Genomic DNA, 60948 nt, shown 5'->3' with positions numbered 1-60948 from the left:
AGTTAATGGCCTTTTAGGCTTCCTCCGCATGAGTAGTTCACTTTTTGAACAATAAGAATTATATGTCATGGGGGGGGGGGGTTATCAGGATTTTAGAGATGCTTAGGTGGGGCATGGCTAAGGTGACCAGACATCCCAATTTCTGCAGGACAGTCCCACTTTTTGCCCATTTGTTTTTATTAATATTGATTGTTTCCTCATTGCTTATTTGTACCCAACTATCATTAAGTGTTGTATCTCTTGACAAATGTCTCTTTTATTTTATGTACACTGAGAGCATCTGCACCAAAGACAAATTCCTTGTGTATCCAATCACACTTGGCCAATAAATAATTCTATCCTATCCTATTCTATTCTATAATATTCTATTCTATTCTATTCGTCTAGTCCAGCCCAGCCCAGCCCAGCCCAGCCCAGCCCAGCCCAGCCCAGCCCAGCCCAGCCCAGCCCAGCCCAGCCCAGCCCAGCCCAGCCCAGCCCAGCCCATTCCATTCATAAATGTAGTGAGTTACTTAGTCTGCACCACATTGCTGCCAGTAATTCACCCTCCTTTTTTCTAAAGTCGGCCCGACTTCTGATGTTGACCAGGACCTGTCTGACCACTAAGGGGCGGTGTTGTACAGGTAGAGTTAAGGATTGCCACTTACGGGTCACTCCCTCTGCCTTCTCTTTCTCTAAGACATTTAATCAGGGCTTTCCTTCAAAAGGGTGGAAGAAAAACTTCCCAAAGTCCACTATCATCCCTTGTGAGGCTGCCTAAGAGGTTACTAGCCGGATTCTGAAAGATCTCCTGTATGGAGAATTAGTGCAGGGAAAGGAATACTTTCCTTTCCCTGCACTAATTACTTGGTGTGCACAAAATCCTGCACAAAATCCTTGGAATACTCATATCAAATGACCTGAGTGCCAAGCCCACTGCAACAACATCGCCAAAAAGGCCTCAAGTGTTGTTAACCTAATCCTATGTAGCTTCTGCTCCAGCAATCTCACACTACTAACCAGAGCATACAAAACGTTCGCCAGACCAATCCTGGACTGCAGCTCATCTGCCTGGAACCCACACCGCATCTTGGACATAAACACTTTAGAAAATCTAATCTAATAAATAAATAAAATACCGCTTCGAATCTCTGGAGAGGGGTGGCATACAAATCTAATAATAAATAAATAAATGTCCAGAGATACTTTACTAGAAGAGCCCTCCACTCAGTGAAGGGCTACCAAAATGTTTACTACCACATTGTGGCCGTGGCTTATGCAGGGCGCCCTGCATTTTCTTTCAACATCTTTCAGTGCAACTTGGGTGCTCTGGGGTGGAGCTCCATTTCCCCTACCCCACTGTGTTCCTCCCCCCCATCCGGGCAGCAGCCCACCCCTGCCTCCATTCCTCCACACAGAACAAAATTCCCTATGCAACTAGACTTACAATCCTGGCTTTAGAAAGTTTAGAACTACGTCACCTTAAATACGATCTAAGCACAGCCCATAAAATCATCTGCTACAAAACCCTTCCTGTCAACGACTACTTCAGCTTCAACCACAGCAACACACGAGCACACAACAGATACAAACGAGACTTTTCCATGTTTCAGCTCCAGCACATGTGTGCGTGCTGGCCAGATGATTTTTGGCCTTGGGAATGGCCATTTATTCCTCCGGACAGTTCAGGGAAGCTTCCCTGAAGCCCCAGAGACAAAAAAATTCCCCCAACAGACAAACTGGAAGTTCGGAAAAAGGCACTTCCGGTTTGCCCATTTGGGCATTTTTTTCCCACCTACCAGCAGTGGTGGATTCATACCAGTGCGGCACTCTGGACTGTCCTGATATATATAAGCAGACTAGCACAGGAGGACTAGATAAGATATCAGAATCTATTGTGGCAATTTAATGAACCAGATAAATGAATGAAGACACGTTTGTATAAAACAGTAGTTTACTCTTCAGTGAAAAATATCTTCAGTCTTCTATTTACAGGAACTTTACATCAGCTACATTCAGCTTATTTACAAGTAGGTATCCAATCAATCCAGGTTACAAGTAGATACAAAACCAATTCAGGTTTCTAGTAGATACTAAACCTATCCAGGTTTCTTTGTATCACTATCTCAGTTCTACTCAATATCTAACTCACCCTCAAACTGCTCCAGCAATAGCAAATAACCAATAGCAAATAACCAACAATCATCAACAAGAATCATCATCAATAGCAAATAACCAACAATCATCAACAAGAACAACAGACCAACAAAGGAATCGTGAAGTTGATCTGCATCTTATAATGCTCTGGCCCAATCACATTGCAGTTCACACCCAATGACTCAGCATGAGCATGCTTACATTCTACCTTTTACCTTATATGGTAATACATTTCAATTTTTACCTTATATGACACTACAATGAAATATCACCCAGGATTGCAATTCCTAACATGGACCACACCGATATGAACCCACCACTACTTACCAGGCTTCAGAAAGGCCTGTGCGCATGCATGGGGAGCAGCACAAGGGATGCGCATGCATGAGGGGGGAGGAAAGGGGTATGGGCACATGAATGCATGCTAACACACCCACACACACCCCTTTTGGCACACAAAGCAAAAAAGGTTCACCATCATTGCTTTAATGTCTACTAGGACTCCAAGATCCCTGTCACAGTTATTGCTGTTGAGCCAGATTTCACATGTTTCGTAGCTCTACATTTGAAGGGTTTTTTTGCCTAAATGTAAAACCTTACTTTTCTCACCATTGATTTTCATTTTGACAGATAGGGCCCAGTGTTCAAGTCACTTGAGATCCTTCTAAATCTTAAGCTTATCCTCTGGGATGTTGGCCAATGCTGTCAGCTTGATCTGCAGATTTGATGAATCACCCTTCTATTCCCTCATCTAAATAATTCATGAAAATGTTGAAGAGTACTGGACCTAAGACAGAAGCTGAGATGCCCCACTGCTTACTTCCCTCCCTGTGCTATAGTTCCATTAAGGATTACCTGTACAGAGTGTTTTGTCAGCCAGTTACAAATCCATCGGGTGGTGATGTCTATCCCACATTTTTCTAACTTACTACCGTGTTTCCCCCAAAATAAGACACTGTCTTATATTAATTTTTGCTCCAAAAGTTGTGCTACGTCTTATTTTTTGGGGGTACCTTATATTTCTCAAATAAGACAAATTCACAGGCAGAAAAGCTGACACCTCCAAAGAAAGTGTACCGTACGGTACACTGATTATGGTACGGTACCTGTCAGTATAGCACCCACACACACAAACAACGGCACTTATATGGTACAACAGTATACTCCTGCTATTGCAGCTTCCGGCCACCAGAGGAACTACAGTCTACGCACTGTAGTGGAGACTGTAATGGCGATGAGACAGCAGCAGACTGTGTCTGCTGTACTGGACGGTACAAAGCGATGGAAGGGGCCAGCAGGGGACGCCACATTATTACGATACCGCTATGAACAGCTTTGAATGGTACCGTATGTTTTTCCACCGTACCATATGTAAACTTGACTACGCCTTATTTTCAGGGGGTGCCTTATACTAGCAAATTCTGCAAAACCTCTGACATGCCTTACTTTCGGAGTACGTCTTATTTTGGGGAAAACAGGGTAAGAAGTAAGTTGTGGTCTACTTTATCTACTTTTGCTGTGAGCCGCCCCGAGTCTGCGGAGAGGGGCGGCATACAAATCTGATTAAACTAAACTAAACTAAACTTATCAAATGCCTTACTGAAATCCAAGTATACTACGTCCAAAGCATTTTGTTCATCCATCAATTCAGTCACTTTTTCAAAGAATGAAATCAGATTTGTTTTATATGATCTATTCTTGGCCAATCCAAATATTGACCAAAATATTTATTAGACAATTTCCAAAGTCTTTGTATAGTCTCACTGTCATACTAACCACCACCAGCAGATTCTGGCATTTTAAGGAAGTAGTAATAACAAACACTCCAGATTTAACAATTATCAAAAACATTTAAAAATCTGGATAGCGGCCATGGTACCATGAGGAGACAGCAGAAAAGAAGAGAATGAACTAAGGAATATTAAAAAATACAGAGACAATATAAGTAGGACAACTTAGGCAAAAGAAAGTGAACACAATAGTTATAGACACCTTGACTGCAATTCTAAAACATCTGGAGCATCACTTTGAATACCATCATTACTGACAAAGTCACCTGTCAATTACAAAAGGCATATTTACTGGAAACAGTTTAGATCCTGGGATACCGTTAACACCATCAAACAACACCTGTCTATTATCCAGGACTTGATAAATGGAGAAAAAGCATTAAATCCAATTTAAACATCTGGCTGACTGTGTGATGAATCATAAACGGGAGCCATTTTGGTGTAGTAATAAAAGTACTGGTGGTGTAGAAAATCAGGAGATGGTGAATTCTAATCCTGCCTTAGCTGTGAAAACCAGCCAGGTGATTTTGAACCTGTCACTCTCTCTCTCAGCCCAACTTACCACACAGGATTCCTATCGTAGGAACCAATATTAGGTGTGTTTGCAACCCTGAGTTATTTATAAAATAATAAAGGCAGGATAAAAGTAAAGTAATTCCATCTATTCATTCCAGATTTTTAACAAGTCTTCCTCTGAGCTTGAGGTATTTTCAGAAACTGAAACTATATTCAGAATTTGAGTGGCACTCAGAGTTTCTCAACTTGCATAAACTTTTTTCCAGGAAGTAGACCCGTCATCTCCAAAAGCGGAACTGCAGGAGATCCTCTGGAGATCTAAAAGCACCTTTTGAACCCAGAGAGAGTTGAGAAGAAGACATCGCAGAGACACACACGAGGTAAGCTGGGGGAGGTTGAGGGAGAAGGAAAGGTGAGGGGACCCGCAAGGGAGGCAGCTCACAGTTTTCACTTGTTGAGGCCAGGCTGAACATACAGAAAATGTCAGTTGGGGAGGAACTGAATGAGAAAGAAGAGCTGGAGAGGACCTGCTCACATCCTGTATTCAGTGGTGGGATCCTGCTGATTTAACAACCGGTTTGGTGATCGCGCAGCCTCCTGCTCGGGTAAGGGGTTGGGCTAGATGACCTACAAGGTCTCTTCCAACTCTGTTAATTTGTAAAGCAGTGGTTCTCAACCTGGGGGTCGGGACCCCTTTGGGGATTGAACAACCGTTTCACAAATTTTCCCTGGTGTTAGGAACTAAAGCTTCTATTCTGGCGCCTTGGAACATATTTTTACAACCCAACCAATCAGGCGTTTACAGTGGGGGTGTCCCTCTGACCTTCCTACCAATCAATTTAAAGTTCTGTTGGGAGAATTGGCTCTAGACTTATGGTTGGGGGTCACCACCACATGAGGAACTATATTAAGGGGTCACAGCATTAGAAAGGTTGAGAACTACTAAGCCGCCTAGATTTTTCAGTCTTAGATGGTTTTCCATCTAGATTTAGATTTAGATTTATTAGATTTGTATGCTGCCCCTCTCCAAAGACTCGGAGCGGCTCACAACATTGGCAATACAATGCAAATACAAATCTAGTGTTAAAAACTAATTTAAAATACATTTATCATGAAAATAATCAGCTATACAATCATGGACACTAAAGGTTGACCAATCTGACAGATACTTTATCACAGTGATTGTTAAGTGCCAAAACTAGAGCATGAGTGCCGGAACGCCCGAACCCAGAAGAGATCTTCTGGGTCCATCACGCGCATGTGTGCTGGACAGCTGTTCCAGCGCATATGTGCATTGGTCAGCTGCTCTCTTTTGGGTTCTAGTGCATGCATGCACGCATGCCTGCACGCACGCAGGTCTTCGTGACCAGCTCTCCAGCACTCATGCATGCAACAGAACCTGGAAAAGCAGTGGGTGGCAGCATGCCTACCCACAGAAAGGGCTTTGCATGCCACCTCTGGCATACATGCCAGAGATTCACTATCACAGCTCTATCCCCTAAAATGAAGGCAGCCTAAGGACTCCATAATACAATTGTGTGCGTCTGTGTACGTATACCTCATTTTGTATTTGTAGGCAACATTGGGGCGGTAGCACCTGATTTAAAAAAAGAAGGGAAGAGGGATAACTAAGATAGAACATACGAGAAGGATGTGAGGCCAAGTAGAAATTGTATAGAATGGTGGTTGGGTAATGGAAGATGGCTACAAATAAATGCAATATGCAAATATGTGAATGGAGGAGATAAGAGTTAGAGAAAATAAATAAAAAGAGGACACATTTTCTTGTGGGTGATTCGACTGTTAGAGGTGTTGATTTGGGACAGAGCAAGGATGTGGTGAAGGTGCTGAGGTGTCTCCCAGGGACCACTGCCAGCAGGGACAGGAGGCGGATTACAAACATTGTCGAGGCTGTGAGTAAAGGTAATAACGTTGATGTGGTGGTGCATCTTGGCACAAATGATTTGTCCCAGAGAAATGTTAATGTAGTAAAAAGAGATTTTCAATGTCTAAGTGTGGAGCTGGGTAAAATAACTGATTCAGTGACTTTCTCAGAGGTGTTACCTGTTTGTGGCCAAGAGGATAAAACAACGTGTATCAGAGAGTTTAATGTGTGGTTAAGGCAGTGGTGTAATGCTGAAGGTTTTGGCTATGTAAGTCATGATGGCAGTAGGTGGTCTAATAGGGAGTTGTTTAAGAGGGATGGTTTGCATCCATCATACAGAGGTACCCAGGTACTCGGTGAGGAATTCAGAACTTTTTTGGACAGGCATTTAAACTAGGTAAAGGGGACAGAGATGTAACTGATGTGGGTGATTTCTGTCCCCGACCAATGAGGATAAAGCAGTTTTTGGATGCTTATGAAAAGGGAGCTGCAAATAAAACAGATGTAGTTGTTGATTATAAGGGGCAAACTAATAATGAAAATAATGTTCTTTGGGTAATGTGCACGAATGCTCAAAGCTTGAGCAACAAGCTCTGTGAATTAATGGCCATAATATCTAGAGATAATTTGGACCTGGTTGCCCTAACTGAGACATGGTTTAAGGATTCTAATGAATGGGAAATATCCATACCAGGATATACACTGTATAGGAAGGATAGAAGAGAGAGAAGGGGAGTTGGAGTAGCCATTTATATTAAAGAAAGTCTAAAAACAACACTAATTCAAAATACATGTCAAGATCTAGAGACTCTCTGGATTTGCATGCAAAATAAAGAAGGTTCTGTCATTAGAATTGGGGTGATCTATAGGCCTCCAGGGCAATCCAAGGAATATGACAACAAGATGGTGGATGAAATTACCCAAATGGCAGTAAAGGGAGATATTGTGGTTATGGGTGATTTCAACATGCCTGATGTTGACTGGAATATCCCCAGTGCCCTTACATGCAAAAGTAAGAATATAGTAGAGGCCTTTACAGGAGCAGCTCTGGCACAGCTGGTTAAGACACCAACTAGAGGGGAGAATATCCTAGATTTAGTTTTTACGAATGGGAATTGGGTTTCAGAGGTCAAGGTGGGAGAAAATTTAGGTTGCAGTGACCATCTATGTTTGTGGTTTGATGTAAAAACTCATTGTGAGCAATCCTATAATGCAACCAAAGTACTGGATTTCAGAAAAACAAATTTTAATGCAATGGGGGAATATTTAGATAATGAATTAAAGGGGAGGGATAAAATGGCAGGAGCGAGCACCCAGTGGACTGTATTAAAAAAGGCCATCTTAAAAGCCACTGGACTGTATGTAAGACAAATAACTAAAGGTAAAAGGAAGAAGAAACCGCTATGGTTTAGCAATGATGTAAGGGCTATAGTCAATGAAAAAAAGGCTGCCTATAGGAGGTATAAAGAGTCTGGAAGTATAGCTGATAGGGAGGTGTATAAAATGAGACAGAAGGAAGCGAAACAGATAATATATGCTGCTACAGCCTCAAAAGAGGAAGAAATTGCAAAATCTGTAAAGAAGGGGGATAAAACCTTCTTCAGATATATTAGTGATAAGAAGAAGAAAAACTGCGGCATCACGAAGCTTAGTACTGGGAATAAAACATGCATTAATGGGAATAAGGAGATTGCTGACCATTTCAATAGCTACTTCTGTTCAGTTTTCTCAAAAGACACCTTACAAAATAATACTATAGAGGGATATAGCATTGCTTCCAGCTGTACGGATTCAGCTCCAGTGATCTTAGAAGCCGATGTCTTAGAAGAACTTGAACAATTAAAGATAAATAAGGCAATGGGTCCAGATGGCATCCACCCCAGAGTTCTTAAAGAACTCAGATCTGTCATTACTACCCCCCTGACTGATTTGTTTAACCAATCGTTGTTAACAGGAGAAGTTCCTGAGGATTGGAGAATGGCCAGTGTTGTGCCTATTCACAAGAAGGGCAGTAGAGAAGAAGCTGGTAACTACAGGCCAGTTAGCTTGACATCAGTTGTAGTTAAAATGATGGAGACTCTACTCAAAAAGAGGATAAATCAGCACCTAAAAAACAATAACTTATTGGACCCAAATCAGCATGGCTTTACTGAAGGCAAATCATGTCAGACTAATCTTATTGATTTCTTTGACTATGTCACAAAGGTGTTGGATGAAGGTGGTGCCGTGGATATTGCCTACCTGGACTTCAGCAAAGCCTTTGATACGGTTCCACATAAAGAGCTGATAGATAAATTAGTGAAGATTGGACTTAATCCCTGGATAGTTCAATGGATTTGCAGCTGGCTGAAGCGTAGACATCAAAGAGTTATTGTTAATGGCGAGTATTCTGAGCAGAGTCAGGTTACAAGCGGTGTGCCACAAGGGTCTGTTCTGGGTCCTATTCTTTTTAATATGTTTGTGAGTGACATAGGGGAAGGTTTGGTAGGGAAGGTTTGCCTATTTGCCGATGACTCTAAAGTGTGCAATAGGGTTGATATTCCTGGAGGCGTCTGTAATATGGTAAATGATTTAGCTTTACTAGATAAATGGTCAAAGCAATGGAAACTGCAGTTTAATGTTTCCAAATGTAAAATAATGCACTTGGGGAAAAGGAATCCTCAATCTGAGTATTGTATTGGCAGTTCTGTGTTAGCAAATACTTCAAAAGAAAAGGATTTAGGGGTAGTGATTTCTGACAGTCTCAAAATGGGTGAACAGTGCAGTCAGGCGGTAGGGAAAGCAAGTAGGATGCTTGGCTGCATAACTAGAGGTATAACAAGCAGGAAGAGGGAGATTATGATCCCGCTATATAGAATGCTGGTGAGACCACATTTGGAATACTGTGTTCAGTTCTGGAGACCTCACCTACAAAAAGATATTGACAAAATTGAACGGGTCCAAAGACGGGCTACAAGAATGGTGGAAGGCCTTAAGCATAAAACGTATCAGGAAAGACTTAATGAACTCAATCTGTATAGTCTGGAGGACAGAAGGAAAAGGGGGGACATGATCGAAACATTTAAATATATTAAAGGGTTAAATAAGGTCCAGGAGGAAAGTGTTTTTAATAGGAAAGTATACACAAGAACAAGGGGACACAATCTGAAGTTAGTTGGGGGAAAGATCAAGAGCAACATGAGAAAATATTATTTTACTGAAAGAGTAGTAGATCCTTGGAACAAACTTCCAGCAGACGTGGTAGATAAATCCACAGTAACTGAATTTAAACATGCCTGGGATAAACATAGATCCATCCTAAGATAAAATACAGAAAATAGTATAAGGGCAGACTCGATGGGCCATGAGGTCTTTTTCTGCCGTCAGACTTCTATGTTTCTATGTTTCTAAAACAATAAGAGAAAAAAGTGAGGGAACCAAGGCGCAAGCAAATAATATATATAAGATGCTAGTGCAGTCAGATGGATATGTGACCCAAGGATTGACTAAATGGTGGCAGAGTGAAATACAAGTAGATGTGCATGAGATGAAAAATATAGTGGAGAACGTGAGGAAAATAAGAATACAAGGGTTAGGGAAATGAGAAGGAAAATATTACATAAGTAGATTCACACACCCGTTCAACTTGCATATTTCCAGCAGAATGTTAAAAATACTTGTTGGCATGGGTGTCAAGATAAAGGAGTGTTTATGCACATGCTTTGGGAATGGCTGGTAGCACAGAACTTTTGGCAAAAAGTGCAAGAGGATATTAACAGGATGTTAAATATATGATGGACAATTACAAAGGAAATGGCAGTATTAGTTAAAACCAATGCGATGGGAGAATTTAGAGAAATAAAACAAGCAGTGATAGAAAGTGCTCAGGTGGTTATAGTCTTGGGTTGAAAGGATGCAGCAATGGGCTATGAGCCGGAACGCTAAATTGTGCTTGCCACCGCGGCTCATAAGTTCTTGCGGGAGCAGCGTGATTTTGCTGCTGCACCTGTGGAGGTAGCAAAATTGCGCCTGTGTTTTACCTGCGGCTCTGTGCGCAATTTTGCTACCTCCACAGGTGCAGCCACAAAATTGCTCTGGTCCTGCAAGAACTTACAAGTCATGGTGGCGAGCGCAATTTAGCGTTCCGGCTCGTAGTCCACCACTGGAGGAATGTGACAAAATGGACAATGCAAAATTGATACCGGTACATGGTGGATCACATTCAATTTGAGATTATGGATAAAAGGATGAATTTGGTTAATGAAACTGATTTGCGACAACTGATGGGACAATGGGAGAAGGTAGGACGATTTATGGCTAGTAGAATCCGAGACCAAACTACCAGGAATAAATTGGAATAACTTTATAATATGTAAATAGATATTTTGCTCTTGGGTTTATAAGAAACACCCCCAATTTGTTGGAGGAGTGTGAATGTTTGTCTGGTGGTGGGCACCAATCACAGAGCACTTGTTGTTTGTTGTGTATGTGTTCATATTTTATAAAATCAATTTTTTAAAAAAGATTCCCTGTTAAGCAACAAGGATAATTCATGTCTGAAATAACGTGGCCTCATTCAGAATGCCTGCAGCCAACTGGCCATGCAGCCAGGGCTTCTCTGGATGTTGGTGAGGATGTGTTCCACTTGCCAAAGAAACTTTCTAATTGTGTACTAATCTAATCTAGTCTAATCTAGTCTAGTCTAGTCTAGTCTAGTCTAGTCTAGTCTAATCTAATCTAATCTAATGTAATCTAATCTAATCTAATCTAATCTAATATAAAATTCCATAGAGGGCCTTAAGCGCCTCCTCCCTGAATTGTAGAACTGTGATTCCCATGGCTTGTTGATTAGGATTCACAATAACTCAATGGGACAAGCTTTAAAAACCAACTTGTGGGCCATCGTAAGTTGTCTACTGTAACTGAAATCTTCTGGGCTAGATGAAGGACCCATTCCAGTTGAGTCATGCTTTGTTCATGGGAAACGGTACATGGCTTAGGACCAGACTATTTACGGGACCGTTTCCTGCCGCATACCTCCCAGACACCAATTAGATCACAGAGGGTTGGCCTCCTTCGGGTCCTGTTGACTAAACAATGTAGGTTGGTGGGGATGGCCTTTTCTGTGGTTGCCCCATCTCTATGGAACCAACTGCCCCCCGATGTCCGCATTGCTCCCACCCTACTGGCCTTCTGAAAAGCTGTGAGGATGTGGCTTTGCCGGCAGGTCACAGTTGTGGCCGAACTGTGATTGACTTGGTACGTATGTTGTTTGATTGGATAGTTTCCTAAGTTTTTTTTTATTGTTGATATTACGGATTTTTTACTGTTTTACTATTTATATTTGATTTCTTGTGATTTTGTATTATATTGTTATTGTTGTAATCCGCCCTGAGTCCCATTGGGATTGGGCAGCATAGAAGTCGAATAAATTATATTATATTATATTATATTATATTATATTATATTATATTATATTATATTATATTATATTATATTATATTATATTATATTATATTATATTATATTATATTATATTATATTATATTATATTATATTATATTATATTATATTATATTATATTATATTATATTATATTATATTATATTATATTATATTATATTATATTATATTATATTATATTATATTATATTATATTATATTATATTATATTATATTATATTATATTATATTATATTATATTATATTATATTATATTATATTATATTATATTATATTATATTATATTATATTATATTATATTGTTCCGTCCTTGAAGCCATGGACATTGTGGAGCGCATTCTGGCGGTTGCGAAAATCATACACAGCCAATATCAGCATATGAAGCACTGCAAGAAGCAGAAGGAGCGCCTGGTCAAGCGCATGGAGGTCCTGCTGAGACCCATCGAGCTCCTCCAGGCTCAGTCTCCCAGCAAACTGTCCTTCGATCTGAAATGGATGCTGCAGAAGATGCTGGACCTCTTACTCGAAGCCCAGGAACTCTTCGAGAAGTACAATAACCACAATGTGCTGGAGAGGTTCATAAAGACTGGTGAGATGCTGGAAGCCTTTGCAAACTTGAACGAGCACTTTGGCGACATGGGCCAAGGACTTCTGCTGCAGCTCCAGGTGGAGCAGAAGGTGCTGGTGAGCTTTCAGAAGTGTGTGGTGAGCAAGGAACGGTGCCAGGATCTGGCGGAAGACAAAGTCTGCTGGAAGGAGATGGCCAAAGGTAGGGGCTGTGTTTTGTTGAGATGTTGTTCCTTTGAGAAAGGAAACAGGGAATCTTTCTCTCTCTTTTGAATAAGTTCCAGATGTTTCTAAGCAATTAGAGGCAGGGAAAACTGTCTCAGCTACATCTTGAGTTTGCGGGAAGTATGTCCAATGGGAGAAAAGATGCTAACTCAGAGATCTTCAAACTTGGCAACTTTAAGACTTGTGGAATGTTAGCATCTTTTTGTAATATTTGTAATATTCCTAAAATAAACTTGTACAGAGCAAATGTGGTAGTGGCAGATATCCAGTCAATACCCAGACCAATACAATTTGAGTATAAATATTATTTACATACTGTATATTCAATAGAGTAGTCAGTAAACAATCCAAGTCATACATATATACATCAATCAATCATATACAGACCAAGAGCAGAACACACAGTTCTATACACACAGCAATTCTACAATAATTCTTCCTCCATCATATATAAAACCATAAGTACAGTGGTACTTCTTCTTAAGAACGCTTCTACTTAAGAACTTTTCTAGATAAGAACCGGGTGTTCAAGATTTTTTTGCCCCTTCTTAAGAACCATTTTTTACTTAAGAACCTGAGCGCAGAAAAATTTTCCAGGAAATTTGAGAGCAGCACGAAGGCCCAGCCAGTTTCCTGCCATTGCCCCTTTAATCCCGTCCATCTCGGGCTTTTCTGGGCTGTCAGAGGAGCCTTTCGGTGGCGCTTAAGGAGGCTTCGGCAGTCCAAAGCGAATGGAGCATTTTCCTTTCTCTGGGCACTTGGAGAGGGAATAAGCCACTTGGCTGTGGTGACTCCCTTGCACTGCCTCCCATACACCTGGCGCAAGGTTGCCTCTCAGAAAATCTGGGTGTGGAAAGGCAAAAGGAAGCGCTTTGCCCTGGCCAAATCAACTCAGCTTCAGCCAAACCGAGGAGTCACCACAGTGAAGGAAAGGTGCCAGCTACAAAGTGAACGAGTGAAAGGAGAGGGGAGCCCTTCAGCATGGGAAGGAAGAAGAAGCAGGTAGCAGCAGCAGCAGCAGCAGCCGCCTTTCAGTCAAAGGAATAGGAGGTTCCCCCCTCTCGCCTGCCTTGGTTTCTCTCTCTGGCGCAGTGTATGGGAGGCAGCTTCGCACCAGGTGTATGGGAGGCGCATCTCAGAGTCCCTCTTTTTTTTTTAAGCCTTAAAGTTTTGGATTTTTTTGATTCCCCTCACGTCACCTTCCTCCTTCAGCAGCGACTGTCCTCCTCCTCTTCTTCCTCCTCCTCCTCCCACCCAAATTCCGAGCTTTTATTTCTTTCCTAATGGGTTTGCACGCATTATATGCTTTTATTTATTTGTTTGTTTGTTTGTTTGTTTGTTTGTTCGTTCGTTCGTTCGTTCGTTCGTTCATTCATTCATTCATTTATTAGATTTGTATGCCGCCCCTCTCCATAGACTCGGGGTGGCTTTGATTTACATTGATTCCTATGGGAAAAATTGCTTCTACTTACAAACTTTTCTACTTAAAAACCTGGTCACGGAACAAATTAAGTTCTTAAGTAGAAGTACCACTGTATTACTTACATAGACCAACATTTAACACAAAGCAAGTCTACAGTATGGTCACACAGACAAAACTAGCAGAGAGTGAGATTAGGGAGAGATGCATCTGGCTCACTCTTATAGCTAAATTGCAACATTAGCCCTTAAAAGCAGTAGTGTGCTAATTAATAATAATAATTTAATAATAATAATAATAATAATAATAATAATAATAATAATAATAATAATTATAATTATAATAATTATAATAATTATAATAATTATAATAATAATAATAATAATAATAATTATTATTATTATTATTATTATTAATTAGATTTGTATACCGCCCCTCTCCGAGGACTCGGAGCGGCTCACAAGAAACAATGCAGTATACAAATAATTCCTTTAACCGTACGTTGCTGGCTTAAATTATATATTGTACAACCCAAACAGTTATACACTCAGTACTAACATGGACTTCAACTCCCAGAATTCTCCAGTCAGCTATACTAAGTCCTGGACTAACTCATGCAGAGTGGGAATTGTGGAGTTCGGTTCCCGTGTGGGATACTAATTGGAGAAAGCTGCACTATGCTGTCTCTTCTTCTGGAAATGTTTTACACCTCTAAGTATGCTCGTTGGGCCCGAAGTAAGTTCGAGAAGGCCACTTTTGTTTCAACCTTTGTATTCAGATTGTTGCATCATGACTACCACTGTTCAGCAGTGTCATTTTCTAATATTTTGAGGTTTCTTTCTTGTCTTCGAAAGAGACCGTCACAATCGCCTCCCAAGGAGAGAGGCTGAGCCATACACAAAAGCCGTGACTGGATTCGATCGTCAACACCAGAACATGTTAGACTCATTTATTTATTTAATGTATTTGTTTAATTTAATGTGCATGCCGCCCAACTCCTTAGGGACTCTGGGTGGTTAAATGGGTGGCAAGTGCACAAATGGACACGCAGATGCTGCTACAAAACTGGAAGGGAAAAGGAAAGACTTTTTTTTTTAAAAAAATCCAGCACTATGGATGGATGGAGCCAGGGGTGGGCTGCTGGGGGAACCTCTGGCTAAGATTCTGTGCAGCCCGGAGAACCCCCAAATCCCACTCTGGGCTGGCCCACTTCAGCCCTCCCAGGAGTCCCCACACCAGCGGGTTCCTACCAGTACAGTCGACGCCACTGGTAGCGGAAATGGAGCTGTACGTGCAGCTATGCATCTCTGGCATGTGCGTATGCACGTCCGAGTGAGATTTTGCTTCTGCGCATGGGCAGGAAGCAAAATCTTGCGAGGGGACATGTGCGCACGTGAGATTTCGGCAATTTTTAGTTTTTGTGCATTCCTGGAAACAAAAAAAAATCACTCTCATGCATGTCCCCTCGCAAGATTTTGCTTTCTGCACATGTGCATGTAACGCACTGGTAGAGAGGGGAGCGGCAACCCCCACCTGCCCCACACAGCCAGCTTGGATGCAGGTAAGTAGAGGTTCTGGAGGATGATGTTCGGGGCCATTTCCGGCCTCCCGAGGGCCTCCAGAGCCTGGAGAGGCCGTTTTTGCCCTCCTGGAGGCTCAAAGATACCTTCTGGAGCCCCAGGAGGGCAAAAACACCTCCACCATGATGCAGGAGGCTGACTAGGCCATGTCCATTCAGGAAACAGGCAGAGAACCCCTTGCTAATATTTCTGAAGCCCACCCCTGGACGGAACCTGCACACCAAAACCTACAAGAGGAAATTTTTAAAAAGAATGATAGGTGGAAGGGTTAGGATTTGGAGGTTTTCCAAACCGGGCATAACATTAGCTACAGGTTCTCCTGAACCTGGGCGAACCGGTAGTAGCACACCCCTGGATTGCACCCAAGGCAGTTATTACTAATGGCAAAAACTTCAGAAGAGAAGGATTTAGGGGTAGTGATTTCTGACATTCTCAAAAAGGATGAGCAGTGTGGTCGGGCGGTAGAAAAAGCAAGTAGGATGCTTGGCTGCATAGCTAGAGGTATAACAAGCAGGAAGAGGGAGATTGTGATCCCGCTATATAGAGCGCTGGTGAGACCACATTTGGAATACTGTGTTCAGTTCTGGAGACCTCACCTACAAAAAGATATTGACAAAATTGAATGTGTCCAAAGACGGGCTACAAGAATGGTGGAAAGTCTTAAGCATAAAACGTATCAGAAAAGACTTAATGAACTCAATCTGTATAGTCTGGAGGACAGAAGGAAAAGGGGGGACATGATCGAAACATTTAAATATGTCAAAGGGTTAAATAAGGTTCAGGAGGGAAGTGTTTTTAATAGGAAAGTGAACACAAGAACAAGGGGACACAATCTGAAGTTAGTTGGGGGAAAGATCAAAAGCAACATGAGAAAATATTATTTTCCTGAAAGAGTAGTAGATCCTTGGAACAAACTTCCAGCAGACGTGGTTGGTAAATCCACAGTAACTGAATTTAGACATGCCTGGGATAAACATAGATCCATCCTAAGATAAAATACAAAAAAAAATAGAATAAGGGCAGACTAGATGGACCATGAGGTCTTTTTCTGCCGTCAGTCTTCTATGTTTCTATGTTTCTATCAGTGCTGTCTTTGCTTTCTTTTGCCACCGTTGTTCTTTTCCCATTTGCATATCTTTGCATTGTGTTACCGTCCCCAGTTCTTTCTGCTGTCTCCAGATACTGCCACATCCACTATCCAGACTTTTTTTGGCACCCATCTCACCGTTCAAGGCAACTCTTGAGTTGCTTACAATAGGATAATGCAACGCATGTAAAAACACGCAGGGATTCGGCCATCGTGTCTCAGCCAGCATTCAACTTTTCACCTTTTCTGCTTCGCTCTTCCAATGTTGTTCGAAAATCTCTCTCTCCTTCGGGCTGTTTTTATTTTTCTGATTGAAAAGTTTAAGATGTCAGCCTCAACTCTTTCTGTTCTATTTAATTCTACTTTCCAGGGCAGCAGGAAGAAGCCAATAAAGAAATCACAGAGATAAACAAGTACTTTTTAACCAGGATGAGCTTGTTGTTGGAGATGAAAGATCACATCCTGTACAAAGCAGAATATTACAAAAGTCCGGTGGTTGTCAAAGTCTTCAAAAACCCTTTGACCATCAACACAAAGTGAGTGAAGAAGGGTGGTTGTGAGCAGAGGGGGGCTGCTAAGATGGAAGAGCAACGTGTGCTTGCCCCCGTGGCTCTGAGTGCTAGGGGAGTCGCACCTGGGCCACAGGCACACCTGCGTGTCCGTGCGCGATTTTGCTATCCGCCCAGGTGCAGTTGCATAATTGCGCTGGACTCCGCTAGCACTTAGAGCCATGGGGGCGAGCACGCGCCACCGTTCCACCTTAGCAGCTCACCTCTGGTTGTGGGGATGGTGGAGCCTCATATCCAAGTCAAAAAGCTAAGCTGGCTTTTTCTTCCAGCTGCTTCACTCACTTTCTACCTTTAATATTGTTTATCGCTGCTTTTCCCACCTTCCCCTTTCATCCTTTGTCCATTGAAATTGAGGAAAGATGTTCTGGGGAACAGCCAATTTGAGGTGGTTACAGCATGAGGCTGGGGGTCTGAATTCTAATCCTGCCTTACGTACAAAGCCAGCAGGGTGACCTTAGGCCAGTCACCATCTCTCTGCTCTGGGAAGGGGGCAATGGCAAGTCACTTGTGAAAAACCTTGCCAAGAAAACTGCAGGGATATATTTCTCTCTCTCTCTTTGGGTGGGGTTTGAGGGCAAGGCCGTCAGTTCCTGCCCAAGATTGACCCCCATTTGGTTTCTCACAGGAAGGTGAGGCAGATCTTTGAGGAGGAGATCCGGACCCTGAAGAGTCTGGAGTCTTCCTACATTGTGCGCTTGTACGGCATGTGCATTGACGAAAGTGGTAAGCTCTTTGGGATGGCTGGGGATTTGGAGAAGAGGTTCACGGTGATGAATTCAGGAAGCCCTTGACTTAGGATCACAACCTATAACCAGAATTTTCATTGCTAAGCAAGGCGTTTCTAAGTGAGTCGGGCTGGATATTGCGATCTTCTTTTGCCATGGCGGGGTGGTGGTGGTGGTGGTAAGCGAATCACTCCAGCTGTTCAGTGAATCTGGCTTCCTCCATTGGTTTTTGCTTCTCTGAATCCATCCGGGAAGGTTGTGTAACATCCAAAATGTACTCAGTCACCAAAGTGCCGAAAGGAGACTTAAGCAAAGACTTGGAAAAAGTAACAGCTTTTGGGGGGTCATACAGGCAGCAAGTATGCAAGGGGAGAGTGTGGCTAACAACTTCTACACTCATGTAGCCAATCAGAGACAACATTTGTTACCCAATGTCTTGCCCCTGCCCTTCTTATCTTCAAAGCCCTGTCCCCGCCTATGGAGCATCCCTTGCAGCTTTGAGTGTTCCTGCTCTTCCTATCTGTTTGATGGGCATTCCTGGGCAGCTCCTTGCTCTTCCCCCATTTCCTACGGAGCAGGATAGTCCTGGATAGCTCTTTGTTTCTGGCTTTCTTATTTGTTTTCCAAGGAGGTTGCTTAACTTTGAAGCGAACACAGAAGCGAGATAACAGGAGTTAGAGCAGTAGCAAAGGTTACAATTGTTAACAGGATGAATCCCTAACAAGAAGTAAAATAGCAAAATTCTCAACAGAAGCAAATAGCAAAGGTCCGATGGATTCGTGCTACATTGTCTCTTCAGCTGCAAATGGTGACCCCCCCCCAATGCTGCAAACATATAAATGCATGCTGTTTGCCAAGTGCCCAATTTTGTTCAGGTGACTAGGGGGACACAAAGTGGGACAACTGGCCACAGCCAACTTGCTACAGGCCAGTATTGTGTTCCTAGGACGCTGCACTGGTAGTAAACGTTGAGCTGCACATGCAGTCTTGGGTGTCTTGCATGTGCGCATGTGCATCCCAGCGTGCTCTTGCTTTTGAGCATGCAAAGGAAGCAAAATCCTGTAAGGGGACATGCAGGCATGGGAGACTTCAGCATTTTTTTTGTATCCGCGCATGCACAAAAGCAAAAAACCGCTGAAATCTCATGGGCGCGCGCATCTCCTCGCAATTTTTTGCTTCCTGCGCATGCGTAGAAGCAAAAACACGCTGGGATGTTCACACATGCATGCAAGACACCCAAAGTTCAGTAATGGGCAGCCAACATTTTTACTGCCACACTGTGGGTGTGGCTTATTTTGTGGGTGTGGCTTGATGGTCACATGACTGGGTAGGAGTGGCTTGCTGGCCATGTGACCAGGTGGGAGTGGCTTGAATGATCATCATCGTTCAAGTGAACTGTTAAGTCCTCGACTTACAACCTCCCCAGTGTTGCTCGATGGGTTGACAATTTGCTTTGCGTTTCCCGCGCTCTCCTTCCTGCGTCGCCCCCCTCACCTCAGGCTGGGTAGCTGGGCGGACGGGGGCTGATCAGCTGTTGAGAAAAGAGGGGGAGGAAATGGGGCCCCTGTAATTCCTGCTGGTGCTGGTCTCCCTGCCGCTTTCCGAGGAGGATGGTCAGCTGGAGCTGGCACACAGCTTCATTTATGTTGTGAGCCGCCCCGAGTCCTTGGAGAGGGGCAGCATACAAATCCAATAAATAAATACATAAATTTCCACCCCATCCTGCCTGCTGCCCACCCCTGCCAAAGCTGCATGCACAGCGCACCGATAGCGGCAGTAAGAGCAATCCGCCCCTACTGCAGGCCAATTCACCATGGCCCACCCACTGCGGGACAACTGGCCGCCGGACAATTTAACAGCTGGGACTCGGGCAGGCGGGGGTTTCTCAGCGCCATCACTACCGCTGCGGTTGTGCACGGAGTTCTGGGTGATTGGCAGATGGGTGCACATGCGTCTGCGCAAGGTTAAGCTTCTGTGTATGTGCAAGAAGCAAAATCTTGTACAAGGCTGCACAGGCATGCAAAATTCCGCAGTTCCACTGGCGGAAATGAAGATGCGTGCGCAGCTCCAGCTGATCGGCAACTGTCACTTCCTGGATTACTGGTCTTGGCTCGGCTCTCCTTTTTTCCCCTGCTGTTGCTGCTGCTGCATCTGCGCTCCTTGCTTTTTTGCTCTTTCCTCCTTCCTGGCCTTGGACAAGCTCCCCTCTCTCCTGCGTGGCTCCCCTCCAGCCTCATGCAGCCGCCTCCCACAAGCAGAAGGCTGAGTGGAAGCGGCGCTGGCAGCATTTATGCTTCTGGCATCACCCGTTCACCTAGCTATCCAGCCTGAGACAAGGGAGGGCGATCCAGGAAGGAGAGCGCGAGAAACGTGAAGCAAATTGTCTCCCCAGCGAGCGACACTGAGAATGTTGTAAGTAGAAGATGATGATGATCGTTCAAGTCACCCACCTTATCACATGGCTGGCAAACCATTCCTACTTAGTCACACGACCAAGAAGCCACAACCACAAAATAAGCCACACCCACATTGTGGCAGTAAACATTACTGTTTATAAGTCACTTTTTTCAGCACGACTGTAACTTTCAACAGTCACTAGTGCAGTGTTTCCCAACCTTGGCAACTTGAAGATATCTGGACTTCAACTCCCAGAATTCCCCAGCCAGCACTTGCTGGCGAATTCTGGGAGTTGAAGTCCAAATATCTTCAAGTTGCCAAGGTTGGGAAACACTGCACTAGAGGACTACCTTTTGTACAAGCACCCCCCCCCCTCTAACTTCCGCCGACTCTCTTTGTGCAGAGTAAGGGGAGAGATTTCCTGTGGAAAAAGGGAAGTGAGGAGAGGCTGTAAAATAACAGTGCTATTTCTGGCAGAGTTTCGAGGTTTGTAGCCGGCCTATCAGAGGCAGCTCTTCAATGGATTTGGGGTGGGAGCTCTGGGCATAGATCTCCTCTAAACTGGAGGGGCAGAACCTGGTAGGCCTGGCCATTCAGCCTCCCCTCTTCCAGCAAGGTGGTTAACAGAACCACAGAACAGTTTTTTGTGGAAAAAGCTGCCTTTGCATATCAGCAAGTTGTCTATTTCATCTTAGCTCACTGTTTCTCAAAGTTGGCAACTTGAAAGTTTATTTATTTTTACTATTTATTATTTGGACTTATATGCTGCCCTACTCCCAGAGGACTCTGGGCAGCTTACAACCAAATATGCATAAAATGCAATATAGAACCCCCTAAAAACAGTGCTAAACAATTTAAAACAACAATTAATAATTAAAACAGTTTTTAAAAAACCCAAGCATGTCTTTCCTGGTCAGATCCCAATGGTGTGCCATCTGATCAATAACCCCAAGCCTGCAGTCTGAGAGCAATCCGGATCTCGGGAGGTAGCTGGTTCCAAAGAACCGGAGCCACCACAGAGAAGGCCCTTCCCTGTGGGCCTGCCAGCAGACACTGTTTAGCTGATGAGACCTGGAGAAAGCCAACCCTGTGGACCCTTACCGGTCACTGGGATGTATGTGGTAGAAGGTAGTCTCGAAAATAGTCTAGCCCTAAACCTTGTAGGGCTTTCAAAGTAATAAGCAACACCTGGTTATTGGTGTTGGTTATTACCTTTAAAATGGCTGGTACATATTGTATGGTGGACTTGTCCTGAAACTAAAATTTATTGGAATAAAACAGAAAAATGGTTAAAGGAAATAACAAATAAGAAGATTAAAAAGACCCCGGAATTCTTCCTGTTAGGCATTTGCGATACTAAATATAAAAAAGAAATATATTATTTAATAATTCATATATTAGTAGTGGCAAGAATTACCTTTGCTCAAAAATGGAAAGACAAAGATATACCAAAAGACGAAGAAGTATTTTAAAAAATTATGGAATGTGCAGAATTAGACATGATGACAAGACGGTTAAATAATCAAATGGAAAGAGAGTTTTACAGAACTTGGGAAAAAGTATATAATTGGTGGAATATTAAAAAATAGTTTTAATAACATATGAGAAAATTGTAAAACATTTGAATTTATGAAACTAAATAAATGATATATGGAAATTTCAAGGATAGTTTTATATTAAGAAATTCAAAGGATAAGGGTTTTTTTTATAATGAGTAACTGATTTTAAATACTTTATTATATTATATTATATTGTTAAATTAGATATAAAGAAATAGATTTTAAAGAATATAATTATGTAGCATTGTAGTATTTTAAGAAATTTTAAAATATAAGCTTTTTGTGTTTAATTAATTGGCTTGAATTAGCTTAATTATTTTATTAAAATGAAAATACAAAATTTAATGTTATAGTTTAGTATTATATTGATATTAGAACTGATTTTAATTAAATGAATCATAATATCAAAATGGAAATATAGATGTAGAATATTATTAATAGTTTTTCTGTATGGATCTGACTATAGTTAGACTTTTTTTGATATTAGTTAGACTTCTATGACTAGCGGAGCAATTGTAGCTCCTTTAAATGTTAAATGTTGTTCGTGTTGTTTGTTTTAAAAAAAATGGCTGGACTTCATTTTCCATAATTCCTCAGCCAGCATAGCTGACTTCTGCTTTTCGTTCCATACAGAGGAGCTAAGCAGAGCAGGAGGTGGGGCAGGTGGGTTCCCTTTGTTGTTCTGGCAAAGGGAGATCCCGGCCAGGTGACCTAAGTGGGGCAGACTCCCAGTAGCATCTATTTATAGAGGATCTTTCTTCCTTTAGGGACGGTCCCTCAGTTCTCCATCGTCACCGAATATTGTGAAAAAGGCACTCTGAGGGAAGTGTTGAGAAAGGAACAGGATCTGCCCTGGAATATTCGCTGCGACATGGTTTCTGATGCTGCCGCTGGGCTGTACAGGTGTGTGTGTGGTGGGAAGGGAGAAGGAGCAGGTGCTCCTGAAGGCTGGTCCTTCATAAAAGTTCTTGTCTCATCCTGTCCTGACAATAGCAGTAGCACTTAGACTTATATACCGCTTCATGTGGGAAAGAATAGCAATAGTAATAGATTTATAGATTGCATTTATAAGTGAGTCCTCAGAGAGGGGCGGCATATAAATCCAACAAACAAAAACAAACAAACAAACCACTTCATGTGGGAAAGAATAGCAATAGCAATATCACTTAGACATAAATACCTCTTTCTGAGGGAAAAATGGCAATAGCAGTTTTACTTATACGTATACCACTTCATGTGGAAAGAATAGCAATAGTAATATCACTGAGACTTAAATACCTCTTCATGAGGAAAAAAATAGCAATAGCACTTATACTTATATACTACTTCATGTGGAAAGAATAGCAATCGTAATATCACTTAGACTTAAATTCCTTTTCATGAGGAAAAAAATAGCAATAGCAATATCACTTAGACATAAATACCTCTTTCTGAGGGAAAAATAGCAATAGCAATATCACTTAGACTTAAATACCTCTTCATGTGTGAAAGAATAGCAATAGCACTTAGACTTCCTTCTCTAATGTCATCTGGTGGGACCCAGGGGAAGAGCCTTCTCTGTGGTGGCTCTGACCCTCTGGAACCAGCTCCCCCCAGAGATTAGGATTGCCCCCACCCTCCTTGCCTTTCGGAAACTCCTTAAAACCCACCTCTGCCGTCAGGCATTGGGGAATTGAAACATCTCCCCGTTGCCCATGTAGTTTTTGTGTATGATTCGATTGTGTGCTTGTTTTTTATATATTGGGGCTTTTTTGGATTTTTTAACTTAAAATTGTAATTTAGATTGCGAAATATTAGATTTGTTACTATGTTTTGTTTACCATTGTTGTGAGACGCCCCGAGTCTATGGAGAGGGGCAGCATATAAATCCAATAAATCTAATCTAATCTAAGCAATTTACAGAGCGGTTTACTATTGCCCCCACTAATCTGGGTCCTCATTTCACCCACCTTGGAAGGATGGAGGGCTCATTCAATCTTGAGCCAATCAGGACCGAACTCCTGACTGTGGGCAGAATTAGCCTGCAATACTGTACTCTAACCAGTGCACCATCACAGTTCCTACATATTTCCAAGGATCTCAATCCCATCCTCCCCATATAGTCTTCAAGACATCCCAGCCCATGAGTGATGAGCTTTTGGAGTCCCAGCAAAGGACTTGTTGACGGAGCCCTGGCTGCCTGGTGGGCCTCGAGGATCAGATCTTTCCCAGATTTGGAAAATGGTGTCAGATGGGCTTCTGCAGGAGATGGGGGGGGGGGGTTTCTTTATTATTCACTTATTACATTTATTAAATCATCCATTAAATTACTACATTAAATGTATTTATTAAATTATTATTTTATAATTATTGATACTTTAATTATAAATTTAATTTATTTATTTATTAAATTATTATGTTTCCCTCTCATTCATACAGCAACTCTGGGCAGTTTACAATAGAATAAAAAATTTAAGAAGTACTTTAAAACAAATTAGAATAAAAAAGATTAAGAGTTAAGGACCAAAATGATGTCCAGCCTGGGTGTGAGAATCTTCTCTACCCTGTCATCTGACCTCAATGCAGCAGGCCCGTGATGGGACTACTGATCAAGTGGAAGAGCCATGCTTTAGGTCAGGAAGGATGGGGTGGACCTCACCTCTGATGGGAGAATGTTCCAGAGATGGGAGATACAGCAGAAAAAGCTCTTCTCCTGGACACCGCCAATTTTGGCCTAGTGGTTAGAATCCAGCATTGCAGGCTAATAACTAATTCTGCTGACAGCCAGCAGTTCAATCCTGACCAGCTCAATCTTCAATCCTTCCAAGGTGGGTAAAATAAGGACCCAGATTGTTGGGGAAAATATGCTGACTCTGTAAACTGCTTAGAGAGGGCTGTAAAGGACTGTGAAGCAATATAAAAGTGCTATTACTGTTACTTTTCTCCTTCCTTCCTTCCTTCCTTCCCTCCCTCCCTCCCTCCCGCCTGCCTCCCTGCCTGCACAGTGGTTAGAATGCAGTATTGCAGGCTAACTCTGCCCCCTGTCAGAAGTTCAATCCCAACCGGTTCAAGGTTGACTCAGCTTTCCATCCTTCCGAGGTGGGTAAAATGAGAAGCCAGATTGCTGGGGGCAAGAGGCTGACTCTGCAAATCTCTCAGAGAGGGCTGCAAAGCACTAGGAAGCAGCACATAAGTCTAAGTGTGACCACTGTGTAAACTATATGTAAGAAGTGGGTGAAGTTCTTCCTTTTTGTTGGCTGCAGGTTGCACCAGACAGGAGACAAGTGCCAGCTGCATTGTTGCATCAACAGTTCCAAATTCTTGGTTGCCAAGGGCTACTGTGTAAAGGTGAGGTCTGCATGTACCATCCCCATTCTATAGCCTTGAGTCATGACAGTTTGTTTAATGACTGTTTGGAGTTACAATGGCATGGAAAAAAGTGACTTATGATCATTTTTTACACTTACAAACTATTTTAGCGTCCCCGTGGTCACACGATCAAAATTCGGACGCTCGGCAACTGGCTCAAATTTATGACCGTTGCTGTGCCCTGGGGTCATGGAGTCCTCCTTTTGCGACCTTCTGACAAGCAAAGTCAATGGGGAAGCCTGATTCACTTAACAACCAGATTACTAACTTATCAACTGCAGGGATTCACTGAAAGGCTGTGGCCAGAAACATCATAAAATGGAGCAAAACCTATTTAAGAACTGCCTCACTTGGCAATAGATATTTTGGGCTCGATGGAGCAATAGCACTTAGACTTAAATACCTCTTTAAGAGGGAAAAATATCAATAGCGATAGCACTCAGACTTATATATCGCTTTCCCTCCGTTCCATTCAGTTGTCAGGATTTAAACTGGACCAGACAGAGTCGTCCATCAGTCGAAAATGCAAGGATAGGGTCCCCAAGGAGGTCTCTTCTTTCGCCTATATGTCTCCAGAAAACCTTTCCTGTTTAGACCGTCCGTACAACATGGCTAGTGAAATATACAGGTATGCATCCTGCTGAGCTACCATCTTTCTCTGAAAGCTACCGGTATGAAAAGTGTGCTGGGTCCACGCATCGTTTTCTGAAGCTCAGTGCAGCCTCAGTTTAACGGGGTCAGTTTCAAACCGAATTCTGTATTGCGATGTCATGTTAAATTTGATCAATTTTAAATTGGATTGGGATTGTTGCCAGTGTGAGCCTGTCTGTATGCGGATTAGCCTTTTCTCTTGGTTTAGAATTCATGGTGGTGTGTGAGCACAGAAAATGGGTTAATTCCAGGAGGGGGTTGCCGCTCTCGCTGCTACTGGTGCGCTGTGCGTGCAGGTTTTCAGCGTGTGCGTGTGAGCGTCGGAGTGAGATTTTGCTTCTGCACCTGTGCATGCAAGATTTTGGCAATTTTTTTTGCTTCCGCGCATACACAGAAGCAAAATCTCACTCAGTCGCGCCTGCCCACCTGCCGGAGATGCAAAGCTGCACACGCAGCTCAATTTTCGCTACCAGTGCAGCGTCCTTATCCATAGCAACCCACTACCAGTTAATTCAGTATCACGGTTAAAGCGTGTTGTGCGGGAGAGCCAGCGTCTGTGGCCACAGGTCCCTTCCTGCTCAGGCACGTCTCACTAGGGCCCCTTTGAGAAAAGAGGCCGAATGTCGGTAATTTCGGTGGCATCAAATCTCCCTCAGTTTCAATTTCTGGAGATTCCCTGAAGTGAGCAGCAGTAAAAGGAGGAAGTGACAGAGTTCCGATGTCACACTCAATTCCTTTAATCGTGGCTTGACTAAATTCCAATAGTTGCGTATGTACGATGTGAGAAAGGGTGAATGGAAGAGGCAGACAGAAGTGGCTTCAAAACAGCAGCTCTTTATCTGGCAACTACCTTGTCTTACAAACTTAATTGGTTCCAGGACGAGGTTCTTAAGGTGAAAAGTTTGTAAGACGAAACAATGTTTCCCATAGGAATCAACGGAAAAGCGATTAATGCGTGAAAGCCCAAAATTCACCTTTTTTGCCAGCCGAAGCGCCTGTTTCTGTGCTGCTGGGATTCCCCTGAGGTTCCCCTCCATGGGAAACCCCACCTCCAGACTTCTGTGTTTTTGCGATGCTGCAGGGGAATCCCAGCAGCACAAAAACAGGTGCTTTGCTGGCAACGGAAGTCCGGAGGTGGTGTTTCCCATGGAGGAGAGCCTCAGGGGAATCCCAGCAGCACAAAAACAGGTGCTTTGCTGGCAACGGAAGTCCAGAGGTGGTGTTTCCCATGGAGGAGAGCCTCAGGGGAATCCCAGCAGCACAAAAACGGGTGCTTCGCTGGCAATGGAAGTCCAGAGGCGGGGCATCCTAGTGGTGGCTGCGGGTTTATAAGGTGAGAAGAGGCAAAAAAATCTTAAACCCCGGGTTTGTATCTCAAAAAGTTTGTATGACGAGGCGTTTGTAAGATGAGGTATCTCTGTATTTACAATGCACCCAAAAGCTCTGTCTGAGCTCTGTCTGAGAGGCAGCCCTTTTAGAGGGAGCGGCCAGACAGCTTAGCCAATCAGCAATCAGTATTTTCCCTCCAGAATGGAGGACCTGACTGAGGCCTATGTGCCTCAGTCTGAGAATGGAACATGTCTTATTATAAACCCACGGTGCCTGGATTCACACAATGGGCCACTTTTGAGCCCTCATGAATGTGTGAACTCAGTTTTCCTTGATAAATGAATCTGTGGGAGTGGCCCTCTCATGGCTGGTGGCCCATTGGAGACTGGATCTGGGGGAGAAAGGGAGGCAGGCTTCTCTTGAGAGCGGGCACCTCCAAACCCATAGTGGGTTACTACTGGTGCGCTAGGGGATGACACACCAGTAATGGCTGCCAGATTGTGCAATTTGCATGCGACCACTACTGGTGCCAGTCCTATGGGCGCCGTCATATTTTTCTTCAATTTTTCATATTTTTTGCTTCATGCACGAAGTGCGCGAGTGATATTTTGGTGACTTTTTTGCTTATGCGCATGGGCAGAAGCAAAAGAAATCATGGAAATCTCGCACACATGCATGTCTCTTCATGAGATTTCAGCATGTTTTTGCTTCCTGCACATGCGCAGAAGCAAAAACACACTGGGGGTACACGAATGGACATGCAAGACAGCTAAAGCTGTGAGCGCAGCGCACTGGTCGCAGAGGTAATGGCCATCCACCCTTGCTCCAAACCCATAGTTAGCACTGACTCTGCCCTGGTTGCGGGCTGCCATCTGGAGAGAAAGGGGCAAAAAAAGGGCAAAGTGCTATGACCCACGCTTGGTGTTCTTCAAGGTGGGCCACGAATCCCACAGTGGCTCCATGCACACCAGCAATGGGTTGTTCCCGGTTCGGCCCATTTCTGTAAACTGGTAGCCACGGTGGCGAAAGGCTCTGTCCACCCACCTGGGATGCTTCTGTGCATGCACACAGGCGTGCAAGTGCGTGAACCGGTGGCAACAGCTTTTAGAATCCACACCACAATCAGCAGTTTGCTTAACCATGGTTTATTGAATAGGTCACTGTTAGCTAGCTTTGCAAAATCTGAAAGCCCTAAAACAGTGTTTCCCAACCTTGGTAACTTGAAGATATCTGGACTTCAACTCCCAGAATTCCCCAGCCAGCATTCGCCTGCTGGGGAATTCTGGGAGTTGAAGTCCAAATATCTTCAAGTTGCCAAGGTTGGGAAACACTGCCCTAAAAGCCTTCAGTAGAAGTGACTGAGCCATGATGAGGTTTGGTTGGTTGGAGGCTGAATAGCAGTGATGGGCTCCTACAGGTACGGTCAGGTATGCAGAACTATCCCCCCTTCTAGGTTCTGGGTATATTTTTCCTATCGCAGTAAATGAGGTTGAATGTGTATAATTTTAGAAGAGCTGTGCGTGCGTGTGCGTACATACACTTTCTATAGTAGATCGTGTATATTTTTGGGTGCCTGTGTGTAATATGTATGTACACATATGGCATATATACACAGAATTAAAGAGTATATTTTGGATGTTCGGTAATAGGAAACAGATAGGGAAATTGTACCTCTTTGAGGCGAGGCGAGGCCAGCAGGGGTGGGCTGCTGCCCGGATGGGGACAGACGGACGCAGTGTGTTAGCAAAAATGAAACTGCACCCCAGAGCACTCAATTTGCACTGAAAGATGAAAGAAAATGCAGGGCATCCTGCATAAGCCACGGCCACAGTGTGGTAGTAAAAGTCTTCGTAGCCCTTCACTGGAAGCCAGTCACATGACCTTTAAGCCACCCCCGGTCACATGGTCATCAAGCCACTCCCACTGTCACATAGCCAGCAAGCCACACCCATGAAATAAGGCATACCCACAATGTGGTAGTAAACATTTTTGCATCCTTCACTGCTGAATAGTATTGTGTGAATCTGGCCAGTGTGTTAGGACCCACTTCGATGGACCACCAGCAGGCTTGATAATGGCAAGGGAGGAGTTTTCACTCTCAGTCCCCTTGTGTGACAGCCGCTGCATTCCCTTTTTTCCCCCCCCAGCTTCGGGATTGTGCTGTGGGAGATCGCAACTGGGAAGCTCCCCTTTTCAGGTAAGGGCTGGGCTCTTCTCTGGGGAAGTTGCAATGGGTGAAACAGAAGGGTACAGGGGTCTTCCTGTTTCGTCTTGTGGCACAACTGTTGTGTAAAACAGGGCTCCTCAACCTTGGCCATTTTAAGCCTGGAGGACTTCAACTCCCAGAATTCCCCAGCCAGGCTTAAAATGGCCAAGGTTGGGGAGCCCTGGTGTAAAACATTGAATCATAGGGATGGAAGGGACTTTGGAGGTCTTCTGGTCCAGTCCTTGGATCAAGGTGGGAGTCCTTAAACCATCCTGGACAAATGGTAGTCCAACATTGTCTTGAAAACCTCCAGTGATGGAGCATCCAACTGTGATCTTGCAGGCAGGATGAGAGAAGGGAAATTGCCCCCCTCTGGCCCTTCCTCTTGTGGTGGTCGTAGCTCAGCAGTTGGAGAGGGAACACGGCGCTGATTCCAGAGCAGCCCAGGATAACTGTGTGGGAGGCTCCTAAAATGGAGGCGTTTGTAGAAGTGAAACCCGGGTCAAGGACCTTCCCAGATCTTGGGTTGAGGAACTCGGATTTTCTGAGGTTCCCAGAACTTCCTTTTTATTTGAGGAGACAAAAACCAGCTGGCTGTTCATGGCTTTCCCACTTGTCTCTCCTCCCTATCTGCTGCTCATGGGCAGGTCAAACCCCTTTTTTGCAGCACTCAGGAAAGACCCCTCTTTCTTTTTCTTTTTTAAAAAAGATTTTTATTGAGTAATTTTAAAAACAACATATTTACATAAAATATGTATATATACAAATCAGGCATACATAAAACTCCAGATAACATTGACATACATAACCTAGCCCAGTGATGGCAAACCTATCGCACAGGTGCCACAGGTGGCACGTGAAGCCATATCTGCTGGCACGAGAGCCATTGCCGTAGTTCAGCTCCAACGTGCATGGGTGTGCTGGCCAGCTGATTTTTGTCTCACATAGAGACTCTGGTGAGGTGCTTCAAAGTCCCTGATCAAGACAATGTCTTCAGGGGGCTAAGAGCAACCCAGCCAAGGGGGGTCACTCACGAACGCGAATCCTAGAAAGAAGACTTGGACACATTTTCTCTCTGGGTGAAGTGACACAGTATGGAGCTGTGTACCTCTTTTTATTTGGGAGCATAAGCAGATGGGGATAATTACACGTACATGTCAAGTGATATACAAACATCCAATAACATAACTTCAAACATGGCATATCTTTGAGTCCTTCCTTTCCCCCAGATATCACAAACCAATTTCCTTGAAACATTTCCTTTGAGCAAATGTTTCTCACACCTAATTTCTCTGAAGCCTTCTGCCTTATCATAACCAATCTCCTTTATCACAGTCTCGTCCTGTTTTGCTTCAGGCAATGTAAATTTCCCCCTTTGATCGTATAACGTCCTGTTTGGAGTTATGTATATTTGTTTATCAGTGAGATGTTTATTGAACCCTTTTATGGTCAGTTGTCTTCCTGTTGCAAATTCACCAGAAATGCAGACTTAAGCAAGTTAATACCGTCCTATCCTGGCTATAATAGAATCAGGGTAAGCAGAGCATTTTTATGCTAGAGGTCCAGATATATATAATATGATATATTCCTATTCTAACATTTATGCTATACTGCAACACTCTGGGAGGGCAATTTTGGCTTCCAGAGAACCTCCGGGGGGATGGGAGAGGGTGTTTTTACCCTTCTCCAGCTCCAGGGAAGCCTTTAGAACCAGGGGAGGGTGAAACATGAGCCTACTGGGCCCACCAGAAGTTGGGAAACAGGCTGTTTCCAGCCTCCAGAGGGCCTCTTGGGGGTGCGAGAAGCTGTTTTCACCTTCCCCAGGCATTGAATTATGGGTGTGGAAACACACGCATGTGCGATAGCACACGCCCACACTGTTTCGCCGCCCAAGGAAGAAAAGGTTCACCATCACTGACCTAGCCTAACAAATAACATATACATCTAATATCTTTTTGCAGTGTTATTTATTGCTATATTTTGTGTGCTCCTCTTTCACTATTTCATTAATTTATCCATAGTCACATAGTTCTTAATTTGAACAATTGCTCTTTTCATCATCATCATCATCATCATCATCATCATCATCATCATCATCATAAGAGCCATGCTGAATCAGGCCAAAGCCCATTCTGTGTCCCACTGTGGCCCACCAATTGTCCTTGGGGATCTTGAGCAGAAAGAGAAGGCAAGACCCTCTCTTTCCCTTGACTCCCAACAAATGGTACTCGGGGGAACCCTTCCTGCCTCAACCAACATAGAGGCGGCACATGGACATCCATTCAAATAACCACCAATACACTTGGCATCCATGAATCTGTCTAATCCTGACTTGAAACTGTCAAGGCTGACAGCTGTCATGACCTCTTCTGGGAAGGAATTCCATCAACCAAAGACCCTCTGGGTGAAGAAATATTTCCCTTGATTTGTCCTCGCTTTCTTACCTATGACCTTTAGGGAGTGCTCCCTCGTCCTGGTATTGTGGGGTTTTTTGGGGGGGAGGGGTGTATAAATTTTTATTGTTTTTTCAAACCTTACAGAGATTCAAATTCACACACCTCAAATTAAAATAATAATAGTAATAGTAATAGTAATCATAATCATAATCACAGAGCAGATGGCATCTATTTATTCTCCATGCCACCTGAAGATAGTACAAAAAGCACTTCTCTTTCTGTTTCTCTCTCTTTCCTGTCCTTCTCAATCATTTTCTCATTTCTCTTTTTTTCTCCCCTTTTTCTATCATTTCTCTCTCTCTCTTCCTTCCCCTCTTCTTTCTTTCTCTCTCTCACTCTCTTCCTTCCTCTCTCATCTCTCTCTCTTTCTTTCTTTCTCTCTATCTTGCTTTCTTCCTCTCTCACTATCTTCCTTCCTCTCTCATCTCTTTCTTTCTTTCTCTTTATCTTGCTTTCTTCCTCTCTCTCTCTCTTCCTTCCTCTCTCATCTCTTTCTTTCTTTCTCTCTCTCTCTTTCTCTATCTTGCTTTCTTCCTCTCTCTCACTCTCTTCCTTCCTCTCTCATCTCTTTCTTTCTTTCTCTCTCTCTTTCTCTATCTCTCCCCCTCTTGCTCTCTCTCTTTTTCTCACTTTCCCTCTCTTGTTTTCTTTCTTTCTCTCTCTCTCTTGTTTTCTTTCTCTCTCTCACTCTTTCTCTCTTGTTTTCTTTCTCTCACTCTTTCTCTCTCTCTTGCTATCTCTTTCTCTCCCCCCTCTTTCTCTCTCTCTTTCTCACTTTCTCTCTATCTTGCTTTGTTGCTCTCACTCTCTCTCGTTCTCCGGAGGCTGGCGAAAGTAATTTTCAATGTTGGGCGCACGGGCTGGCGCGCACTCTCTCGCCGGCGAAGGTTTTTCTTACTTTGAATGTTCCGGGGGGGGGGGGGGGCTGGCAGGGGGATGGGGAGAGCGCGCGCCGGTCCGCGTGCCCGACATTGAAAATCACCTTCCCCGGCCCCCGCTGTGAGAACACCTGCCCTGCCTCTTCTGCAGCCCCCTCGCTGAGAGCCCAGGACAAAAGCGCTCTCGGCGAAGGACTGCGAGAGCGGCAGGGTGGGCGTTCCCGCTGCGGGAGGAGCCGCGCTCCAAGGTGGGAAGCGGAGGAGAAAGAGAGGCGGATCGGGTGGGTGGGCGGGCGGGTGGCAGCGGCGAGTAGCCAGGGGCACGAGGGGGCTAGAGGCGCGAGGGGGTGGAGGCGGCCGCGGCTCCGTGCGTGCCCTTGGAAAAGGGTGCGCGGGGGGGGCGTTTTGGGGTGCGCTGGCGCAGGCATACGCAGCCCACAGCTAACGTTGCTGGGCACAATGCCTGCTGCAGGCGCCAGGGGGCCGGCACACAGTGGCGGGCCAAAACCGCCCCCCCCCATTTTTCAATTTGGCCGGGCCCCTGACGTCAGTAGCAGTAATACTGGCCTATCGGCGGCCCTGCTTGCCCCCATGGCTCTGAATGCAACAAGTGCGCGCAGACATGCAGGGATGCCATGGGCCATCAACACCCCTGTATGTCCACGCTCAATTTCACTACCTGCCTAGGTGAGTAGCGTAATTGCGCTGGACTCCGCTAGCACTCATAGCCACAGGGGCAAGCACACCTCACTGTTCCACCTTAGCAGCCCACTTCTGGATTTCGGTTAGGATAGATAGATAGATGAAAAAGGATGCCGTGCTAGGAGGAGACTCTATGGTGGGGGAACCATAGAAAGATTGCCGACCCCTGACCTAGGAGCTATTTGGTGGAAAAGCAGAAGTTAAAAAAATTAGACAGTACAGCAGAGGTGGGGTGGAGATCTTGTTTGTTTGTTTGTTTGTTTACTTACTTACTTATTTATTTATTTATTTATTTATTAGATTTGTATGCCGCCCCTCTCTGGAGACTCAGAGCGACTCACAACAGGAATATAAAATACAAATCCAATGATTAAAAACAAAACAGTTAAAAAACCCTTGATTTAAAACACTCATACAACCCAAACAAACCATACATAAAAAGAAGTGGCCGAGGGGAATCAATTTCCCCATGCCCGGTGACAAAGGTGGGATGATCATCTTTCTGTTTTAAGATTATGTGCGGATGGGGGGAAGTTGAATGTAGAACATTGCAAGCCTGAAACCATTATTCTGAATGTAAATTGTGTCAGGACAGGGCAGGGGCAGATTCCTATTACTGCCACCACTAGTGTGCTGTGCGCGAGGGGACATGTGTGCGCATGTGAAATTTTGCCAATTTTTTGCTTTTGCATATAAGCAAAAAATCACCCAAATCTTGCACGCATGCATGTCCCTTCACAAGAATTGGCTTCCTGCACGTATGCAGAACAAAAACACGCTGGGACACGCACATGTGCATGCAGAAGTGAAGCTGCACATCAGCGCACGGGTAGCGGCAGGAATGGGAATCCGTCGCTGTGGAGCACCCACACTCTCTGGAGGCAGGCTGTGCTGTATGTGAAATCTGGCCACCTCTCTGGTTGTGATTCTAGGTTGTAACTCTCAAGAAATCTATAAGAAGGTTTATGAGGAGAAAGAGCAGGAACCTCTAGGAGACGACTGCCCGTTCTATTTGCAGACCGTCATCAACCAGTGTCGGAGTTACAACCCTTACAAGCGCCCAACTACTGAAGGTAGGAGAAAACAGAAGGCATTCGGATGCATTGTTGGGGGTCACAAGCTTCACTAAGCTATAATTTGTTTTCGATCCATAAACTATAGCTAGTTTGTATGTAACACCACACTAAATGGTTCTCCAATATTGGGGCATCCAGGGAGCAATAAATCACTTCCTTATCTCACTAGCTGTCAAAAGTTCCAACCTGGTGAGTTAGGAAAGAAAGAATCCCAACCCACAATTAGCCAAAAGTATATAAGAGGCTCGGTGGTGCAGTGGTTAGAGTGCAGGACTGCATGCAACTTATGCTGATCACTGGCTGACAGCAGTTTGGCAGATCAAATCTCACCAGGCTCCAGGTTGACTCAGTTTTCCATCCTTCCGAGGTGGGTAAAATGAGGACCCAGATTGTTGAGGGCAAGAGCTGACTCTCTGTAAACCACTTAGAATCTAAAGTCTAAAGGTATATAAATCTAAATGCTAACTGCAGCCAAAGTGGTTACAGAAAAGGAAAAGCTGGATCTGAGATTTTCATGTGCAAAATATACCATTAACTTTCTCTTGTTCCTTCGGTGTGACCTTGATACAGCTGGTGCTTTCAATATGATGGGGTGGGCTTGGTTTCGATGCATCCAGATTCTGAATCCCTTCATATGAGCCTTGGTGGTGCAGTGGTTAGAGTGCATTACTGCAGGCTATTTTTGCTGCCTGCCAGGTGCCTGCAATTTGGCAGTTCAAATCTCACCACTGGCTCAAGGTTGACTGATCCTTCCATCCTTCCGAGGTGGGTAAAATGAGGACCCAAATTATTGGGGCAATAGGCTGATTCTGTAAACCACTGAGGAAGAGCTGTAAAGCACTGTGAAGTGGTGTATAGGTGCTATCGCTATCACTTCCCCCAATGCTCTTGCCCTGTTACTGATGTCAGGCTGTCAGCTTGCAATGTGTAGCTTAGCAGAATGGCAGCCATGACACCAGCAAAGATGGAATTGATACTAATTTATTAACCAGACAAATGCCCCCATGTATCGAAGGCTGAGCTACAAAACTGAGGTAGGAAGATTTCTGAAAACTGATTTTTTCCCCCCTTTCACAGTTATTGTGAACCAGCTCCTCATCGACCAGGATGACAACAATAGCAACTTGACTTCATGAATGAAAATCAATTATTGTGGAAGATATGTTCTGTCATCTGAAACTCCTCCCCCCCCCCTCCAACGTTTCAATATTCTTTGGCACAGCCTGATGTTTGAACCTCTAGCCCAGAGATCTTCAAACTTGGCAACTTTAAGACTTGTGGATTTCAACTCCCAGAATTCTCTATGCTGGCTGGAGAATTCTGGGTGTTGAAGTCCATAAGGTTTTGTAAAGCCAGAACTGAGAGTTTGCACCACACTTGTGCCGGTGAACTTTCCCTCCTTGTCCCCTTTCCCATTGTGTGTCTCTCATTGTCTGATCACATTTAACAGAGATGCTTCCCAAACAGTCACTCTACGGGTTGGCATTCTTCTCCCAGGGAAAGGACCCTGAAGATTTTGTCAGTCCTAAAGGGGGGCAAAACTCAGTTAACATATTTCTCACTTAGCAACATAAATTTTGGGCTCAGTTGTTGTGGTCGTAATATGAGGACTATCTACAAACGATTGTACAACAGCCTTACACCGCTCAGTCCCACACACATGCTGGCTTGGTTTAAGAAAAGGCTACCTCGCCCTCCCATTGGTCAATTCCATGTGGCTACACCTGCCACCTTTGTGTTCCAGGAAAGCAATAGCCAATGGCTTTCCTTCCTGGGTAGGTCTTCCTGCCCACACCCCTCTCTATACCTGCATGTAGTTCAACTGATAGGACCAAAGTGAAAACTTCAAAATGGGCTCACACAAGAACTCACAATTACAAAAAAATCCAAAGTCACAAAAAAAGATGGATCAGAAGTAACGGCTTCTTAAGAGATCCAAGCTGAAATAAGGAACAAATTTCCTGATAGGACAATTATCAATTGCAAAGGGTTGCCTCCAGAAATTGTGGGTGTTTTTTTTTTTTTAAATCACTAGAGGCTTTTAAGAAACAATAAAAGGCAGTGATGGTGAACCTTTTTTACTTCTTGTGCAAAAAGGGCTGTGTGTGGGCAGTGAAGGGCTACCAAAATTTTTACTACCACACTGTGGGCGTGGCTTATGCAGGACACCCTGTGTTTTCTTTCAATATCTTTCATTACAAATTGGGTGCTCTGGGGTGGAACTCTATTTTCGCTCCCCCACTGCGTCCCCCTCCCGTCCGGGCAGCAGCCCCCCTGTGAGTAGGTGTGCTAGCATGCATGCACGTGCCCACACCCTTTCCCTCCCCCCCATGCATATGCACCCTCTCCATGCGCTGCCCCCACCGGGCATGCGCACAGGCCTTTCTGAAGCCTGGTAGGTGAAAAAAAATGCCCAAGCGGGCAAACCGGGAGTTCAGGAAAACACACTTCTGGTTTACCATTGTGCTGTTTTTTGCGCTCTGGAGGGGTCAGGGAAGCTTCCTGAAGCTCCAGAGTGCAACAACAGAGCACAACAGGCAAACTGGAAATGTGTTTCCCCAAACATCCGGTTTGTGCATTGGGGATTTTTTTTTTTTTTGCCTTCAGGGCTTCAGGGAAGTTTTCCTGAAGTGTCCAGAGGGCGAAATGGCCTTTCCCAGGGCCAAAAATCAGCTAGCCAGCGCACACATGCACACTGGAGCAGACCCATGGCAAAGTCTTGCATGCCCTGTTATGGCTCTGCCTGCCATAGGTTCGCCATCACAGGTATAAGTTCTCCTGCTGGAGGTGTGTGTGTGTGTGTGTGTTGGGCTAGAAGACCTCCATGGGTCTGGTCCAACTCTGTTATTATTCAGTGATTGTCTCGTTGCCATCAAGTTTAGGAACTATTTTTGAACACTGGACCCAGAATTTAATTTTCATTAGTTTTTAATTAATTAATTTTAATATCTCTGCCTCCATAGACTGTGTTTAAAAGACATTATGGAAGAAGAATCCCTGTTACTGGAAAAGGCTGAGACCAATTTGGAAATTGATTTTAAAAATGACAGATTACAAGAAAGCTAAGGATGTTTCACAGGACACAGCCCCTGAGCCAAATGAGAGTCCAATCTCCTCTTGAAAATGTCCAAAGTTGGGGAGTTCACAATCTCCGCTGGCAGGCCGTTCCACTGGTTAATCGCTCTGACCATCAGGAAGTTCTTCCTTATTTCTAGGTTGAATCTTTCCTTGGTCAGCTTCCAACCGTTGTTCCTTTCGTGCCCTGGAAAACAGTGTGACCCCCTCCTCTCTATGGCAACCGCTCAAGTACCTGTAGACTGCTATCATGTCCCCCCTGGCCGTTCTTTTCTCAAGGCTATCCATGCCCAGTTCCAGCAACCTCTCTTCATAAGTCTTGGTTTCTAGTCCCCTAATCATTTTGGTTGCTCTTTTCTGCACCTTCTCCAGAGTTTCAATGTCTCTTTTGAAGTGTGGTGACCAGAACTGGATGCAGTACTCCAGATGTAGTGTGACCAGGGCGTTGTAGAGTGGTATTAATACATCTCTGGTTTTGGAGTGTATTCCCCTGTTGATACAGTTTAGGATTGTGTTGGCCTTTTTAGCCGCTGCTGCACATTGCTGGCTCATATTTAGTCGATATCTACCAAGACTCCAAGATCCCTTTCACATTCACTACTGCTAAGTGGGGTTCCTCCCAGACTGTATGCGTGTCTACGGTTTTTCTTCACCTAGGTGAAGGTAACATCATGGGGCAACATCACTTGAACATCAGTTTGTTAGTTTGGGCCCACAGCGTTAATCTATCTAGGTCTTTCTGTATTTTGAGCCTATCCTCTAGGGCAGTGTTTCCCAACCTTGGCAACTTGAAGATATCTGGACTTCAAGTCCCAGAATTCCCCAGCCAGCATTCGCTGGCTGGGGAATTCTGGGAGTTGAAGTCCAAATATCACAAGGTTGGGAAACACTGCTCTAGGGCAGCGTTTCCCAACCGGTGTGCCGCGGCACACTAGTGTGCCGCAAGACACAGGCAGGTGTGCTGCCAAGCTCCCCGCCCGATCTGCCCCCTCTCTTCCGCCGCCGCCCCCTGCCTTGGGGCGCGACTTCTCTCGCGGCGGCTGTGGCTGCAGCTTCAGCTCCTCGGGACGAAAGCGCTCCCAGCCCTCCCTCGCAGCCCCCTGGCTGGGAGCGCTTTCGCTGCGAGAGAGGGCTTTCTCCATCCGTTTCGGGAATGCACGCCCCGCCCCTCTCTCGCGCGCGCCGCTCCCCTTTTCTCTCAGCCCTCCCTGGCTTCGCTTCTCAATCCCTCCCTCCTTCCATCTTTCCTTCCCCTCAGCCGCTCTGTCTGGGGGTCTCCCGCTCTTCCCTTCCCCGCCTCCCAGGCTTTGCCTTTGCCACCCCCACCCTTTTTTGGTTGACAAGGAGTCCTTTGCCGCATCCCGCAGTTCGCACTCGGCTCGAGGCCGCTTTCCCTGGCTGTGCTCGGAACCGACAGGGCGCTGCTCTTTCTCTCTCTCACTCTCTCCTGTGAGGCGGGGGAAGGAAAAAAAAAGCAAAAAAACCCTTCTTGCAGCGTGCCCGCGCTCGTCCCTTCAGCAGCGAGGGAGGGAAGTCAGAGGGCGAGGGAGCGAGCGAGCACTCTTGTCCTCGGTGCCCTCTGCAGCCTTCCTTCCTTCTTCTTTGCCCCCGCTGAGGGACGGAGAGAAAGATAGAAAGGAAAGAGGGAGGGAGAGATAGAAAGGAAAGAGGGAGGGAGAGATAGAAAGAAAAGCGATAGAAAGGAAAGAGGGAGGGAGGAAAGAGGGAGGGAGAGATAGAAAGGAAAGAGGGAGAGATAGAAAGGAAAGAGGGAGGGAGACAGAGAGAGAGAGAAAGAGAGACATAGCAAGAGAGAGAGAAAAAAAGAAAGAGATAGCAAGAGAGAGAGAAAGAGATAGCAAGAGAGAGAGAGACAGAGATAGCAAGAGAGACAGAGAGAGAGAGAGAAAGAAAGAGACACAGCAAGAGAGACAGAAAGAGAGCGAAAGAGAGAGAATGAAAGAGAGATAGCAAGAGAGGCAGAGAGAGAGCAAGGGAGAGAAAGACATAGAGGGAAGGAAGGAGGGAGAGAGAAAGAGAGCAAAAAAGAGAGGAAGAAAGAGAGGGATGGAGAGAGAGAAAGAAGGGAAGGAAGGAAGAGAGAGAAAGAGGGAGGGAGAAATAGAGTGAAATTGAGGAAGAGATTTTTTTTTGTCCAAACTTTTCTTTAGCCCCCCCGCACCCCCCCGCACCCCCGTTCAGTGTTCCCCAGGATTTTGAAAATATGAATAATGTGCCGCGGCTCAAAAAAGGTTGGGAAACACTGCTCTAGGGTGTTGGCTATCCCCGCCAGCTTGGTGTCGTCTGCAAATTTGATTAGTTCCCCCTCTATTCCCTCATCTAGGTCATTGATGAAAATGTTGAAGAGCACAGGGCCCAGGACTGAACCCTGTGGTACCCCACTGCCCACCTTCTTCCATGTGGAACTAGTTAATGCCTTAATAATTAAAAGGGAAAGCCATTATATTGAACTGGCAGATGCACCCTGGCACAATCCACCTGCCATAAAATAACTGATCCATGGTTCTCTAATGTCTTATCTTATACCGTAATTCCCTAAACATGACAATAAACATTATTTACCTAATAATTCAACGTTGCTGTTTGAAACTGGCAATTCCACCCCCCCCCCCAAATGCTTTTCTTCCTGTGGATCCTCTATAACCTTCATTGTGTATTATTGTGTATTGGACAAAACAAATTAATAAAATAAAAAAATAAATAAAATCCGACAAGGCCGCCTTTAAAAAGCGCGCGCGCGCATCTTCCAAAGCCTCCTTTCCTTCTCCCCCCCCCATTGATCCAGAAGAGTGACAGCGGGCAAGGCCCAATCGAGCGCCTCGATGTTCAGGACCATGTCCAATAGAAATCAAACTCTGACTTCGCGCCCCTCCCGGGCGGCCAACGGACAAGCTTCCCTTTGGCAGGAGGCGGGGAGATTGAGCGGCTGGGCTGGCGCGCGCGTAAACTGGCCCCCTCAGAAGGAGGCCGATGGCGGCGGCGGCGGCGGAGGCCATGGAAATGGATTTCCTGCCTGCGGCCGAGGCCGACGAGCGGGAGCCCCCCGCCGCACCCCATCGCGAGGAAGCCTCGGCGCGCCGTCCGGCGTTTGCCCGCCCCTCACGGGACGCTGCGGCGGCGGAGTCGGGGAGGCCGCGTCGCTCCCGGAGGACCCTGGCCGGCGCCCCTCGGACAGCGGCTCCCTCAGCCTCCGCGTCGTCCTCCCAACGAGCAGCCCGGGCCAGGTGGGCGGCTATTGGCCTCGCGCGCTGCCTGCCCCTCAGATCCCCGGCGGGGTAGCCGGGCCGACGGAGACGCTCCCTGGAGGAAGCGGCAGGCCGAGCCCCGGGGACGCTCAAGCCGGATCCTGCAGTTCGGTCTTGGGGTGTTCCTGAGACTCCATCGCCTGGTTTCTCCATCTCAGCCACTTTTCAGTTGCGTGGAATTCTGGGAGTTGGAGTCCAGGCTTCTCAGGGCCGCTGCTGGGCTGGCTGTGGATTCTGGGAGTTGGAATCCAGGCGTGCCAAAATCACTGATAGGGGAATTCTGGGAGCTAGAGTCCAGGCTCGTCAGGGCCGGTGCTGGGCTGCTTGTGGATTCTGGGAGTTGAAATCTGGGCATGCCAAAGCTGCTTCTGGGCTGGCTGGGAATTCTGGGAGTTGGAGTCCAGGCATGTCAAAATCATTGATGGGGGAATTCTGGGTTTTGGAGTTCAAGCATGCAAAAGCCACTGCTGGGCTGGCTGGGGATTCTGGGAGCTGGAGTCCAGGCATGTCAAAATCATTGATGGGGGAATTCTGGGTTTTGGAGTTCACGCATGCAAAAGCCGCTGCTGGGCTGGCTGGGGATTCTGGGAGCTAGAGTCCAGGCTTGTCAGGGCCGCTGCTGGGCTGGTTGTGGATTCTGGGAGTTGAAATCCAGGCATGCCAAAGCTGCTCCTGGCTGGCTGGGGAATTTTGGGAGTTGAAGTCCAGGCATGTCAAAACCACTGATTGTGGAATCCTGGGTGCTGGAGTCTGCATGACTCCGCCACTAAGATCAAGGAATGCATGTTTTGAGGGGACGAGAATTAGTTATCACACTAATACCCATTTACCTTTTGATGGTTAGATCCACAGCATCATTGCACAGTTATTTCCAGGTCAGTAGGACCCAACCAACAGAACCATCACTCCTGGTAATCCACAATGAGAGCAGCTCAGATGAAACAGTGGTCTTAAGTGATTCCGAGAGCAGCAGCAACAGCAGCAGCCCCACAGAGGACGAAGAGGAACCAGCAAGAAATGTAGAGGAAATACCTCTAATCGGCTTGGAAGGTTTGCATTGTTTCCACATCTTTGAAAATTAAATAATAATAATAATAATAATAATTTATTAGATTTGTACGCCGCCCCTCTACGGAGACTCGGAGCAGCTCACAACAATAATAAACAGTATACAAATCCAATACTTAAAAAACAATTAAAAACCCTTGTCATTAAAATAGTCATACAACCCAATCAAATCATACATAAACCACAATACCTAGAGGGTATATTAATTTCCCCATGCCTGGCGACATAGATGGGTTTTCAACAACTTGCGAAAGGCGAGGAGGGTGGGGGGGCAGTTTTAATCTTTGGGGGGAGTTGATTCCAGAGGGCCGGGGCCGCATTGCTTAGTCAACGGGACCCGGAGAAGACCAACTCTGTGGGACCTAATCGGCCGCTGGGATTCGTGCGGCAGAAGACACTCCTGAAGGTATTCTGGTCCGATGCCATGTAGGGCTTTATAGGTCATTACCAACACTTTGAATTGTGACTGGAAACTGGTCGGCAGCTAGTGCAGGCTGTGGAGTGTTGACAAGACATGGGCATATCTAGGAAAGCCCATGATTGCTCTCGCGGCCGCATTCTGCAGGATCTGAAGTTTCAAAGGTAGCCCCATGTAGAGAGTGTTGCAGTAGTTGAACCTCGAGGTGATGAGGGCATGAGTGACTGAGCAGTGACTCCCTGTCCAAGTAGGGCTGCAACTAGTGCACCAGGCGGACCTGGGCGAACTCCCCCCTCGCCACAGCCGAAAGATGGTGCTCTAATGTTAGCTGTGGATCGAGGAGGACGCCCAAGCTGCGGACCCTCTCTGAGGGGGTCAGTAATTCCCCCCCCCCCGGGTAATGGATGGACAGATGGAATTGTCTTTAAGTGGCTCAGAACATGATGCCCATCGTTGATCTGAACAATCTTTGTGTGACATTTTCATGAACTTTGGTCTGTTGAGGGTGTCAGCAGGATGTGGCTGCAATGGCACAGTTGAAGCTTTGCTCTCATTACACCTTAAAAACAGGTTGAACTTTGATTGGCCTGTTGTGGATGCCATCTTGACTGTTTTGATGACACCTGATAGGTGTCCCAGTTGCTTTTTATAAGATGGATCACGTTTTCTATCCTAACAATTCTAAAAAATTGGCTGAACTAAGACAAAACGTTTGTGCCCGGCATTGCCTTTACTGTGCAGTAATGATCTAATTTGTACTGTATTCTTAGGGCTATGATAGGCATCACAATACAGTGATCCCCCGATCATTGCGAGGGTTCCGTTCCAGGACCCCCCGCAACGAGCGGGTTTTCGCAAAGTAGCGCTGCGGAAGTAAAAACACCATCTGCGCATGTGCAGATGGTGTTTTTACTTCCGCAGCGCTAGCGAGGAGCCGAAGATTGGGGGCGGTGCGGCTGTTTTAAAATGCCGCCGGCATGGGGGGCTTGCCAGCACCCCCCGGACCCCCAACCCGGGTTTGGGGGGCTGCTAGGAAGCCGCCCATGCCGGCGGCGACGTTTTAAAACAGCCGCGCGGCTTTCCAATGAGTCCGAAGACAAACGTCAAACTTCCGCGTTTGTTGTCGGGACTCATTGGAAAGCCGCGCGGGTGTTTTAAAACGTCGCCGCCGACATGGGGGGCTCGCTAGCACCCCTCCGAACCCTCAACCCGGGTTTGGGGGGGTGCTAGCGAGCCCCCCATGTCGGCGGCGACGTTTTAAAACACCCACGCGCCTTCCCAACTGAGCCCTCAAGCCAAGCGCCAAAGGTGAACTTCTGCGCTTGGCTTGAGGCTCAGTTGGGAAGGCGCGCGGGTGTTTTAAAACGTCGCCGCCGACATGGGGGGCTCGCTAGCACCCCCCGAACCCCCAACCTGGGTTTGGGGGGGTGCTAGCAAGCCCCCCATGTCGGCGGCGACGTTTTAAAACACCCGCGCGCCTTCCCAACTGAGCCCTCAAGCCAAACGAACCCGGGTGGCCGGGCGAGCAGCGAGCGAACGGCGGGTGGCCGGGCGAAGGGCCGGCGAACGGCGGGCGAGCGGGTGCTGGGGGGGGCCCTTCTCGCCCTCCCGCCAGCGAGAGGGGGAAGACCCAGGGAAGCCGCCCAGCAGCTGATCTGCCCGGCGCCATCTACGCATGCGTGGCCATAGAAAAAAGGGCGCGCATGCGCAGATGGTGTTTTGACTTCCGGGTTGAAAAATCGCAAATTAGCCTGTTCGCAATGGTCGGGAACGCAATAACCGGGGGATCACTGTATAAGACATACCTTAGTTTTTGGGAAGGAAAATAAAAAATTCTGCCTACTAGCATCCATCTGGCTAGCATCCTTGGCAAACCTGGGAGTTGAAGTGGTGCAGCAGATAGAGTGCAATACTGCAGGCCACTAAAGCTGACTGTAGATCTGTAGGTCAGCAGTTCAAATCTCATCACTGGTTCAAGATTGATTTAGCCTTCCATCCTTCCGAGGTGGGTAAATGTGGGGGCAATATGCTGGCTCTGTTAAAAAGTGCTATTGCTAACATGTTGTAAGCTGCCCTGAGTCTAAGGAGAAGGGCAACATAAAAAATTGAATAAAATAAAATAAATAAAATAAAAACAGCTTGGAACAGGTACAGCCTTGCAAAGGTCCATTTCAGAGACTGCTTTTTCAGCTTTGCAAAGCTCCATTTGAGAGGTTGTTTTCAGCCTCACAAAGCTCAATTTCAGAGGCTGTTTTCAACCCTGTAAAGTTTCATTTGAGAGGCTGTTTCAGCTTCAGAACTCCGTTTGAGAGGCTGGGCGGGGCTAGATTTGGTGTATAAGATGCAATCAGATTTTCACCCTCTTAGGAAGGAAAATAGGGTATATACAGTGATCCCCCGATTATCGCGAGGGTTCCGTTCCAAGACCCCTCGCGATAATCGATATTTCGGGATGTAGTGGTGCGGAAGTAAAAGCACCATCTGCGCATGCGCGCCCCTTTTTACATGGCCGCACATGCGCAGATGGTGGAGTTTGCGTGTGGGCGGCGGGGAAGACCCGGGGAAGACCCAGGGAAGGTTCCTTCGGCCGCCCACCAGCTGATCTGCTCGGCAGCGCGGCAGCAGCGAGGAGCCGAAGATGGGGTTTCCCCGTTGCCCAGGCAACGGGGAAACCCCATCTTCGGCTCCTCGCTGCTGCCGCGCTGCGGAGCAGATCAGCTGTTGGGCGGCCGAAGGAACCTTCCCTGGGTCTTCCCGCCGCCCAGGCAAAGGGGAAACCCCAAGATCGCTTGCCCGTTCGCCCGCCCGCCCGGCTGCTCGCTTGCAGTGCGGCAGCAGCGAGGAGCCGAAGATGGGTTTCCCCGTTGCCCAGGCAAAGGGGAAACCCCAAGATCGCTTGCCCGTTCGCCCGCCCGCCCGGCTGCTCGCTTGCCGCTCGCTTGCAGCGCGGCGGCAGCGAGGAGCCGAAGATGGGGTTTCCCCGTTGCCCAGGCAATGGGGAAACCCCATCTTCGGCTCCTCGCTGCCGCGCTGCCGAGCAGATCAGCTGGTGGGCGGCCGAAGGAACCTTCCCTGGGTCTTCCCGCCGCCCAGGCAAAGGGGAAACCCCAAGATCGCTTGCCGCTTGCCCGTCACCCGCTCGCCCGGCCGCTCGCTTGCCGCTCGAGAGCAAGAGGGGGAGAGATAGAGAAAGAGAGAGAAGGAAAGAAAGAGATGAGAGAGGGAGGAAGAGTGTGAGAGAGGAAGAAGCAAGATAGAGAAAGAGAGAGAGAAAGAAAGATGAGAAAGGAAGGGAGTGACGTCATCGGGTGGAAAAATCGCGATATAGCGTTTCGCAATGATCGGGATCGCGAAACTCGGGGGATCACTGTATTTGTATGTACCTTTCTAAAGTAGTTTGATTAAGTCTGTATGCTTATGCGTGTGAGTTTTTTGTGGTTTGGAATTATATGAAAATAACAAGTTATTCTTTTTTCTCTCTTCTATAAAATTGAAATGACTTATTGGGATGGTTGCACTTTCATGTAGACTGGTTTTGTTTTCCTTATGTATTCCTTTGTTTTTCCTCTTAGTAATTGTCTCCAATCAAATGGAGCTTCCTGGAGATGATTCTAATGAAACAGAGCGTCCTGATTCTAGAGTCACTGCTTCCCAACCAAAGAAGGTGAGACAAGGTGAAGTTGAATACCTGGGACCTCATTTACCTGAACTTCCTTACATATTTTATTTTTTCCAGACAACTCCGTCAAAGAAAAGCAATCCAGCGGCTTCTCTGGTTCCTTTGGAAGAGGACAGTGGAGATACCTGTGCCATCTGTTTTGAAGAGTGGACGAACGCCGGGCAGCATCGTCTTGCTGCACTGCGCTGCGGGCATCTCTTTGGCTACAGCTGCATTGATAGGTGGCTGAAGGGTCAAGTGAGCAAATGCCCTCAGGTAAACGACTCTAGCAAGAAAGATTCATTTGCAATAAAAAGGAATTAGTTAAGAAGAGCAGTTGCAGGGAGTTTATGTGACTTTTGCCAAGTCTTAGCTCAGCTGCTAATACATTTATATTACAATATTTTGGTTGCAGATAATCTTTTCAGCTATATTTTTTCAAGGTAGTCCTCGACTTACAACAGTTAATTTAGTGACCATTCAAAGTTGCAATAGCACTGAAAAAAGTGACATCACCATTTTTCAGTTAAAATCTTTGTAGTATCCCCAAGATCATGTGACTCTTGCCAACTGGTTTATACTTATGAGCATAGCTGTGTCCCAAGATCATATGATCACCTTTTACAGCCTTTTGACAAGCAAAGTCAATGGGGAAGCCCGATTCTCTTATTTAACAACTGCAGTGATTCACTTAACAACTGTGGCAAGAAAGGTCATAAAATGGGGCAAAACATAGTTAGCAAATATCTCACTTAAAGGAAATGTTGGGTTCAATTGTAGTTGTAAGTCAAGGACTACCTGTATGTCCGAACTTCAATTTCAACTATTTAACAGAACTTTGCAGAGCTTAGGATTCTAAGGGGAAAAGGTGCCATTATCGTTCAGAAGAATTATTTTGTGCAAATTGCAATGGACAGTGGGCACTGTATTTGGACTATTGGCAGTGGAGGCTGGTTGTCATAAAAATTAGTTACCAAAGAAGATTTAAACAGATCACAAGGAGTCACTGGCCTCTTGCATTCAGACAAGTAAGAAACATGATTCTTACATGGTAAATCTACCAAAGTACTTTAAAAGGAAAAAATGCTTTACATTTGATAAGGAAAGGAGGTTACCACAAGCACAGGATATCCCTTGTAACGTGAAAACATTTCAGACCATTTTCCTAAAAATACATACCATATTTGATGTGCTTGTTGAGCCAAGATTGTAATTGTAATTTCTTTTTCTGAGAAGCTGGCCCTGTATTTAGGATAGGAAGAAATAAGGGCGGGGGGAGTCCTCTCCTCGCAAAGCCTGAATTCTGTGACCAGTTAGTCACTAATAGGCAGCGTTGGCACAATAACAAAAGCTCCATTCTGAAGGGTGTCATATGAGCAATACAGAGGAGGACATGCAGAATGTAAAGAAAAATACAGGAGTGATGCCCTTATGATAAGTAAACATACAAATGGATTCTGTGTTTTTAATCCAAACCTGTCCAGCAGAGCAATAGATTATTTGCCAGAAAGTGACTCACTTTCTTTTTGTGTTTTATTTTAGTGCAATAAGAAAGCCAAACGCACAGATATTGTCGTCCTTTATGCCCGTACTCTGAAAGCGCTGGACACCACTGAACAGGAAAACATGAAAAGGTATTGATGCTGGATCACCTTCATTTTCCTACATAAAGTTGCATGTTCATTTATGGTCAAGGATCAGACCAAAAAATTTTTTTTAATTGAAATGCGTTGTGCACAGAATAGACCAGACCAGCTTCCCTCAGAATGTGTTCTTTGTGTTTCTGTGAGGCTTTAGGGGCCTGGATAGGAATCAACAGACTTGGACTGAATCCTGGCAAGACCAGATGGCTTTGGATGAATGAGATCAGGAACTTTGTCATCTTTAATTCTGGGTGGGCTTGCATTTGTTCAGACAGATTCGGTCTACATGTTGGGGTTCTTTTGGACTCACAATTCCTGCTCAAAGAGCAGGTGGCAGTTGCAGCCTAGGAGAACCTTTGTGCAACTTTGTGTTCTGCACCAGTTGAGGCCTTTCCTGGCTCAGGAGTCCAGTCATTCAGTCACCAGTCATCTCACAGTGAACTCTGTAATGGGCTCAGCATAGGGCTAGCCTAGAAGAGTATTGTACAAGACTCCTGTGAGTCCCTTGGACTGCAAGGTGATCCAACCGGTCACTCCTAGAAGACATAATCGCTGACTGCTCTTTAGAAGCCCAGATCCTGAAGATGAAACTCAATACTTTGACCACCTAAGGAGAAGGAAGGACTCACTGGAGAAGATCCTGGGAAAGATTGACGGTAAAAGAAGAAGGAGATGACAGCGATTGAGGGGGCTGGATGGAGTCCCTGAAGCAGTCGACGTGAGCTTCAATGGACTCCAGAAAGGACAGGAAGGCCTGGAGGAACATTGTCTATGGGGTCGTGATGGGTTGGACACGACTTTGCAACTAACAACAGCAAGAAGAGCATTCATAAGTTACAGCTAGTGCATAGTGCAGTGGCGCAGACAGTTCTTGGGACCTGAAGAATGGCCCATATAACATCACTGGCCCGTGAGCTGCATTGGCTGTCAATTTGCTTCTGGGTGCAATTCAAGGTGTTTGTAATGAGTTTGTGATTGGTGTTGGTGATTCATTTAACAACTGGCAAAAACGTTTATAAAACGAAGCAAAACTCACTTAACAATTGTCTCTCATAACAGAAATTTAGGGCTCAACTGTGATCATAAGTTGAGGATTACCTGTATAAACTTAACAAATAAATGAAATTAAACAATTTCAAGTTATGTCTAGAAGATCAAGCAAGCCCATAGTGATTTTTGTGTGCGTGTGCCTGATTAATCTGTGAGTCTAGTTCAGACAGCAAAGCATGGAAACCACCTGATATCTAAACTCAGAAAATGATTTCAAACAAAGTTTATTAATGATTAAGTAGATGCATTTGCAGTATGTAAAGACTGTGATTAGCATTAAATCTTTCACTTTGAATGCTGCACTGAGCAACAACAGATTGGGGCCAAACATTTTCTATGGCAGCTGCAGCTGCATTGACGAAGTTTTGACTATATTAACTGATGTATAAAGAAGATAGGGGTGGTAGTTTGATAAGTATTAAAGTTACCGCAGGCCAGGGTATAAATTTTTCCCTTGGAAACAGCAGTGATATTTCCCTCGTTCGTTCGTTCCTTCCTTTCTTCCTTTATCTCTTTCTTTTTCTTTCTCTTTCTTTTTCAAGTTTTTTATTTTTATTGATATGTATAAATATTTTATTTATACATATCAGGGTGTGAACAGTGTAGCATCTTGGTAATTTCAATATCACCAGCAACAATATTCCTGTGGGAACGATCCTGCTTCTGCAACTCTACCTTATTCTGGAAATCCAATGATTGCTTATACATAAGTTAACAAATAGTTGGGTTCAGATGACATGAAGAATATAAAAGTGAAGGGAGCTTTTGTTTTTGACTGTTTTATAGACTTTGTAACTTGGTTACCTTTAACTTCTTGTAGAAAAACTAGGTCACCCTGAAATTGTGGACATTTCCTGTATTCTAAGATTGCAGCAAAGATTAATCTTTCCCAATCTTGTTTGATCAGCTATTAGATGTCTGTCTGCAAAAATGTTCTGTAACTTTTCAATACCAAAGTTTATATGAAGCAAAAGGCCAAAAGGAATTCTAGTGCATTTTTAAAAAATGCACTCTGCTGCTCATACTGTACTGTAAATATTGTAACACACAGTGAAGATTTTGGAGTCTCTTGGGTCAGGTTTGGTAACTTTGGATATTCTTTGTAGCTTTTATTTTTATTAATTTGTTATCCCATCTTTATTTTTAGAAATAACTCAAGATGGTCTGCATATCTAATATTCTTCCTTTTATTTACCCCATAACAACCACCTTATGAGGTTGACTGGCTGAGGGAAAGTGACTTTCTGAAAGTTGCCTAGCCAGCTCTCTTGCCTACCATATTTCCCCGAAAATAAGACCCAACCAGAAAATAATCTCTAGCATGATTTTTCAGGATGCTTTAATATAAGTCCTACCCCCAAAATAAACTCTGGTTGAAATTGTCAGCAAGACAGATGCATTTAGTACCATATTTCCTTGAAAATAAGACATTGCCTAAAAACAAGCCCTAATGAGTCTTTTGGAGCAAAAAATAATATAAGGGCTGGTCTTATTTTTGGGGAAACACGGGTAAGGCCAGACTAGAATTCACTGTCTCCTGGTCTCTAGGCCAGCACTAGTTATCATCATTAGACCAAAGTAGTTTCCTAAAGGATTATTCTAAAGGAAAATAATCTGTCACGGACTCCTTCTGTGATGTTTTCTCCCTTTTTCAGTCCACTCTACAGTCTGGGAATTCTTGGTGATTTCCCCCCCAAAATTCTAACCAGACCTGTCCCATTTTTGTCACAGCTCTTTAGAAAAGGAACAAGTCCTGAGAAGGAAAGCAGAACTGGAATCAGCCCAGAGTCGCCTCCAGCTGCAGGTCATGACGGAGGAGTGCAGCAAACTGAAGCAGCAAGTACAGGTAAGATTAGCTGCAGTTATTCATGCAGGACAACTGCACAGGTAGTTCTCTACGTACGACCACAATTGAGCCCAAAAATGTCTGTTGTGAAGTGGGGTTTGCCCCATTTTAGGACCTTTCTTGCCTCAGTTGTTCAGTGGATTACCGCATTTGATATGTTAGTAACCTGCTTGTTAAATGAATCTGGCTTCCCCATTTGACTTGGTGTTGTGGCCCGTCTGTGGCCCGTGCAGCTGATCATGGCTGTCGAGTATCGAGAGATGGTTGTGGCCTGGTGCTCTAGGCCCGTGTACCTGGTACCAATGTTCCCTCTAATTTTTTTTCGGTGTGGGCGGAAAAATATAGTGTCTGAGCGACAGTCCCTTTGGGACTGGGCGGCATAGAAGTATAAATAAATAAATAAATAAATAAATAAAATATAAATAAGGGAAAAATTCCCTTTTTTTATTAAAAGAAATTAATAATATAACAAAACCAAAATCTATTACTATTATTACTATCTTCTCTTTTTCCATCCCTGTCTCCTCCCCCCTTGTGTGTGTGTGTGTGTGTGTGAATTCTTGAACTATTTCCAATAACAGGTGAGCTATTGGAAATGGTTCAAGAGTTCACACACACACACACACACACAAACGACTGGGGATTTTTTTCTCTTATTATTTGGGTGCCTTTTACCATATGCTTTAAATCAAGAGTCATTTCTCTCTCTCTCTTTCTCTCTTTCTCTCTTCCCCTCTTGCTCTCTCTCTCTTTTTCTCATTTTCTCTCTCCCTCTCTTTCTCTCTTGTTTTCTTTCTCTCTTTCTATTGCTTTCTTTCTTTCTCTTTCTATCTCTCTTGCTTTCTTTCTCCTCTCTTGCTATCTCTCACCCCCCTTTCTCTCTTTCTCACTTTCTCTCTCTCCCTCTCTCTCTCTGTCAGCGAGGGGGCTGCGAGAGTGCTTTCTCCGAGCGCTTTGGGAACACCTGCCCTGCCTCTACTGCAGCCCCCTTGCTGGAAGTCTTGGACGAAAGCGCTCCCAGCTAGGGGGCTGCGAGAGGGGCGGGGCGGGCATTCCCGAAACGGACGGAGAAAGCCCTCTCTCGCAGCGAAAGCACTCCCAGCCAGGGGGCTGCGAGAGAGGGCTTTCTCCGTCCATTTCGGGAAAGTCCGCCCCGCCCCTCTCGCAGCCCCCTGACTGGGAGCGCTTTCGTCCCAAGAAGCTGAAGCCGCAGCCGCCGGGAGAGAAGTCACGCCCCAAGGCAGGAGGTGGCGGAGGAGAGGGGGCGGATCGGGCGGGTGGGGGGCAGGGCCGAGAGGCCAGGAGCGCGAGCGGGGCGGAGGCACCATAGAGAGGCAGAGGCGGCCGCGGGCTGGCAGGGGGATGGGGAGCGCGCGCCCGAGGAAAAGGCTGCGCGGGGGGTATTTTGGAACGGTGCCTGGCACCCAGGTCTGTTAGCAAGGAGGCTGGAGAGTATGTGTCGTCAGAAGCTGAAAGCCAATCCGGGCCTTCTGCACCTCCCAAGGTGCACATGAGTGACTCAGGAGATGAGGAGGAACCTCTTCTTGATGCTAGGGTACACAGAGTTGCCAGAAGGCACGAGTGGCGAAGCAAGAGGAGGTCTCTACATAAATAGATCTCTAGAATGATTGGCCACGCCCTTAGGCTATTTAAGGTTGAGCCACGTGATGCTTCAATGCAGAAGTCAACTTTTGTTAGGTTCCAGAGGTCTGCTCGGATTTCCCTCTTGGGATATTGTTATTTCAATGATGAATTATGAACTGGGGAGTTGGGCTCATTCTCTCCGGGCTTCCTGCCAACTCAGGGTGAGTCAGTTAATGAGAACTGTGTGTTCAAAGGAAACATCTGTGAGTTTTGGTTTCTGTTTTGGACTCTAATTGGCAACTGGTACCAAACCGACTTATTTCTTGCTTTGTTGCTGGATTTCTAAATCCAAACCTCCCTGCTCCTAAAATATTAATTATATGCCTAAATCTTGTAAAGTCAGTGTGTGTGGGCCTATTTCTTGGGGGGCTCGTTGCTGTGACAGAACACTTTCAAAAGATCACAAAAGGGGATCATGTAACCCCAGGACGCTGCAATTGTCATACGTTTGAACTAGTTGCCATGCATCTAAATTTTAATCACTTGACTATTGGGATGCTGCAACAGTTGTAAGTCTGAAAAATGGTCATGAGTCATTTTTTTCAGTGCCATTGTAACTTTGAAAAGTCACTAAATTGACTGTTGTAAATCAAGGACTACCTATAGTCCATGTCTTTCTCACATGCTCTTTGGAGAAAATAAAAAAAGCATTTGTGGGAGAGATTCCTATGGAATCCCCAGCATGGTTGCCAGGGAGCATAGATATCCCCAGAGATGTTCCTTGGGACATGACAAGCCTTACTTGCTTCCTTCCTTCGTACATACCTACTTACTTATCTACCTACCTATCTACCTCTTGTTCCTCCTCCTATTTTTCCCACTAAAACCACCATATTGGAAGAATTGGACTGAGAGAGATTGACTGGGCCAAAGTTGTCCAGTCAGCTTTCATGCCTAAAGTGGGACTAGAACTCACAATCTCCTGGTTTCTAGCATGGCAGCCTATACCATCAGTGAACTTTGATAAGCTTCTCAGGAGAAAGTCAGTGGTATTCCAGATAAATGCTTGCCTCATAAGGGGAATTATAATTGAATTGAGTTATAGAATACATGAATGGAGGAGGGAAGGCACGGGCTAATGAATTGATACCGTGTTTCCCCGATAGTAAGGCAGTGTCTTACTATCTTTTTACCCCCAAAAGCCCCACTGTGTCTTACTTTGGGGGTATGTCTTACATTGTCCCGGGCACCGGGGCCGGCTCGTCTTCGGGCGCGGGGAGCTGCCGGAAAGGAGGCGGGCGCCGACCTCGACGTTCGGCGGGTTGCGGGGAGCATCCCCTCGCCGCTCCCGGCAATGTTTCTCGGCAGGGGAGGCCAACTCCGCGGCGACACGGACGCTCGGCTGGCTGGCTAAAGGCAGGTCAAGGGGTGGATGGGCAGTCAAAAAGGGTGAGCGGCCGCCGCTGTGCCCTCCTTCGCCCGCCTCCTTTCCGGCAGTTCCCTGCGCGCCCCTCGCCTTCGCTCGCCGCGGCGCCACCCGCCTCTTCCCCTGCCGAGGCTCAGCTGCAAGCGGCTCCGAGGCGAGCGGAAAGGAGGCGGGCGAAGGAGGGCGCAGCTCCGGCCGCTCGCCTCGGAGCCGAGCGGCCTCGCTGGCCGCTTGCAGCTGAGCATCGGCAGGGGAAGAGGCGGTGGCGCCGCTGCGAGCGAAGGCGAGGGGCGCGCAGGGAGCTGCCGGAGCTGCGCCCTCCTTCGCCCGCCTCCTTTCCGCTCGCCTCGGAGCCGAGCGGCCTCGCTGGCCGCTTGCAGCTGAGCCTCGGCAGGGGAAGAGGCGGGTGGCGCCGCTGCGAGCGAAGGCGAGGGGCGCGCAGGGAGCTGCCGGAGCTGCGCCCTCCTTCGCCCGCCTCCTTTCCGCTCGCCTCGGAGCCGAGCGGCCTCGCTGGCCGCTTGCAGCTGAGCCTCGGCAGGGGAAGAGGCGGTGGCGCCGCTGCGAGCGAAGGCGAGGGGCGCGCAGGGAGCTGCCGGAGCTGCGCCCTCCTTCGCCCGCCTCCTTTCCGCTCGCCTCGGAGCCGAGCGGCCTCGCTGGCCGCTTGCAGCTGAGCCTCGGCAGGGGAAGAGGCGGGTGGCGCCGCTGCGAGCGAAGGCGAGGGGCGCGCAGGGAGCTGCCGGAGCTGCGCCCTCCTTCGCCCGCCTCCTTTCCGCTCGCCTTGGAGCCGAGCGGCCTCGCTGGCCGCTTGCAGCTGAGCCTCGGCAGGGGAAGAGGCGGTGGCGCCGCTGCGAGCGAAGGCGAGGGGCGCGCAGGGAGCTGCCGGAGCTGCGCCCTCCTTCGCCCGCCTCCTTTCCGCTCGCCTCGGAGCCGAGCGGCCTCGCTGGCCGCTTGCAGCTGAGCCTCGGCAGGGGAAGAGGCGGTGGCGCCGGCAGCTCCCTGCGCGCCCCTTGCCTTCGCTCGCCGCGGCGCCACCGCCTCTTCCCCTGCCGAGGCTCAGCTGCAAGCGGCCAGCGAGGCCGCTCGGCTCCGAGGCGAGCGGAAAGGAGGCGGGCGAAGGAGGGCGCATCTCCGGCCGCTCGCCTCGGAGCCGATCGGCCTCGCTGGCCGCTTGCAGCTGAGCCTCGGCAGGGGAAGAGGCGGTGGCGCCGCGGCGAGCGAAGGCGAGGGGCGCGCGGGGAGCTTGGAAGCAATGTCATCGCCCCCCCCCCCCCCGCAATACCGTTTATACCGTGTTTCCCCGAAAGTAAGACATATGTCTTACTTTCGGGGTATGGCTTATATAAGCCGACCCCCCTGAAACCCCCCATATGTCTTACAATCGGGGGGGTCTTACAATCGGGGAAACACGGTAAGCTGGATTTAAAGTATCGAAAAGAAGAGAAGGAATCGCTGGGTATGGAGTTGGGAGAGGGAGTTCAGTGGCACAAATTTAATAATATTAGTCTTGTTGGATTTGAGCTTGGAACGGATTAGTTCCTTTAAACATGATCTGTCTCAGTCCATTCACTCTAAACCTTAATTTCCTAATGTTTCCTCTGTCTTTTGGGTCATTCTTTGTCAAGTGGACCAGGTGAAATTGAAGCCTTATTTGAAAAGACCATCACAAAAATAACATATATGTTAGGAAAAAAAGTGCTCTTTCTAGTGAAGATGATTGAAGGTGAGGAAACAGCTCTCTTTTTTCTCATCTTTCATCATCTTCATTTTTATTTCATTGGAAAGAGCACTTTTTCCCATCATGTATGTTGTTTTTGTGATGGTTTCTTTTCAAGTAAAGCTGCAAAAATCAGTCAAGTGGCCACCTGGTCCACTTGATAAAGAATGACACTTTTCTGAACTTTTTGAACTGAAGATTTGTTAAATTGAATGCTTTGAAGCCCTGATTAAACTCAATTGGACTGTGATTTCCACAAACCTAGTCTGTATGGGATTTCTGAGAAATATTCTTGACCATACTTGGAGGGATTAGCCTTCCCATGCCTAATCATACCTTTTATATAGAATGCTATTTCTCAACTTTGCCAACTAAGATGTGTGGACTTCAACTCCCAGAATTCTGGCTGGAGAATTCGAGAGTTGAAGTGGACTTGACCTAACCCTTCCTTCTGCTTTCCCTTCTGCAGGAACTGAAGGCTTTGCTGGTCCGGCACAACGCCAGCTCCTCCTCTCAGCAGTCCAGCAGTGTTCGCTCTTGCTTTCCCGGCTGCCTCTCCTCCAGCCAGGGTCAGCACAAGTACCATTTCGAGAGAGCCTTTCTGGTCTCTCAGATGGGCAACTGCCGAGTGATGGCCTACTGTGACCCCCTGAGCTGCCTCGTGGTCTCACAGCCCTCTCCGCAGAGTACTCTCCTTCCTGGTGAGTCAGGAACCAAACCAAGGGCTAGAAAGAGAGGTGGGGCGCATGCATGATGGCTACCTCGATCAAATGAGGGATCTTGAGAAAGGGAGGATTCTGCTCAGTGGCCTTTTCCGTGTCTCTTGAGGTTACGGAATCAAGATGATGAGTGCTGTCAACCTGAAGAGCAGTCAGTATGTGCCCATCCACAGCAAGCAGATCCGGGGTCTGGCCTTCAGCAACCGGGCAGACGGCTTGCTCTTATCTGCTTCTTTGGACCACACGCTCAGGCTTACAAGGTGAGTACCTACAGTACAAAGTAAGGTCCTGCCTTTAGGGAAGAAAAACCAAATGTGTGGGTAGGGCATAGGCCGCATCTAAGTGTCCCGGTCGATCACAGCTTAAGTGTGAGCCAGCCGTCTGCTACAACTGCCAAAAAAGCCAACACACTCCTAGGTGGCACCCAAGGAGGGAAAGTTTCAAGGTTGCGTGAAGTAATATTGTTGTACGTGGCCGGAGTCGCCTCGAGAAAGGTGGCATAGAAATCTGATAACTAACTAACTAAATAACTAGTATGGCCACTCTTGGGGTACTGCATTCAGTTTTGGTTACCACAATATATTAAAAAGATGTTGATACTGTAGGACGTATGCACAGAAGAGCAACAAAGATGATAAAGTTCTGGAGGCTGGATTGCCTGATGAACCCAGGTATGCTTAGCTCAGTGAAGAGAAGGTTTAAGGGGGGACCTGGTTGCTGCCTTTTAATCGTTGAAGGCTGTTGCGGAGAAAGATTTATTCTCCATGAGATCTGAGGGCAGGAAAAGAAGCGGTGGCTGGAAGCTTGTCAGGGAGAGATCCAACCTGGAAATAAGAAGGAATTTGCTGGCAGTGAGGACAGCTTGCCTCCTGGGATTGTGATGCTCTATTGATGGAGGTTTACAAGAAAAAAATGGGCAGTCATTTCTCCAGGACTCCTGCCTTAGACAGAGGGTTAGATTAGAAGACCTATCATCCCTAAGATTCTGCTGGTAGTGAAGAGACTTTACCCTGTGTGGCTCATGATCGTTTCTGGGGGAATGATTTCCTGCCTGGATGGTAGCCATTATTGCTGTTGAGTAGTAATGGACCAAGGGCAGAAGTACAGGGTAGGATGGGGCGCAGATGCTGAGAGGCTCTTTTCTTCTTTTCTCTCAGCCTAGCCACAAACACTGTTGTACAGACCTACAACGCTAACCGCCCTATCTGGTGCTGCTGCTGGTGTCTCGACGACACCAACTATGTCTATGCTGGGCTGGCTAATGGATCTATCTTGGTCTATGATCTGCGGGACACAAACTCCTATGTCCAGGAACTGGCTCCACAGAAGTCCAGGTATGGCTTTCATAAGATAACACTGATTTCCAAACACCGAGACTATGGAAGATTTTAAAATCTCTTCATAATAAGTTCATTTCTAAAGATGTGTACTCTTTGTAAAATCCTTCATGCTGTAGGCTAGGAACATTACAAATTCTTGGCAAAGAATTGCTTGGAAGACTTGGATACAGAATATAAGTGCCTCCAGATAAATCTCCAAAGTGGTGAGAACAAAGGGGGGCAGACTAGTTAATGTCAGAAATAATCTTGCCATAGAGGCATTTCCACTCCTTAAGTCATTGCAGATATTAGCTTTCTCATGGTGGGGAATTGGAAAGAGTACAATGAGGATAAAGTTGGGGAGAGTATTTATCTTGCTTTTAGTAGTTCTGTGTTAATGAATCTTTTGAGCAGTTATGAGTGATGTGAATCAAGTTACCCTTTTTATTTGTACGATGTTTAGTAATGCGTAATCTGAAGTAAGCAGGAGATTTCAGTCTTAGCAACACTTGTAGTTAAATCAGATGGTTTCTAATTTGCAACCTCTTTGAAATCGCTTTTAAACATTCCTATAAAGATTTCCATTTTAGGAGGAGTAGGGAACTAGAGAGTCGGCCTGCTGATATAGATTTTGCTGCTCTCTTTGACCGCATCAGGTGTCCTGTGGTGTCTTTATCTTACCTTCCTCGAATGGCTTCAGCTTCACTGCCACATGGTGGACTGGTATCTGGAACACTGGAAGGAGCCTGTTTTTGGGAGCAGAAGTCTAGCAATTCTTACCGACCTCATGATCTCCTTCTTGAACCCGGAGGTTGCATTGACCTTCAGACAGAAGCCAGCACACGACACTGCCTTGCAACCTTCAGGCCCAGTAAGTTGTCATTGGGGGATATATTTTTTGCTCAGGGTTAGGATTGGCCCAGCGGATGCATAGAATCTGGACACAGAATCATCTTCAGGAAAGCATTCTATTTCTCCCTCCCTCTTCCTTTTTACCTTCCTTTTATCAGATGGTGTAATACGTTGGGTTCCTGACCGCTCCATTGCTTATAAGTAGAAGGGAAACTGGATGCGCGTTGCTGGTAGTACATTTTGGCCGCTACTCTGGCTGCCTTCTATTTATCAATTCAGAGAGATTTGAAGATGGAGGAGAGAATCATTTCAGGGTTCATTTAATGTATGTGCCTGGGCCATGGGCGTAGCCTGAGCTCTTCTTTTCTTCCCCCTGCCATTGCTTCCACCTCAAAGACCACAGACACAATCCCCACCTTTTCCAACACAGCATTTTTCACAGTCCCAGAATCCCCTGCCAACATATCTTTCTCACTGCCTGGAAATGTTAAGGATTATAGCTCCAGCACAGCGAGCTTTGTGCTAAATCTGATTTTCTTTTTTGCCCCAGCTTGGAATACTGCTTTACAAACAAACCTTCAGAAATTTTTACTAATGCCACTCGTATAGTAGGTATTAAGCCCTACTTGGCATTTGGCATTCAGAGTAGAGTAAAACAATGGTCTCAAATGTGCAGATGAGCGTCAAGTTAAAGAAATGAAGCATCTATCACAGAGGGATTTCATTTAAATGCTTCTGCAGTCTTGGTTGTTGATATTTTCCGACTTTGTCACTTTTTTCAATTTCGCCCTTTCACAGACCGAAGCAACAACTGTTTGCAGTGTGTGGTGATGGAGCTGACATCTAGTCAGTTGACAGACCGAGATGCCGAAATTGTCTGTTCGTGCAACCCCATTCAAACTCTTACTGCAGGTCCTACCTGCAAACTCTTAACCAAAAATGCCATTTTTCAAAGTCCTGAAGATGACGGCAGCATCCTTGTGTGTGCAGGGGATGAAGCATCAAACTCTGCCATGGTATGGCCTTTATTTTGGATAACAACTTTGCCTTTTGTTGGTAGTGTTAGGTATTGATTGTTTCTTCTACCGCCAAGTCACAAAACCCTTGGAATGATAGAGTGAGGGTACAGATGGGTTGCAATTGCCATCCATGCCACTAGAGAGCCTCTTGTGCAGCCAAACCTTGCGTTTGGGCCTGGAGACGGGGAGGAAAATGAGGAACTCAGCTGTGAGGCACACAGTCAGTATTACTCCATACAATACTGTTTTATTAGAGGTGGGAAGGGAGGGAGGCTAGTCCCTATTTTTTCTATTTTATTTGGTCTTTACAGGGGACAGGAAAGGAGGGTAGCTTTATTAGAAAGTGGCGATTCCGGTAAAACATTGTAGTTTGCAAAACCATGTCTTCCCAGTGACTTATGGGCTTTTTCTCTTCATCCTGAAGCTCTGGGACGCAGGAAGTGGAACTCTCCTTCAGAAACTAACAGCTGATCTCCCTGTGTTGGATGTCTGTCCTTTTGAGGTGAATCGCAACAGCTTTCTTGCTACTTTGACAGAGAAGATGGTGAAAATCTACAAGTGGCAGTGACGGTCTCCCTTGCTTTCCAAGCCTGATCCCTGAGCAGACATTTTGCTCCTAATTAGTTGTTGGCTCTCTAGAAGATAGGATTGTTCCTGAACCACCTTAAATCAGTACCTCAGGGTAATTTATTTTCTCCATCTCTGCTCACCTTATGTCCATGTTTTCCCCAATTTATATATTTTTTTCAATGAAGACAGTTGTTTCAGTCATGCAACAAATCTTGTTATCGGTCTTGTTTTCTGGTTGCATTATTCTGGGAGGAAGTGAAGAAGAAACTTGACTGTCATTTTGTGGATATAGTTTCTGGAATTTAATCATTGGTGCTTGCTAAGATTACCTTAATTAGCCTTGCTCCACATTATGTGGCTACTAGTAGATCACTGCCCTACCATGTAGAAAGCAAAAAGCAGTTTGCATCTCTTTCTCTCTCTTCCTTGCCCTTTCTCCTTAAATTCACTTTTCTCCAATGAACTATTATAGCAAAATGTTTTCTAAATATCGGGGAAGATGGGGCAAAAAGGTGATTGCAAATTCTGCCTGAAACTGGCTGCTGACATGCATTTCGAATGCATTTTGAGGGGATGCAGTGACTTCATGTACAAGCCTGTTTGGACTGAAACTGTGATTTAGGAGACCTCCAGCTGATCTCCCAAAGCCAGACCATTGCAAAAATGTAAAGTGAAGCCACTTCAGAACTTGATTAAGTCTGTTTGCAGGGGGAAAGGTTTTGCTTGGCTTTTCTTAAGTACCCCTATGATCTGTTTTCCTCTGAATTAAAATGACATTGTGTTTTGATAGCTGGCTTCCACAAAGCAAAGTACTGGAGTATATATATTGCAAGACTCATCTGAAAACCTGTTTTTTTTAAAATCTGAAAGCTGTAGAAATGGAAGCTTTTTGCACTGCCTGAACTGTGCATGGCAGTACAAACCTCAGACCAACATTCTTAAACTGAAATACTGTGACTTGTAAGTATGTCCAATTGTCCTTCTATGTAATTTTTTTAAAACTAGAAGTTGTGAAACAAACTAAAATCAGTGGTTTTATCCAGTGGGCAAAACACTTTGCGGTTAGGCTATTTGAATAGCTTTAAAGCTAAGCATAAGTGCCAAGAAAAGGAAGGAGGGCGTGCATTTTAAAAGGAAATGATACTTTTTGTACCTGATGTCAGACAGGAGTGTTTCT

At 45.8% G+C, this 60948-nt stretch overlaps 2 protein-coding genes across 2 annotated transcripts in view; both read left to right on the top strand.

The window, feature by feature from the left end:
* Positions 1-4746: 4746 nt before the first annotated feature.
* Positions 4747-36616, top strand: MLKL (mixed lineage kinase domain like pseudokinase). The gene is made up of 10 exons (XM_070761688.1): positions 4747-4822; positions 12086-12538; positions 17019-17184; positions 17843-17940; positions 22666-22801; positions 25141-25225; positions 25723-25874; positions 29374-29423; positions 34401-34541; positions 35622-36616. The coding sequence occupies exons 2-10, from the start codon at positions 12088-12090 to the stop codon at positions 35678-35680; spliced, it is 1338 nt and encodes a 445-aa protein (XP_070617789.1). The 5' UTR covers positions 4747-4822; positions 12086-12087; the 3' UTR covers positions 35681-36616.
* A 3925-nt stretch (positions 36617-40541) lies between these two features.
* RFWD3 (ring finger and WD repeat domain 3) overlaps positions 40542-60948 on the top strand; it is a 20775-nt gene continuing 368 nt past the window's right edge. The window contains exons 1-12 of the mRNA XM_070760688.1: positions 40542-40864; positions 41730-41935; positions 45944-46035; positions 46108-46305; positions 47572-47663; positions 50454-50568; positions 55762-55993; positions 56121-56271; positions 57169-57345; positions 57987-58201; positions 58981-59198; positions 59626-60948. The exon at positions 59626-60948 is cut by the window's right edge and continues 368 nt beyond it. Coding sequence (XP_070616789.1) covers positions 40611-40864; positions 41730-41935; positions 45944-46035; positions 46108-46305; positions 47572-47663; positions 50454-50568; positions 55762-55993; positions 56121-56271; positions 57169-57345; positions 57987-58201; positions 58981-59198; positions 59626-59769 — 2094 coding nt within the window. The 5' untranslated portion in view covers positions 40542-40610 and the 3' untranslated portion in view covers positions 59770-60948. The remainder of the gene's footprint in view (positions 40865-41729; positions 41936-45943; positions 46036-46107; positions 46306-47571; positions 47664-50453; positions 50569-55761; positions 55994-56120; positions 56272-57168; positions 57346-57986; positions 58202-58980; positions 59199-59625) is intronic.

This window comes from Erythrolamprus reginae, chromosome 9 (genome assembly GCF_031021105.1).
Source record: "Erythrolamprus reginae isolate rEryReg1 chromosome 9, rEryReg1.hap1, whole genome shotgun sequence".
Classification (NCBI taxonomy): Eukaryota; Metazoa; Chordata; class Lepidosauria; order Squamata; family Dipsadidae; genus Erythrolamprus; species Erythrolamprus reginae.
Note: the sequence above shows the minus strand (reverse complement) of the source record. Positions and strands in the feature narration are given on the sequence as shown.

Excerpts from the sequence above, each read along its gene's own strand:
- MLKL (XM_070761688.1), top strand. The coding sequence starts at position 12,088 with ATGGACATTGTGGAGCGCATTCTGGCGGTTGCGAAAATCATACACAGC. Across the intron at positions 17,941-22,665 it reads CATGTGCATTGACGAAAGTG|GGACGGTCCCTCAGTTCTCC; the intron begins GTAAGCTCTTTG and ends TTCTTCCTTTAG. Across the intron at positions 22,802-25,140 it reads GCTGCCGCTGGGCTGTACAG|GTTGCACCAGACAGGAGACA; the intron begins GTGTGTGTGTGG and ends TGTTGGCTGCAG.